At 40.3% G+C, this 72,089-nt stretch overlaps 1 protein-coding gene across 2 annotated transcripts; it reads left to right on the top strand.

The window, feature by feature from the left end:
• Positions 1-34,665: 34,665 nt before the first annotated feature.
• Positions 34,666-56,121, top strand: LOC131219249 (probable leucine-rich repeat receptor-like protein kinase At1g35710). 2 transcript variants are annotated; one of them, XM_058214297.1, is made up of 11 exons: positions 34,671-34,842; positions 44,637-44,784; positions 45,687-45,758; positions 46,572-46,643; positions 51,547-51,618; positions 51,729-51,872; positions 52,021-52,101; positions 53,018-53,089; positions 53,217-53,288; positions 55,338-55,409; positions 55,498-56,121. In XM_058214297.1, exons 1-11 carry the CDS (start codon positions 34,701-34,703, stop codon positions 55,586-55,588), a joined length of 1,038 nt encoding a protein of 345 aa, XP_058070280.1. In that variant the 5' UTR covers positions 34,671-34,700; the 3' UTR covers positions 55,589-56,121. The 2 variants fall into 2 exon arrangements, with proteins under 2 accessions (XP_058070281.1, XP_058070280.1); XM_058214298.1 differs by lacking the exons at positions 53,018-53,089; positions 53,217-53,288 and having other exon boundaries at positions 34,666-34,842.
• Positions 56,122-72,089: the final 15,968 nt, after the last annotated feature.

The following is a 72,089-nucleotide window of genomic DNA, read 5'->3' as shown; positions in this document are numbered from 1 at the left end:
AAAATACATATATTAAAAAGCAAAGCTCCGAAGATAGTTGCACCTTTTGCGACCTAATGCCACCGCACGCATCTATCGTGCATGAGCATATAAAGCTTAGAGGGTGGTGCAAGTGTGTATGCAAGATAAGTGCCAAGTATGCAATATCAAAGCAATGCGGAAATATGCCTGGTAAATCCATAAATGTCATCGACCTTATCCAGGCTATGCAATGCAAAAACATAATAAGTCAATATCATACACTAAGGAAGCAATGTAATATGCAATTCTTGATGAGTTTATGAATACCGTCAACCTCATTTAAGCCATATAAAATATAGCAACCCACAATGCTATATGCCACGGATGTAATGCAATATGTGATGAGAATGAAATGACCATGCGGGAGTGTGAAGTCGAGATGATAGTACGTAGTATCGCAGGCTATGGGGTCCATCACAAGGGACTTCTATCCAAACTAGTCCCATACCTAAATTTGAATAGTCGGACTCAATGTGGTAAACTTGATCTTAGGTTGGTCGTGCGCCCCAACCGAAATCCCGGCCATTGCGAAGATATACATAACAATTAGTTACACACCACTGGTCGGAGTTGATAGTGAATGAATGAATGATTGAGTATGCAACTCCTGTTTAATAAGTCCACATATCTATCGTACATCTTTGGGATCATCACCGGGTCTATTACACTCTATACCATCTTGCCGCCCCTATCCAGACGCACAACTGGGTAAGCGGAAGAGACCTCACTATCGCTTGCCAATATCGGGCCCGACTCATTGATAGCAGACCCATTCCTCAAGTTGGTTATACTCAACCTAGATATTGCTCCCTCACTTAGGCGAATAAGGTCACACCCTCTCCCAACCGACCACAACACGGTGGGAGGCGTGACCTACTAGTATACGACCCTTATGCATTCATATATATCCACTCGGTTTAGATGTTAGGGCGTCCCCGGCCACGGAGGTTTAGGGATTTTCACACGGGGACATCTATGGCATCCGTATGCTAAACCAAACATTTCGGTGTCCCATCTAGCCATCCACGAAATGCCTGGAGGCCACGGCCCCGATGTCGCTAGGGCGTATGGTGGTCATATCACAAAATGCGAGATGCATGAGTCATATGATCCATTCATGCTCAAACCTGCAAGTACCGTGCGCTCATATGGGCAACTCCGTCTCTCGGGAAGCCCCATTAACAACTGCCCTATGGCATATGCAATGGTCAATCACATCTCATAAAAAACATGCAGATGATGCGTATAGGCATGTATCATGATGCTATGCTATCACATACTCATAATCGGTATCGATAATCGGCCTCGATAATCGGCCTCAACACTCTGCCTATCGGGAGTCCCATAAACAACCCGCCCTATGGCAAATGCAATGGTCAACCACATCTCACAACAAACATGTAGATAATGCCTATGGGCATGTATCATGATGCTATGCTGTCATATACTCATAATCGGTATCGATAATCAGCATCGATAATCGACATTGATAATTGGCACCGATAATCAGCATTGATAATCGGCACTGATAATCAGCATCGATAATCGGCCTTGATAATCGGCATCGATAAGAATGGGCCTAATAAGGCCTAAGGGAAGGTCACAATGTGGACATTTAACCATCATCGCCCATCAATGTGGACATTCAACTAACATTATTCCCAAGGAGGAGCCCAAATAGAGCCGAACATATGGTGGGCCCATGGCCTCATATAAGGGCCTCATACACAACATAATGGACCTCACACAAAGGGCCTAATACACATCACGATGGGCCACAAACACATCACATTGGGCCTCATCACATGGGCCTTATATACATCAAGTGGGCCGCATCGCATGGGCCTCATATAAATCATAATGGGGCCGCATCACATGGGCCTTACACATCGCAATGAGTTGCATCTCATGGGCCTAATACACATTATAATGAGCCACATCATATGGGCCTGATATACATCACAATGGGCCTCTTCTCATGGGCCTCTCATACAGCACAATGGACGTCATATACATCATCATGGGTTACATCACGTGAGCTTCATATACAACACATTGGGCCTCACTCATGGGCCATATATAAATCACAATGGCTCGCATCACATGGGCTTCATATACAACACATCGGGCCTCATCCTATGGGCCTCATATACAAAATATCGAGCCTCACTCATGGGCCACATATACATCATAATGGGCCTCACCAAATGGACCACGAATACACCATAATGGGCCTTGCCAAATGGGCCATAAATACATCACTTTGGGCCTCATCAATGAGCCACAATTACATCACTACAGGCCGCACAAATGGACGGCATAGATATACAGTACATACATCATGGCGGGCCACACAAACGGACGACATAGATATACAACACATACATCATGCAGGGCCCACCATCCAGCTTGATCAAACACATACATTAAAGGTGGGCCCCACCAGCAATGGACGGTGTGGTTAAGGCTAATACATTATGGTCGGCCCCACATACAGATAGACGTCGTGTATAGAACACATCACGGTTGGCGTCCCACTGTCCCAATCCAGTGGACGGTGTGGATATAAAATAAATACATCAAAGTGGGCCCACGTCCAAATAGATGGATGGCTTGAGAAACGCATACATCATGGTGCCCGTTAGAGGTGGACGGTGTGGATACATACATCATCAAGGTAGGGTCCACGTGGAGATGTGAATGGCGTGGATGGAACACATACATTATGCGGGTCCCACTGGACAACGCGTGCCACCAAGGTAGGCCCCACCGTCCACATATCTCGGTGGAGTCCCACCGTCTAAGGTCCTGGATGGTGTGGATGCTACACACGTGCCACGGCACCGTCCAAATGGACGAATCTGGATATAACACTTACATCGTGATAGGACCCGCGGTCCACACAGGTGGATGGTGTGGATTAAACCCATACATCACGGTGGCCCCTCATGACATGTCTAGCAATGGATGGTGTATATAAAACATATACATCATAGTCAGCCCACACCCCTACCATCTGGATGGTGTGGACCATCATATACATCACGGTGAGATCCATCCAAATGGACGAATAGGATGAAACACATACATGATGGTGGATCCCACCATCCTTGCTGGACGGTGTGGATTGCCACACGTGTGAAGCCCCATGTGGATGGACGGTGTGTATATGATCCATACATCAGGTGGGTCCCATCCGCCAGGACTGACGGTGTGGATGCACACCTCATCAAGGTGGGTCTCAGTACACCAGCCAATCCAATTTCTCATAGAGGTGGGTCACACGTGGGGCCCACGGATATATATATATATAATATAATATATATACATATATATTTATTTATATATACATTATTCATTTTTAAGCAGCGTCAGCGTCCGGTAGTGGGCGGCACAGGTGGCTAGTCCATGGATGGGCGGGTTGGATGCGTCATGCATCAAGGTGGGGGTCCACATCACCGTGGCCCACCGATGAATCAAATTGATATTTGTGTTTCCCCATCATCCGGACCTTCCAACGGGGACAACAAGGTGGTCCATTCGGTGGACGGTTTGGATAAAAATGCATGTATCGTGGTGGGTGCAAAAATAGGGGAGAGAGAGAGAGAGAGAGAGAGAGAGAGAGAGAGAGAGAGAAACATGAGAAGGGCAGGGACCCTGCCACTATGGGCCTTCCCTATATAATGCATACATCAAGATGGGTCCCACCATATGTAGGCCCTCAACTCACAATAAAAACAATGGTGGAAGTCATGAAATCACCCACATGTTGCTCCTCTTCTTTAGCTCCTTGGACTCCCTAACTCCAAAGCTTCAAGGGATGAATTTCAATGGTTGAAATGATCTTTGGAGGGTGGGATTGGGTGGTACTAAGGTGGGCCACACCTAGCTCTTTCATGGAGCTTGGATGGTCTCTCATGGTTGCTTGGGAGGAAATGAGAGAGAGATGAGAGAGAGAGGTTGTAAGAGAAAGAGGGATGGGTGAGTGATGGGTGTACTTGAAAATGGATGGGTGGAGAGAGAGAGAGTGAGAGTTGACTTTAGGAGTTGCTTGTACTTAGGGATGTAATATGTACTTGACATGATTGATGTGATTGATGGGACATGTTCTCTTGGGTTTGTAAATGCGCGACATTTTTCTCGAATTGAACGCAGGCTCACATTTTCCGGCCTGGGTATTGTATCAGCGTGCAAGACGCAACGTCAGAACCGTGGAGATGGCGCGGTTGCAAGGATACAAGTCTTGGGTTGAGCCGACTCTGGAATACGGGATACGACTCAGGGCTGTGGCAAATGTCGATTACAGGTCGTGAGTTGCAGGAATTTGACCGGGAGGACCTTGGAAGCCTACGGAGCGGTACGGTCTAGGACACGGGCCTTACGCAAGCCCATTCTAAAGCCTAATTTAGAGGAAATAGGAGACAACAAGGCAGCTTCGGAGGACCAGACATGTCCATGTGTATAGAAGGAACCTCTCTCCGAAGCTAAAGCAAAAAGAGAAGGATGAGTGGCACCCAAGGTGCCACCCATCATATGGCACTGGCTGTATTTCTATTAGTTGCTCACTTATGTACTATTGTCCTCCCTACCTATTTCCTGTATGTGCAAAATCTGAAAGTTACTTTGATGCCCCTCCATTGAGCTAAAATTACAACCTTGGGCGGTTAATTTCCAGTGTTTTCTGTGTTATGGTCCATTTGAGCTTTGGATCCGCACCGTTTTTAGGCTCATGCGAGCTGGAAAAACGGATGGATGGTGGGCCCTCTAGAGCTTGGGCAACTTTGTGTCACAGGTAAGAGGTACAACTTGCGATCCCCTTTTTAGAGTCCATCCGTTTTTAGACTGGTGCACAAAGACTACTTGCGCACTCCTGTGTTGAGACGTGGATTAATACAGGTTGTTAGTGTGCGGGGAAGCTAGGTTGGTCCCTTTGTAATGTTTGTGAGAAATCCAACTCGTCCATCCGTTTCTCCAGCTTATTTTAGTAGAGGAGACAAAAAATGAGGCTGATTGAAAAACTTCGGTGGGCCCTACAGGAGGAAATAGTAGGGATTAAACTACCGGCATTGAAACATTTATATGGCCATAGAAGTCTTCTATATGATACATTTTTTATATTCTCAGTTCATCCCCATGCTAATGACCTTATAAACCGTTTGGATGACATATACACTTCAATGTGGACGCCAGGAAGGTTTCAACGGTGGGCATTTCTTTCACCACTTTTTCCTGTCGCGCGTCCTGATATGAGGTCTGAAAACGGATGGATGGAGTGTCTTTCCCATAAACATTGCAATGGGCCCCATGTAAAATCCTTGGGCAGGAACTTCCGCGCCCCTCCAAACTCACCAAAACACCGAAGCAGATTGGCTAGTGTACCACACACCACCAATGTGGTTGGTGTATTGATGTAACCAAGTTCTATGGGTCCTATCATGAGTTATGAGTTATATCCAAACCGTCCATCCACTTTGTGAACTCGCCACAAGAATTTAGCCCAAAAATAAAACAGATCAAAAAATCAAGTGGACCACACTATAAAATGCAGTGGAGGATTGAACTCCCGCCATTAAAACCCTTTTGGGGCTCATAAAAATTTCGGATCAGTATGATATTTGTTTTTCCTCTTCATCTAGGTGCGTGTGACCTTATGAACAGATTGGATGGAAAGTAAACATTATAGTAGGCCCTACAAATGTTTTAATAGTGAGAATTATTCTCTCCATTGCTTATTTGTGTATGATCCATTTGAGCCTTGTAAATTACTTATTTTTGGGGTCAATATCTAAAATGATATAACAAAATGGATAAATGGTGTAGATATGATAAATACATCATTGTGGATCCCATGGAACTTTGATCTCCTTTGAATCGTTTGTACAACTCAGAGCTTAAGTACTATCAATAGGTCATCTTCTCATTACATGTGACCACACTAGCTAGGTTGCTGGTGTATGGTGCATCAGCTAATCCACTTCCCCAAGACACATTGACACCAATTTACCTTGATTTACCCCCACTTAAAAGAAGCGGATTGGCTGGTGTACCACACACAACCGACCGGCTGATGTGTACGTGTCGTGCAAAGACAGACAGTACTGACGCTCTTCCCTCGGAGCTGTACCAATGGTTCAAAGGAGATCAAAGTTACATGGGCTCAAAAATGATGTATTTGTTTTATCAACACCATTCATCCATTTGATGATGTGAGTCAACAATCGTACCGTCCCGTAGGCTTCCACGGTCCTCGGTCGAATTTCAACACTCGTGACACGTAGATATCACTTCGCGCGATCGAGTTGTATCCGTATTCCAGTCGGATCGACTCAAGACTTGTACCTTTGACAGCATCGTCGCCGCGGTTCTAACATCGCGTCTCGTGCATAAATCCCTAGCCGAGAGATGTGGGCCCGTGTTCGAGGAAAACCTGAAAAGGCCAAGCTATATGTCCTAGGGGGGGGGGGGTGAATAGGACTATGCCAAATTAAAATGATAACAACGGAAATTTAAAAATTAAAGGAAAGAGAGCACTATTATCAATTTACAATACTGAAATGTAAAGCAACCTCAAATGTATGAGTATTGAGAGATTGATACAAATGTTATTCTAAGGACAACCTTACACCAAAAACCAAGGTTTATGGTAGGACAACCTGATTCCTAGAAAGGTCTTTGTATCAAAAACTCAAACTTAATACAGAGGAATAAATAAATAAATAGCAAGGAATTGAAATCTAATCTATTACAACATTCCCCACAATGCTTGAAATGTAAAAGATTACAACATTCACATCCACACAAACATTCCACAATACTGAATGATAAAAGATATAGAAATTAAACCACACATCCAAACACAAAGAATTATAGTGGTTCGCCTGTGTGTACACTAACTGCTAAACAACAGCCACACAGCTACTCCACTCCCAATATGCTCACATAATGGATATTAGCATTCACTATGAAAATAGGTTTTTCCAGGTTCACCTAAAACCCTCACAATTGTGTCTTTCAAGTAGACTTACACAATTCAAAAACCCCACACTCTAAGTTTTCTGGATCTCCTCAGATAACCAAAACAATAAGATTTTTTTTTGCTCAATCTCAAAAGAAACCAAAAACAGAAGATTTACACAAATGTAAAATACCTGGATTTCTCCTTTTGTTGCAGCCCGGAAGAAGCAAATCGGAGTAGAAGTTCGAATAGAAGTTCAATGTCCAATACTCACTTATGAAATGGCTCTAGGTTCTAAATTGATTTTAGAGTTTAAAACACCTTGGGCTAGCTTGATTTGATTTTGATTCCAAGAAATGGGAATACCTCAATTCCTCTTTCAAATATAATTGGAATGCAAAAATTCAAAATCGAATGCAAAGAAAGCTACTAAAAAAGAATATTAAATGAGCACAATATATCTTAAATAAATGACTAACTTATCTCTCAGAGTGATGAATTGATTGAGCTTGAATTGGATGAAATACTCTGAAATTCGTCGTCTATTTATAGCTGAACAAATCACGTTCACGACTGGTCCTGAGGTTTCCACGACTGGTTATAAGACTAACTGATTTTTGAAATTTGGGTGCAATAAGAGAAAGCCGTTCCACGACTGGTCATAGGCCACGCACAACCGGTCGTGAGACCTCCACACTGGTCGTGAGGAACCTGATATAGTCGTTGGAGTTTGAGTCGTAGCCGCATGACTGGTCGTGAATGAGTCATGCACTGTTCACACGACTGGTTGAGTAGTCTCTAGGATTGGTCGTGGCTTAACAAAAAATTTTAAAAATTTTCAACAAACTTAGGACTAGTCGTGGAATTTCTTGGACTGGTCGAGCCAGTGCTAGGACTAGTCGAACAGAGTCCAGGACTAGTCTAAGAACAGACCAAAACACTTATAAAATAAGCAATTGACTTATGTATCCGAAATGACCTACCCTAAGGTCAATCTAAGGTCTTTCATACCTTGAACATGACATATGAACATTGAACCTTCTTTTCTTCAGATGATAGACTATCTTTGAAGTTCATGAAGCTTGATATCGCGGCACATAATGAAGCTTGAACTTGAGATCTTTTGAAGCTTGATTTTGTAGTACTTAAGTTGTACTTCACCTTGAGTCTTGAGTATGAACAGTTCACTTGTCTTTCGATGTCGCTTTAAAATTTTAAACTTTGAAGCTTAAAGGAGTGAACAATGTACTTGATCTTGCATTTCTTTGAAGTAGATCTTGTTCTTGTCTTGAAGCATTGTCCTTGTACATGAGATGCATTGCCTTGAACATATATATCAATGTGCTACACAAGACACAGATTGTGGTTTTCGCACTACAAAATTTGACAATCAAAGGCGCAAGAGAGCATAGCACTTACAATCTCCCCTTTTGTCAAATTTGTGACAAAACATACTACATAAAACATAACCAATATACGCTCAAAGAATCATGCACCAATTATCAAAAGAAACCAGTTACAGCCTGGTTAAAGAATCAAGCACTAGTTATCATTAACTTCCCCTTTCACAAATAAAAAACTACATATCCTCAATCCATGCCAATATACTTATATATATATATATATATATATATCACAATCACCAGATTATCCATATATTAGGCATGCCAAACTTCTCCCCCTTTTTGCCATAATATGACAAAGGAAGAAATCAAGATATGGAAAAATAAACAAAAGAGGAATAAGGGAGCAAACAAGTCAAGATATAAGCAAATAAAATGCATATATAAGTAACCAACATAAACCAAGTTCATCCAAAGTCAGTCTCACAAGCTGAAAGAAAGCAAAATATTATAAGAGTTATTACAGGCCATATGAGAAAACACTTAATCAGATCTAGAAGAGGGAGAAGGAATAGATGGATCAATTTGGTATAAACCCTTATTAAGGCGCCTCATATATTTGCGCATATAAGCAAATTGAGAATCTTATGTTACACGAATCTGAACCACCTGTTCCTCAAGAGAATGCAACCTCTCAGCAAAATCAGAAGGCTAATAGTCAGGGTCAGCCTCAGAATCTGATTCAAGCTCATCAAATATATCATCCATGTTAACATTATCAGGTAAACTGCCTTCTTCTTCATTCATTGCTTCAGCTTCACCACCACCCACATTCACTTGACCATCAGCCAATCTCAAATTCATCTTGTGTCCCAAAAACCCGAGTGTTAGCTTTAAAGGATGGTCAAATTCGAGTGTATTTTTTTTTTTTCCTTCATCAGAGTAAGCAAATGAGCGTAGTGTGGACAAATCGACATAAAAGGAAAATTTCATTATCATTCAAATTTACAAGAAGCTGCCCATAATGACTTATACAAACCAATGTCTCCAAAATTAATAAATACAAGAATTACATGATCTAACACATGAAAAATAATAGAAAGCATATAAATATAAGCCGCAAGATCGCACAACTCCTCCAAGCATACAGTCAAGCGTTCCTGGTGATTGTAACCTGCTTCTTATCAAGTCTGAACATGCATATCACTTAAGCAACCTGTATTACCTGTACGGTTTTATATTTGATGGATGAGTGGCCAACTCAGTGTGAATTCCCTTCAAGATTACACACCACTGCATTTGGTAAGAGATAGTATACAACATCCAGACAACCAAAACAGAGTAAATGCAGTCTTATTAGGTGCATGGATGCATGAATGCAATCATCGACTCGGGTAAATCATCCGGACGGTCGGAGCCCCAGGAAAAACATCCAGACAGGCAATGGAGTCGTCACCTAAAGATGTGAGTGGTCATCAGCGCAACACGCAGCGTAATCGTATGGGCATGAGTGATCCAAGTCATCATCATAAATTGATCGGCTGGTCATTAGCGCAACTTGCAGCGTAATCGCATGGGCATAATGATCCAAGCCGTCGTAGTATGTCATGCATGCATAATTAGCCAAGTCATTATTAGTCCATTTACAACCAGCCAATTTAGATAAGCTCAAAGGTCACTACGGGGAGCACATGGCCCAGCGTAGGCCGACAGCTCGGGCATAGTATCCCATTACCACCATCCTCGGCTCATGAGGCTACCATCTTAGGATGTTTAATGGAAACCCGTCGACTAGTGGTCAATCATATTACAGTATATGGGGCTTACCATCGCATGGTTACACAGTATAAAACATCAAACCCATATAGAAAAATATCAGAACAAAGCCACATAGGGCGATATCAAACAAGCCACATAGGGCAATTATCAAAATAGGCCTCATAGGGCGAGTGTCAAAACCATGCGATAAAAGATCATCCTTGAAAATCATTTGGACACAATAACCCTGGATGATAGGCCCACATCAATGATCCATTTAGACCACTACTCAATAACCACTAGGTTGAAGGTCCATTTTAATCACAACCAGTCGGGTTACATCCCAAGTATGGGTGTACATTTATAGGTGGGGGTTTCCCACTAATGTACCAATTTAAAGTCTATAAGCAATACACAAATAATTCACAAGCATGAACAAATATACAGGATGAACATTAAGCAGGCAATATAGCAATTCAATTTCCACCAGCTAATACATGTGATTATATGAGAGAGATATCAATTATGATTTTTAATAAAAACTATAACTTAAGCTAATGAGAAGATGAAAAGCTCAAGGGGAAGAATCATCACCTTATACTTGAAATTGCCTACTTATGTCGTTAGGAGGTACGTGCGCCCTTAGAGTCAAATCCTATCATGAATTATAAATTTTGTATGGTTAGATCAAAGTTTCATATGTTATCTATGGTTAGGATCCTAACCTATGGTTTAGATCATTTAGATTTAGGGTTCTATTCATTAATCTAATCTTTTACTTTAGTTTAGGGTTTCAAGTTCAACTTACCTAATTAAAATAATATTATAATGGAGTAAAAATAAATAATAACTACCTATTAATACTAATAATGTTAATCTTATTATCAATAACCTACAATGACAAAATAAGAATAACATGATTAATGTTAACATCTAATATCTATAGTAACCAATACTTAGCAAAATTAACCTATCAATGGTTAGCCACATTTAATAACTGTAATAATTATTGTAACTCTAATGATGATAATAAATACTAAGATCTACTATTGATGATAATAATTAAGAATGAAGAGCAAGACACTCTTATTTAATCATGGAAATCTGTATGTATTAACCAATATAGGTATTTTACTAATGGTTAATCATGTGCTATTAATGATCCTAACAATAGTGATACTTAATAATGGTAAAATAAAACACTACTATCTAATGATGAGAATTGTAATTGAAATCATTTAAATCTGGAAGGAGAAGGTGGACATATCTTGTCGTGCCTCCCAACTCAGCCAGCACCTTAACTCGACTTATGTGGACCGAGTCGACTCGGCAGCTACACCAAGAGGGGACGTCCCACACCAACGCTTCTTCTTCTCTATTCTCCTCCTCCTTTCCTTCTCTTTTCTTTCTTCCTTTCCTTCTTCCCTCTCCTTCCACGTGCTGGAAATCCAGCAATAGTCTGGATCATGCCAAACTCAACTCGACTCGGCTAGACTCGGTCCAGCCGAGTCAACCCAGCAGTCACTCACCCAAACCCCCTCACTCCTTCTCTTCTTCTCCTCCTTTTCTTCCCTGCTACTGGGAACACCCAACAAAACCTGTCAACTCGGCCTGACTCGTTGGGAACTCGCCTTGGACTGGCTCGAGTCAGCAAGCATGGTGGCTGAACGGTGCATGGTGCAGCTGCACCGCTCCAGCACTCTTTCTGACCTTCTTCTCCCTCTTTTCTTTCTCTTTTCTTCCTATCTCTCCCCCTGCTTCTCTTCCTGATTTAGTTGAAAAAACCCCAGTAAAAATCGGACTGAGCCAGGGCCGATACTCACCACCCGACCCAGCTAACTCGGCTCAGTTTGGGAAGCTGGCACGGTGGCAGACGCTCCCTCTTCCTCTCTCTCTCTCTCTCTCTCTCTCTCCCTTCTCTTCTTTTCTTTTCTTCTTCTTATTTTTCTTGCTGCAGGTCCAGCGGAATCACGGGACCCCGGATTCGACCCAAATCGACTTGGTTTGGTGAGGTTCAAGCGAGGAAGAAGGAGACAGCTCCAATGGCAGATCTTTTTCTGATGATTCTTTCTCCATTACGACAGCATGGGAGGATTTCTAGGGGTGTAATGGAGCTTGGGGGATAGTCGGAGTGGAGCTCTAACAACGTTTCCTTGGTGGGTTCGAAGGTTGAAGGGAAACAGTCATTTTTCGCTCGAGCTACAGCAAGAGGTAGAGAGCAGCTGCGGCTACTCGATCCTCCTCATTTATGGAAAAACCCTAGCTCTCTAGGGCCATTGGATGAGAACTGGATGGCCCGGATTGAATACAGCCGTTCGATTTTCTCAAAAGCGTGGGAAGGAATGAAAACCGGTCGTGGTTTTCCTTGTTGAGGTGGAAACCGAGTTTGGACGGTTGAGATGCCCTCAAACGGACGTCTGGGATAAGAGGAACCCTCTTTGTTCGGATCGTTGAGCTGGCAACAATGGAGGCAGTTTCCATTTCTGGAAACTATGTGCTTAAAGGCTTCGTTTGGGTCGGTTCTTGTGTGCATGAGAGTGTACTTTAGCAGACGAGACCACCTGGGGTTTGTTTAGGGTCATCATCTGGTCATGATTAACGGTCCAGATCACTGATTTGGTCCCTCATGGTGGGCCATAACACGTCCCAAACGGACGGCGTCCGTCCGCTGTGAAAACAGCAGAAGAGAGAAAATCTCCTCTTTTTGGAGGGATTTCGGGTCAAGCCCGATTTGACTGGAGATGTAATCCAGTGCACCTCGAGTGCACTCCCTCTGGTGCACGCACGCAATAGCTGTGGGGCCCACAGAGATGTTTTCCAGAAATCCACACCATGCATTAGGTTCTAGGGGTCCACTTAGGGCCTTAGACCAAAGATGGGGCAGACCCAAGGTCCAGGTGGGCCATACACTCAAATTTCATGCCCTAATGGTGGATCCCTGATGATCTGCTGGTCAGATCAGTCCACAATTGAAATTTGATGGTTAAAAGGGTTCAAGGGTCCATTTAAGGCCTTCATCATGCATTATTAACTAATACTAATATTAATATGGATTTTCTTGTGATTAAAATAATTAAAAACTCATACAAATATATATAAATACAATTTCTAATATTAACAAGCTACTATTTACATGCTATTAATTATGTATTTATTAATATTTAATTCCCCAACATAAAATATCCTATTACACATGTGTATGGATTGAAAATTTTACAATATCTCTTTTAAAATTTCATTGTTAAATAATATACCATCTTATTAAAATATCTCATAATTTTTGTATAGAATATTTAATACTACGTTGATATTTATAATTTAATTATACATCGTAAAATTATTATCCATCATGCTTAGTTAATATAATATTATTTTCATAATACTTTATGTACATTAAATATATAGGTGCGGATTATTTTTCAACGGTCGGATTTAAACTAGGATGAACGTAAGTGCTTACTTAAGTCTGGCTTGTGTTTATGCTAAGTTTAGTTACACATTGACTGCTTTAGGTCCACCACCATCCACATTCACTTGACCATCAGCCAATCTCAAATTCATCTTGTTTATATTTTTGTTGTTGAAGATGAGATGTTGTATGGGTGCCTCTCCAACAGGCATAGCTACTAACATATGAGTGGCCAACACAGTCATAAGGTATGCAAAAGAAATATCGGTGTGGCTAGGATGGAGACAGAATTGGATAATAGAATGACAAATTAATGAAGGAAGGCAGACATTAACACCAGATATGATGGAATGCAAAATACAAACCATGAAAGCAAGTGAGTTCGGTTTTATTACCAGACTAAGGATAGACATTTAAAATAAAAATCCTATGAAGGACTCTATATCTGGATAACAAGTACCTTGAAGCAAGTGCATTCCCATTCTGACTCCATTGCACATCTATATTGCATAATGCCCTAGTAAGCATGCATTTTTCTGATTTAGAAGGTTTCTCAACTAGAGAACTAATTGGAATACCCTCATCATTGACAAGTAAATCCATTAGGCTAGATATCAAATGACAATTAACTTCAAATGGGCCTTCTCTAGTAGCAATTTTAAAAGTTAAATTTTCTGTAGAAAAATCAGAAATGCATGCGAACATAGACAGCACAATAAACTGGTATGCTGGCCCACCCCAATGTAAAATGTTATCCTATCCTACAGATTAGAGAAGTGGAAGGAGATCAAAAGGGGTAAGATGTACAACATCTACAAGTCGCTCAATAATCACATTGCGCAACCTCAAATCCCTCACATAGGGATAGCACTTGCTGCCAAAAACTCGAAAGTATTTGACAGTAGGCTTTTTATCAAACCACATTTCATAAGCCGTTTTATTATTTGATTTTCTTGTGTAGACATGGTTAATTATATAACATGCATTATTTATGGTTTCAGCCCAAAGATTTCTAGGGAGCTTCATACTATTCAACATTACATTTGACATTTCTTGAAGCACTCTATTTTTTCTTTCAACAATTCCATTTTATTGTGGTGTTTTGGGCGCAGACAATTCATATGATATTCCCTGATCGCTACAGAATTTCTTAAAACTGCTATTCTCAAATTTTGATCCATGATCACTACGGATCTTACTGACTTGAGAACCTTTTTCCGTTTGGATCCGATTGAGAACTCTTTTTTACTTCATCAAGGATTTCTGATTTATCCCTTAAGAAAGCTACCCAAGTGAATCTAGTAAAATTATCCACGATTACTAGTATGTATTTTTTGCCACCTCGACTCTCCGTTCTGGTTGGTCCTATAAGATCCATGTAGAGAAGTTCGAGTGGTTTGGATGTAGCATTGGAGTCTACCTTTTTGTGAGCACTCTTAGTTTGTTTGCCAATCTGACATTCACCACATATTTTGTCTACTTTCTGTAATATAGGTAAACCTCTTATCAGTTCTCTTTTGCTCAATTTATATAAGTTACGGTAGTGTACATGTCCAAGGCGTTTATGCCATAACTCAGTCTTATTGGTATGGACCATGTTACATGATAGATTAGGTAGCTAGAATCACTTACAATATAGTATTTTTTAGAAGTTCTGTGACCAGTTAATATTATTGAACCTTTCTTATTTAAAATTTCACAACCTTGGTTAGAAAATTTTACACTATGATTTTTATCGTATATTTGAGAAATGCTTAATAATTTATGTTTTAAACTTTCTACATATAAGACATTCTCAAATAAAGGGAGGTTAAAAAGTTGAACCGTACCTTGGCCAATAATCCTACAGTTGTTACCATCACTAAATGTGACTGATCCATTAGTCATGTCTTTAAGAGTGGTGAACAGACCTTTGTCACCAGTCATGTGCCTGGAGCATTTGCTATCTAGGTACCACTTTGAATGGATTAATGCTTTGAAAGCCATGTGAGCAACCAACTTAGCAACCTTAGGAACCCATTTCATAAGCTGTTTTGGGTTTAGGAGTATAGTTGGTCTTCTTGTATTTGTAGTTGTTGTAAGAATGACCTACGAGTTAGATTTTAAGAGCTCCTTGAGTAAATCAACTATTTTTTCAACTAAAGGATTTCGATTATGATTTTTATAGTTGATATGGTTACTTCTAATTTTTAAAGTTTGAAAAGACTTAGCATTTTTAAAATGATTTTAATTCAAGCTTTTCCCTTTTGAGTTTGAAAACTCTCCTTTCACAAACTTAGGAGGAGTATACTTCTAATTAGGAGGAACATTTTTATCGTAGCCCAAACCAGATCGGTCGCCACATTTTCTTGATACAGACAAAAGCTTTTCTAACTTTGGATCACCTTGGGCATATCTCCATATATCATTTAAACTCAAAAGTGAAGAGACTTCAAGTTCTAGTTTTTCATTTTTAGATTTAAGATTTTCAATAAGTGAGGTTTTGAAATCTAAATCACATTTAGTTTTTTTAAACTAATCTGAAATGTATGATTTTTTGAAAACAAGAGAATAAAAATTTTCATTAACTTTTAAAAACTTTTCTTTTTGAAGTTTTAGTTTAGCAGCAATTTTACAACTTTCCTTATATAAGGCATTGTAAGCGTCTTGAAGATCTTCTTCATTTTCATGATCACTATTCAAATTTTTTTCACTAGTTGAATCATTATGATCTAAAAAAGTGAACTTGGTTAGAGGCATAAGGGCTTTAACTTCATTCCCTGACTCGGTTTCAGAATCTTCTAATTCAGAAGAGGCTTTAGTGCCAGAAGATACATCCCAAGTAGCCAACATTCCTTTCTTTTTAGGTTTGTCCTTTTTAGGACACTTGTTTGCTAGATGCCCATATTCATGGCAGTTGTAACATTAACTATCTTTTAAGATTTTCAAGTTTTAGATTTAGATCTTTTCTTATTATTAGATTTTGAAAATCAATCCTCATTTTACTTTTAAAAATTTTGTAAAACTTTTTAGCTAAAAGGGCCATATCATCTTCAGAGTTTTCTAAATCAGAATTACTACAATTTTCTTGAGAAAAATATTTAGAAGATTTAAGGGCGATAGATTTACCTTTAAGAGCTTTAAAAGTTAACTCATAAGTCTGTAAAGAGCCAACTAATTCTTCTACCCTCATATTATCTGTATCACGAAGTTCCTCGATCGCGGTTACCTTTGAGTTGAACCGTTCAGGTAGTGAGCGTAGTATCTTTGCACACACTTTACTTTCTTGGAATTTATCGCCAAGACCCTACATAGAGTTCACAATGTCATTTAATCTTGTATAGAAGTCCATGAAAATTTCATTTTCTTCCATATATATTTCCTCAAATTTGGTTGTGAGGATTTGGACTTTAGATTTCTTGACAATTGATGTACCCTCGTGTGTCATTTCTAAAATATCCCAAGCTTATTTTACAGTATCATAGGATATAATTCTTTTAAATTCATCCGGTGATAGTGCGCAAGTGATTGCATTTAGTGCTTTTGCGTTGGCACTACTCTCATTTTTCTGAAGAGTGGTCCATGAGAAATAAGGTGTTACTCTCATAGATTTTGATCCATCGATACCAGTCACATCAATGGTAGGAGTGATCCATTCAGTCACTATGGCTTGCCTCACGCTCTCATCCATGGATTTTAAGAAAATTCTCATCCTGCCTTTCCAATAAGAATAATTGGAGCCATCAAATGGTGAAGACCTAGTGACTGAAAGGCTATCAAAATTTGACATCTTATAAAAATCTTAGATCGATTAGCTCAGGAAATGAATCCAAATGAATGAGCTATTAGGCTCTGATACCACTTAAAAAGGCTAAGCTCTAAATACTAGGACTATGCCAAATAAAAATATACCAAATTAAAATGATAACAGCAGAATTTAAACAAATAAAGGAAAGATAGCACTATAATCAATTCACAATACTGAAATATAAAGCAACCTCAAATGTATGAGTATTGAGAGATTGATACAAATGTTGTTCTAAGGACAACCTTACACCAAAAACCAAGGTTTATGATAGGACAACCTGATTCTTAGAAAGGTCTTTGTATCAAAAATTCAAACTTGATATAGAGGAATAAATAAATAACAAGGAAATGAAAACTAAGTTATTACAACATTCTCCACAATGCTTGAAATGTAAAAGATTACAACATTCACATCCACAAATACATCCCACAATATTGAATGATAAAAGATATAGAAAATAAATCACACATCCACAAAACACAAAGAATTATAGTGGTTGCTTTGTGTGTACACCAACTAAACAATAACCACACACTACTCAGAAGACCCGTATTTTAGACCGTACCATTAGTAAGCTTAGCAGTCCTCCCGGTCGAGTTAGGTAACCTCGACCCGTATCAAGCGTTTGCGCATGATCCTAAGCCGTGTCCGTATATTAGAGTCGACTCGACTAGAAACTTAACCCTAGAGACCGCGCTGTTGCCGCGGTTCCAACGCCTTGACTCGTGCACCAAACCGATACCCATTCTAGAAGATGTGGGCCTGCGTTCATTCCGAAGAAATGCTGCGCGTTACGAATTTCGAGGAAATCTCTACAACATGTTCCATCCATCAATCAATCAATCAATGTCAAGTACAAACCATACTCCAAGTACTAACACCCATCCCTCTTTCTCCACAAAGTCAACTCTCTCTCTCCTACCCATCCCTCTTTTACAAAAGTTTCAAACAAGACCTTACCTCCCCATTCCCTTCCTTACAACACCTATCCATATCATCTCATCACTCCTCTCTCTCTCTCTCATTCTCTAGCAATTTCCCAAATCCCACGAGAGCTCCAATGTCCAAGCTCCTCTCTCCCAAATACTAAGTGTAGCCCACCTTCTCATCTCCCATCTCAACCTGCCAATCACCATCAACCTCCATCAAAAGTAAAGGCAAGGAGCATAGGAGTTGAAGGGATTAAGGAGGAGTGCAATAGGTGGGTGTTCTACCGTCGATTTGCATTTGAGGGTCCACTTGTAGGTGGGACCCATTTTGATGTATGTTGTAATCATGATAAACCCGGTAGCCACCCACCACCATCACCGCCTCTCTCTCTCTCTCTCTCTCTCTCTCTCTCTCTCTCTCTCTCTCTCTCTCTCTCTCCCTCTCTCTTTCTATCCATTTTGAAGAAGTGGACCCCACTAATTTGTGTTTCATCTGCACTATCCATCATGAACAGTGGGACTCCACTGTGAAGTGCATCCACATCCAGGCTGTCCAGGGCCTGGACACACCCAGATCCATAGCTCAACTAGCAGACTGAGGGGAGATACCTCGTTTCAACACTTGAGGTCTTGGTATCGATCCCTCGAGAGGGGTGGCTAACATGAAGTACGTGTACTGACGTGGGTGTATACTAACAAGCTAACCCGGTGGGTCCCACACGTGTGGACCCACTCATGTACATTGAATCTGAACCGTCCATTAGTTTGACGTCCAGCAGCATGTAACTGCTGGACCATCAGCTAGATCTGTGGGCCCCACCACATGATGTATGTGTTGCATCACAGCTGTCCAAATATGTGGGACCCACCATCAGCCATCCATCCAGGTGTTGAAAACGCTGGCACCTCTCTCTCTCTCACCCACACACGTATGTATGTATATATATATATATATATATTATATTATATTATATTTCAGTATATAGCATATAATATACTAATATTATATTATTAATATATGTAATATGGTGGGCCACTTCCACATGGGACCCACCTTTAATAGGTAAATCAGCACCGTCCAGATTTTCTGGGCAGCCTTCTGCCGTTTTATTTTATTTATGTATATATAATATATAATATTGTATAATATATTATATTATATTTAAATAAATGTTATGGTGGGCCACACTCACGTGGACCCACCTGATGATCGGATTGGATGGCGTACCTCACACAGCGCTGCTGCTGTGAAGTTGATGTCAGCAAGTTCTGGTGGGATCCACCGTGATTGTATGTGTTTCATCTGGACAGTGCCACGTACGCCCCACTATGATAGATGTTTTCCATCCAGCCGTCCATCCATCTGTCTCGCTGGCCACTGGCCACGCTCGTGGACCCCACCTGCATATATGTGCTTCGTCTGCTTCGCCCGTTTGGACGGTGCCAGGCGCGGCCCCATCATGATGTATGTACTATATGCATGTGCTGCATCATACCATCCATCAATGGACCCCATGACACCAGCAATTCTATGGGGCCCGCTGGTGTATATGATATATCTAAACCGTCCATCCACTAGGCAGACTCGTCTCAAGGCTTGAGACTAAAATTAAGACAGATCTAATATCACGTGGACCACACTACAGAAAACAGTGGGTTTGGACGTCTACCATTGAAACCCTTTGGGTACAAAAGTTTAGGACCAATATGATACTTGTTTATCCTCTTAATACTTGGTCTTTGTGAACTTATGAACAGACTAGATGGAAATTAAATGCTATGGTATGGCCCACTGGAATTTAATGGTAGAAATCTTTATCACCACTATTATCTGTGGTATGGTCCAGATGATCCTTGGATTATGAATTTTTTTAAATAATGCTCTAAAATGATCTCTAACAATGGATGAAGGGTGTAGTTGGTACGGCCCATTGATCTGACCCATTTTATTTGGCCCATTTGAATCGGCCCATTTGATTCGGCCCATTTGAGTCAGCCCATTTAATTCGGCCCATTTGATTCGGCCCATTTAAATCGGCCCATTTGTATCGGCGCATTTGATCGACCCAATTGACTTGGCCCATTTGAGTTGGCCCATTGACTCGACTCATTTGTATCGGCTTATTTAATCGACCCAATTGACTGGGCTCATTTGACTCGGCCCATTTGTATCGGCCCATTTGATTTGGCTCATTTGTATCAGCCCATTTGATCGGCCCAATTGACTTGGCTCATTTGACTCGGCCCATTGACTCGGCCCATTTGTATCGGCCCATTTGATTAGCCCAATTGACTTAGCCCCTTTGTACCAATCTTTTTGATTTGGTCCATTTGATTCGACCCATTGATATGGCGCGATGTTATGTACATTGGCCCATGAGTGAGGCCCAATGTGATGCGTATATGCCCCATGAGTGAGGCCCATGATGATGTGTACTAGACCCTTGTATAAGGCCATGGATCCATTATACGATTGACCCTATGAGCGTTACTCCTTCGGAGCAATGTTGTTTAAAGGTCCACATTGGTGGGCAATGATGGTTGGACGTCCACATTGTGACCTTCCTGTAGGCCTTGTTAGGCCCTTCCTCATCATTCTCTAGTGGGTTAACCCTAATCGGTGGGCCCCATTCACCATAGATGGATGACTTCGTGCTATCAGATTTGATATAACCACGGTTGAGTGTCGATCTTTATACTATGGTTGATCGGCTGATCATTTATGGACCCCGCTTTGTTTATCTACTGATTACCGATGCCAGTTATCGAGGCCGACGCTGATTATCGACCTTGATTATCGATGCCGATTAATTATTCAGGCCGATTTCGATTGTCAAGGACGACCCCGATTATTGAGGCCGATTTCGATTGTCGAGGCCGATTCCGATTGTCGAGGCCCATTGTGATGTATACACGGCCCGTATTTGAGGCCCATTCTGATGTGCATTCGGCCTTGGCTTGATGCATTTGAGGCTTATGTAATGTATGTGAGGCCTATGTGATAAGGCCCATTATGGTGCATTTGAGATGTGTATTATGAGGCCCATGGTGTTATATATTAGGCCCTTATATGAGGCCATGGGTCCACTATATGTTAGGCTATATGTGGGTCATTCCTTGGAGGCGAATGTTGGTTAGCTGTCCACATTGTCAAGGCTGATTATTGATGTCAGTTATTGATACCGATTATGAGTATGTGATAGCATAGCATCATGATATATGCTCATACGCATCATCTGCATGTTTATTTTGAGATGTGATTGACCATTGCATATGTTATGGTACAGATGGTTTTTAGAACTCCCTAATAGGTAGAGTTATTCCACATGAGCGCACGGTATGCGTAGGATCCCACATGCCTCATGCATCTTGTATTGTGTGATTGTGATTACTATACGCCCTAGCGATATTAGGGTTGTGGCCTCCATAGGAATGTCATGAATGGCCAGATGGGACACTAAAAATGTTTGGTTTGAGCATCTGGGCACTTTAGATGTCCGTGGGTGAAAGTCCCTAAACCTCTGAGCCTAGGAGATGCCTCAACGTCTAGACTGAGTGGATACATGAGCGCTCGAGTGCCGAAGATCAGTAAGTTACATCTCCCACCATGTCGTGGTCGGTTGGGAGGGAATGTGACCTTATTCGCCCCAGTGAGGGAGTTGTAAGCTAGACTGAGTTTGACTAACTCCTAAATGGGTTTGCTATCGACGAGGTGGGTAGGCATTGGTATACTACTGGCAGGCGTGTAGTGAGGTCTTTTCCACTCACTGGGCTACGCGGCTGGCTGGAACCTCAAATACAAAAAAATAAAAAATAAAAAATAAAAATACAGCATTGGATGTCGTTGCTGTCAGCGTTCAGATGACTCCACAGCAAGCAGCGTCCTGCTACTGGACGATGGAGGGAAGTGGGGTTGGGGTGCGCGACTAACATGAGATGAGTTTACCACATTGAGTCGACTATCCAAATTAGGTATGAGACTAGTTTGGATAGAAGTCCTGTGTGGCCCCATACCTGTGATACCACGTACTATCATCCGGACTTCACACTTGACATGGTCATTCCATTCGCACCGCATATTGCATTACATCCGTGACATATGACATTTTGGATTATTATGTTTCTACATTTATATGGTTTAGGTACGGTTGACGCTATACGTGAACTCATCGGGAATTGTCTATTGCATTGCATCATTGGCATCTGATATTTGGCTCTTTATAACTCCTCGTTTGCATAATTGATTATTTTGATATTGATTTACTCATGGACTTACCAGTATATTTCCACTTACTTTGATATCGTATGATTCATGATCTTGTTAGTATTTCTACTTATTTCGATATTGTATGATTTATGGCGTTATATTTGTGTGCTTGGCACTTATCTTGCGCACACACTTACACTACCCTCTAAGCTTTCTATAAGCTTATATATGATAGATGCGTGCAAGTGATGCTAAGACGCAGTCGAGTTGAGGCAGGATCATGTGACTAAGCTTTGATTTTGACATATGAATTTTTCTTTCAGCATTGTATTAAAATGTTTATATTAGTGGATATATGATGATGATTTTTCCTTTGTGATTTGGGTAAACTTGTTGTTATGCTTCTTACGAGATAAATATATGTTGGAAAATCTTCCTTGTAGGATCCCGGGATCGGAACTGGCATATGGGCGGGAGTCGAGAATGGGGTACTACGGAGGTGTCGGCACGGATTCGGTGATCAAAATTCCTGAGAATCCGATTTCGGGTTTGGGGCGTGAGCTACTCCACTCGTAATATCCTCACACGGTGGATATTAGCGTTCACTATGAAAATAGGTTTTCCAGTTCACCCAAATCCTTCACAATTGTGTCTTTCAAATGGGCTTACACAATTCAAAACCCCACATTCTAAGTTTTGTACTCTCCTCGGATAACCAACATAATGAGATTTTTCTAGCTTAATCTCAAAAGAAACCAAAACAGAAGATTTACACAAATGTAAAATACCCGGATATTCTCCTTTTTGCCTAGAAGAACCAAATCGCAGTATAAGTTCGAATAGAAGTTCAATGTCCAATACTCACTTATGAAATGGTTCTAGGTTCTAAATTGATTTTAGAGTTTAAAGCACCTTGGGGTAGCTTGATTTGATTTTGATTCCAAGAAATGGGAATACCTCAATTCCTCTTTCAAATATAATTGGAATGTGAAAATTCAAAATCAAATGCAAAGAAAGCTACTAAAAGAGAATATTAAATGAGCACAATATAGCTTAAATAAATGACTAACTTATCTCTCAGAGTATCGTATTAATTTAGCTTGAATTGGATATCAAACTCTGAAAATCGTGCTCTATTTATAAGTGCAGAAATCGCACCTTCGACTGGTCCTGTAGACACTACGACTGGTCGTAGGACCAATAGATTTTTGAAATTATGACTGGTCATAGGCCATCCACGACCGGTCGAAGGACCTCCACGACTGGTCGTAACCTATCCACGACTGGTCGTGAGGTGCTAAAACAGTCGCTGGAGTTCGAGTCGTGGCTACAGGACTGGTCGAGGACAAGTCGTGCACTATTCACACGACCGGTCGAATAGTCTCCAGGACTGGTCGTGGCTCAACAAAAAATTTTGAAAATTTGCAACAATCTTAGGACTGGTAGAGGAATTTCTTGGACTGGTCGAGCCAGTGTTAAGACTAGTCGAACAGAGTCCAGGACTAGTCTAAGAACAGACCAAAATACTTATAAAATAAGCAATTGACTTATGTATCCGAAATGACCTACCCTAAGGTCAATCTAAGGTCTTTCATACCTTGAACATGACGTATGAACATTGAACCTCCTTTTCTTCAGATGATAGACGATCTTTGAAGTTCATGAAGCTTGATATCGCGGCACATAATAAAGCTTGAACTTGAGATCTTCTGAAGCTTGATTTTATAGTACTTGAGTTGTACTTCACCTTGAGTCTTGAGTATGAACAGTTCACTTGTCTTTCGATGTCGCTTTAAAATTTTAAACTTTGAAGCTTACAGAAGAGAACAATGTACTTAATCTTGCATTTCTTTGAAGTAGATCTTGTTCTTGTCTAGAAGCATTGTCCTTGTACATGAGATGCGTTGACTTGAACATATATATCAATGTGCTACACAAGACACAGATTGTGGTTTTGACACTACAAAATTTGACAATCAAAGGAGCAAGAGACCATAGTACTTACAATCTCCCCCTTTGTCAAATTTGTGACAAAACGCACTACATAAAATATAACCAATATACACTCAAAGAATCATGCACCAGTTATCATGAACTTGCATCAACACTACTCCCCCTTACTTAACTCCTCCCCCTTTCACTAATAAAAAACTACATATCCTCAATCCATGCCAATATACTCCCCCTTTCTTAACTCCTCCCCCTTTCACAAGGAAAAAACTACATATCCACAATCCATGCCAATATACCAATATATATCATAAATCACCACATACTTCATATATTAGGCATGCCAAACTTCTCCCCCTTTTTGTCACAATATAATAAAGGAAGAAATCAAGATATGGAAAAATAAACAAAAGAGGAATAAGGGAGCAAACAAGTCAAGATAGAAGTAAATAAAGTGCATATAAAAGTAACCAACATAAACCAAGTTCATCCAAAGTCAGTCTCACAAACTGAAAGAAAGCAAAGTATTATAAGAGTTATTACAGGCCATATGAGAAAACACTTAATCAGATCCAGAAGAGGGAGAAGGAATAGATGGATCAATTTGGTGTAATCCCTTGTTAAGGTGCCTCATATATTTGCGCATATAAGCAAATTGAGAATCTTGGGTTACACAAATCTGAGCCACCTCTTCCTCAAGAGAATGCAACCTCTCAGCAAAATCAGAAGGTTGATAATCAGGGTCAGCCTTAGAATTTGATTCAAGTTCATCAAATATATCATCCATATTAACATCATCAGGTAAACCGCCTTCTTCTTCATTCACTACTTCAGCTCCACCACCACCCACATTCACTTGACCATCACCCAATCTCAAATTCATCTTGTTTATATTTTTGTTGTTGAAGATGAGATGATGAATAGGAGCCTCTCCAACAGGCATAGCCACTAACATATTGGTGGCCAACACAATCATAAGGTATGCAAAAGGAATATCGTTGTGGCAAGGATGGAGATGGAATTGGATAATGAAATGACAGATTAATGAAGGAAGACAGACATTAGCACCAGATATGATGTAATGCAAAATTCAAACCATGAAAGAAGTGAGTTCAGTTTTATTACCAGACCAAGGATAGACATTTGAAATAAAAATCCTGTGAATGACTCTGTATCTAGGTAACAAGTACCTTGAAGCAAGCGCATTCCCATTCTGACTCCATTGCGCATCTATATTGCATAATGCCCTAGTAAGCATATGTTTTTTTGATTCAAATGGTTTCTCAATTAAAGAACTAATAGAAATACCTTCATCATTAATAGGTAAGTCCATTAGGCCAGATATCAGATGACGATCAACTTCAAATGGGCCTTCTCTAGTAACAATTTTAAAAATTAAATTTTCTGTAGAGAAATCAAAAATGCATGTGAACATAGCCTGCGCAATAGACCGGAATGCCGGCTCACCCCAATGTAGAATGTTATCCCATCCTACAGATTGGAGAAGTGAAAAGAGATCAAAAGGAGAAAGGTGTGCAACATATACAGGTCACTCAACTATTACATTGCACAAACGCAAATCCCGCACATAGGAGGGATCATCTTTGGGTGACTGAAGGTGGTGCCGTGTGATAGGTGTCGATCTAGATGTTGACGAACCACGAGAACTTTTCTTCCTACCTCTAGCATCCATTTGCAATTAAGAATACAAAAAATTAAGAGATTACAAAGGATGTAGAGTGGGGTTTTGTTACATTAGATTTTATAAAAGAAAACCCCAAAAATCTCAATGAATCACAAAATAAATCACTCTAAGAGTGAAAATAAAGTGATATGGACTTGAATCTACAAGAAAAATGCAAATAATGCACTAAACTTGAAGATCTAGGAAGGTGGGTACGACCGGTCGAGCGTAGGCTCGTTGGAGAAGAAGAGCAAATGAGGGAAAAATGAGTCTTTCCTAAAATTAAAAGCACCAGCGTGCTACATGACTGGTCGTGGGATGTTCTCGACCGATCGTGCCATGACTGGTCGAGTACGTTCTTGACTGGTCGTGCACAGACAAAATCATGCATTTTTCTCATAAATTTAAATTTTAAACAAATAAATTAACAAATATATTAACTATAATACAGAAATGCATGAATAATGGATTGTATGACTTATGTATTGTGTGTTGTGATTACTGTACGCCCTAGCGACATCAAGTTCGTATCCTCCACAGGCATGTCATCGATGGCTAGATGGGACACCGAAAATTTTTTATTCGAGCATCTAGGCACTTTAGATATCCATGGGTGAAAGTCCTTAAACTTCCGTGGTCAGGAGACACCCCAAAGTCAAGACCGAGTGGATACATGAGCACCGAGTGCCGAATACTAGGAGGCCGCATCTCCCACTGTGTCATGGTTAGTTGGGAGGGGGTGTAGCCTTACCCACCCGAGTGAGGGGTTGTAAGCTAGGTGAGTTTGACCGGCTCCCAAATGGGTCCGCTATCAACGAGTCGGGTAGGCATTGGTATACTACTAACGGGCGGGTAGTGAGGTCTTTTCCACTCACTGGCTAGGGGTGGTAGCCATCTTGGAGTGTACTAAATCTCGGTGATGATCCGAGAGATGTATAGTATTGATATGTGGACTTATTGAGCGGAAGTTGCTCAGCATTTTAACCATTCATTCATTCATTCACTATCCACTCGGGCTTATGGTGCGCAACTAATTGCTATGTGTACCTTTGCAATGGCAAGGATTTCGATTGGGAGTGCGCGATTAACCTAAGATTAGGAGTTTACCACATTGAGTCGATTATCTAAATTTAGGTATGGGATGGTTTAGATAGAAGTCCCTTGTGGTAGACCCCATAGCCTACGATATTATATACTATCATCTCAACTTCACTCTAGCTTAGTCATTTCATTTGCATCGCATATTGCATTATATTCGTAACATTTAACATTTTGGGTTACTATGTTTTTACATTTATATGGCTTAGATGAGGTTAATGGTACTCGTGACTCACGATTTGCATATTGCATTGCATCCTTAGTATATGATATTTGGCTCATTATGATGTGCGTACTCCGATATTGTATGACTCGTGGACTTACCGGCATGTTTCCGATTACTCTAATATTGTATGATTTATGGGCTTGTCAGTATTTTCGTTTACTCTGATTACTCTGATATTGCTTACTTGACACTTACCTTGTGCACACACTTTCACCACCCACTAAGCTTTCTATAAGTTTATATACGATAGATGAGTGTAGGTGGCGTTAGGTTGTAGCAGCGTTGAGCTTGGAGCATGCAGCGGACCTTTGGAGCTTTGATTTTCGATATATGTATTTCCCTTTCAGCATTGTATTTAAATGATTATATTAGTGGATATGTTGCCTTTGTGATTTGAGTAAACTTGTGGTTATGCTTCTTACGAGATAAATGTACATTGAAAAATCCTCCTTGTAGGATCCCAGGATCGGAATGTGGCGTATGGGCGCTGGTAGCCTAGAATGGGGTACTATAGAGGCCGTCGGCACTGGATTCGGTGATCGGGTCCCTGTGAGTCCGATCTCTGGGTTTAGGGCGTAACAGAAGTTAGTATCAGAGTGGAAACATATTCATTTTAAGTATCAGCATTGATGCTATCTTACACTCTATGATTGTTGAGAACTTAGAATGATTAGATCACCAAGTTCGAATAACTTAGAGATTTTCTGATAATAGCTCCCTGCCGTTGATATTGTGAGGCTGCATAAGTATCCCAGTTTCGATCATTTCTGATCCGGGATTCGACGATCAATGAGGTCATCATAGTGTTGATGAGGCATCCTGAGGGTGCGAGGTTCAGATTAGAGAGCGCTATTTGTTTATAGATTGATTATGCCTTGTATGGTATTGTTTAATAAATGTATAAGTCGATGCTTCCTCTTCCCTTGCTTTGACCTGCATAATAGTAAATTTCAAAGACAAAATTTTTATTAGGAGAGGAGAGCTGTGAGACCCATATCGTAGACCGTACCATTCCATAGGCTTCCGCAGTCCTCCTGATCGAAGTCCGGTAACCTTCAACCTTTATCCGACGTTTGCATGCAATCCTAAGCCGAGTCCTGTTAACCTGAGTCGACTCAACCCGAGACTTATATCATTGTGACCACGCCATCACCGCGGTTCCGACGCCGCGTCTCCCATGTAAAGGCGATACCCGGGCCAAGTGATGTGGGACCGCATTTAGTTCGAGAAAACGCCGCAAGTTTGCAATCCCAAGAGAATTTCTACAACATGTCCCATCAATCAAGTACACATCCATCACTTCACATGTCAAAAGCCAACTCTCTCTCTCTCCATCTATATATGTCAAGTACACCCATCACTTTCACCCATCCCTCACCCATCTCTCTCTCTTACAACCCCTTTCTCTCATCTCTCTCTCATTCTCCAAAGCAACCCACGTCCAAGCTCCATGGGAGAGAGCTAGTGTGGCCCACCTTCCTACCACCCAATCCCACTATCCTAAGTCCATCTCAACCATTGAAACTATTCCTTTGGAGCTCAGCATGCATTGGAGGAAGAAGGAAGAAGAGATCAAAGGTGAGTGTTTTTCAGGATTAGATTTGTATCATTTTGCTTGGATTTGATGATTGAGGGCCCAGGTAAGGCCCAATGTGATGTATTTCTGGCCCTCGTAAGAGGCCCATTGTGATGTATTTAAGGCCCATATGATGCGACCCAACTTGATGTATATAAGGCCTATTGGCGCGACCCATTAATGCGACCTACTTGATGTATATGAGGCCCGCGTATAAGGCCCATGGTGATGCATTTACAGCCCATTTGATGAGGCCCATTGTGATATGTTGGAGGCCCATGTGTTGGGGCCCATTGAGATGTATTTGGGGCCCATGGGATGAGGCCCATTGAGATGTATTTTGGGGCCCATGTGATGAGGCCTATTCAGATGTATTTGGGGCTCATGGGTTGAGGCCCATTCAGATGTATTTGGGGCCCATGGGTTGAGGCCCATTGTGATATAATTGAGGCCCATGGATGTGGCCCACTATGATGTATTTGAGGCACATTGAGATTGTATGTGGCTACTATGTTGTGTATAAGGCCATGGGCTCACTATATGTTTGGCTCTATGTGGGCCACTCCTTAGGAGCAATGTTGGTTAAATGTCCACATTGATGGACAATGGTGGTTAAATGTCCACATTCGACATTCCCTTAAGCCTTGTTAGACCCATTCTCATCGATTCCAATTGTCGAGGCTAATTTCGATTATCGAGTCCTAGGTCAAGGACGATTCCAATTATCGAGGCGGATTGTCGAGGCCGATTCGATTGTCGAGGCCGATTCGATTGTCGAAGCCGATTCGATTATTGAGGCCGATTCCAATTACCGCCGATTCGATTATCGAGGCCGATTAGGTGTGAGGTCGATTGTCGGTGATTAGATTGTCGGTGATTAGATTGTTGAGGCCGATTAGATTATCAAGGTCGATTCGATTATCAAGGTTAATTGTCGAGGCCGATTCCGATTGTCGAGGCCGATTATCGAGTCGATTCTGAGTAGATTATTGATGTCGATTATCGGTGCAGATTGTTGATATCGATTATGAGTGTGTGATAGCATAGCATCATGTACATGCCCATATGCATCATCTGCATGTTTATTTTGAGATGCGATTGACCATTACATGTCATTGGGCGAGTTGTTATGAGACTCCACGATAGGCGAGATTGTCTCCCATGAGCACACGGTATGCGCGAGATTGAGCATGAGTGGATTGTATGACTCATGCATCTTGCATTGTGTATTGTGATTTCCGTACGCCCTAATGACATTAGGGCCGTAACGTCCATAGGCATGTCGTGGATGGCTATATGGGACACCGAAATGTTTGGTTCGAGCATCTGGGCACTTTGAATATCCGTGGGTGAAAGTCTCTAAACCTCCGTGGCCGGGAGACGCCTCAACGTCGAGACCAAGTGGGATATATATGCACGAGTGTCAAATACCAATAGGCCACATCTCCAACTATGTCGTGGTCGATTAGGAGGGGTGTGGCCTTATCTGCTCGAGTGGGGGCGGTAAGCTAGGATGAGTTTGACTAGCTCCCAAATGGGTCCGCTATCAACGAGCCGGGTAGGTATTGGCAAACTACTGGCGGGCGGGTAGTGAGGTCTTTTTCACTCATGGGCTACGCAGTCAGCTGGGCGGCAATTTGGTTTAGAGTGTACAAGACCTCGGTGATGATCCCCAGAGATGTACAATATTGATATGTAGACTTGCGAGCGGGAGTTGCATACTCAACATTTTAACCATTCATTCGTTCATTCACTATCCACTCGAGCTGGTGGTGAGCAACTAAATTTCTATGTGTACCTTCGCAATGGCTAGGATTTCGGTTGGGGCGCGCGACTAACCTAATGTCAAAAGTTTACCACATTGAGTGTGACTATCCAAATTTAGGTATGGGACTGGTTTGGATAGAAGTCCCTTGTGGTGGACCCCGTAGGTTTGCGATATTACGTACTATCATCCCGACTTCATTCCGGCTTAGTCATTTCATTCGCACCGCATATCGCATTGCATTCGTAACATTTAGCATTTTGAGTTACTATGTTTTTAATTTATATGGCTTAGATGAGGTTAATGGTATTCGTGGACTCATAAGGATTTGCATATTTCATTGCATCTTTAGTATATGATATTTGGCTCATTATGATGCATTGTGTACTCTAATATTGTATGTCTCATGGACTTACTAACATATTTCCGCATTACTCTGATATCGTAGGATTCATGATCTTGTAATATTTCCGACATTGTATGATTATGGCATTGTATTGAATACTTGACACTTATCTTCTACACACACTTACACCACCCTCTAAGCTTTATAAGCTTATGCATGATAGATGCATGCGGGTGATGTTAGGTTGTAGCAGCGTTGAGCTTGGAGGGTGCAACGGTTTGGAGCTTTGATTTTGATATATGTATTTCCCTTTCAAGACTGTATTCAAATGTTTATATTAGTGGATATGTGATGATGGTGTTGCCTTTGTAATTTGGGTAAACTTGTGGTTATGCTTATTACGAGATAAAAGTCTGTTGGAAAATCCTCCTTGTAGGATCTCGGGATTAGAATTTGGCATATGTGCGCTGGGAGCTAAGAATGAGGTACTACGGAAGTTGTCAAAGTTACATTGGTAAAAAAATGATGTATTGATTGTATCAACACCATTCATTCATTTGACGAGGTGATTTTAGAGCATGAAATCATATCCAAAGCTCATATGGACCACCCCACAAATCACATTAGGTAGAATGATTCTCACTGTTAAAACATTCGTAGGGCCCACTATAATGTTTTTTTTTCCATCCAATCTATTCATAAGGTCACACAAATCTGGACAAAGAGGAAAATAAATATTATGTTGATGCAAAACTTTTGTGACCCTAAAAGGCTTTCAATGGTAGACATTCAATCTCCCATTGGTTTTTGCAGTGTGGTCCGCTTGATATTTGGATCTATCTTATTTTTTAGCTCAAGCCTTACAACTAGCTCGCCAAATGGATGAACAGTTAGGACATAATACATATCTCGTGGTGGGACCCATAGAAATTCGGTCATTAGTCTTATGCAACAACTTCTTCATGTAGTCTTTTCACATCGGGAGTAAGTTTACGATAATAACCCGACTTGAAATGATTTATGTAGATTAATTTTAATAGCCTTAATTTTATTTATAATTAGTTGCAATTCTTGGATTTTGGACAACAATGTTTATTATCTACCATGTTAAAGTCGAAGTACCTGGCTATTAGGAACTTCTTAGTACCTTCTTCTTCGGCTATGTATTTAAACTTCAAGTCGGTTCAAAATTCTTTTATAAAAGAAGTTTACATGTACAGATCATACAACCAATTAGAAAGCATGTTTAGAATATGTCAGCAAAATAACAATTCATCTTCAACTTGCTTGTTGCGGACAACAATTTGTTCGTGTGTATCCTCATTGATTGCCTCAGGCAATGGTTGAAGATTATGATTCAATATATAATAAATCTTCGATGTCGTCAAGAGAGACTTTATCTTGTTTTGTTATCTTGTAAAGTTGGTTTCGTTGAACCGACCGACGCGAATTATATCTTGGTTCATCAGTTTGATGGAGGATGCGCCTTTGATTTCCATTACAATAATTCTTTAAGATTGTTGAGAATTTGATATTCTCAAATTACATATTTGTAATTACTGTAAAATAGAAGGAAAGAAACTGAAAATATTAAGAACAAGCTGAAGCACGTGTGATCACTCTATCCTTAAAGCATTATTCACCCATTCTCAAAGTAATTGAGACTGCTGACAGGTTACAGACAAATAGCTTCTAGGATATTGTTGGGGACGCTCAACAAGCATGAAGAAACTACTAGTGGAACTCTGTAAACATAATTTACTGGCATATGAAAACTTAAAGGAAAATTCCTAAGTCGAAGAGAAAGATAAAATGAAATTTAGCTTTGCCGAATTAGACCACTACACTAGTATGGTTATTGCTGGCAACTATTACACTAGTTTGGTTCTTATAGACTTGCAGGCTTATGTTTGTATTGAACTTGCTGGTTCGATCGGAGAATACTTGGAGCTTTATTAGTTCATATGAGAGAATGAGTTGAATAGTTTGTGATGCTGAAATGAACCAGCCAAGCTTAGTTTGTATAGGCTAAGGTAGTCGGACGTTTTGGTCCAGGCTCATAAATATAATTGACCGTTTCTAACTATTGGTGAGAAACTAGCCATTATTTGGTAGTTTTTGACCATTTTCAACTGCATGTTAGCCGTTTAGACTCAGTGGCTAGCCGTCTCTGCATAGTCTAGTTTATTACTGCATGAGCAGTTACACTAGGCCTCTTAAACGGCTAGTTTTAGGCCCTATATAAGGCCTGCAGTTCCCTGCTAGGCATGTTACCCACAATACTCTAGCCACCTAACTCATATCTCTTAGCCACTGTCGCATTATGACTCGCACTTGTCTCGCACCAGTTCGTGAGGAAGCGACCCATCTACGACACATGTGAAGTATGCCACTAACGCCTCTATAGTCACATTACTTTACATGCTCACACCCTTGCACCGAGCCCGAGACTGTGGTCATGTGTGCGCAAAACATTAGAACACGCATGTCTCGATACTCCTCAGATTCATCAAGTAAATAGTAAAGTACTCAACACTGTACTTATCAAGACAAAATTTTCTTCTCTCCTTTTTGATATGGGACTGTTCCCAACAAAAAAAAAAAAAAAGGTTTTTACAAACATTTATATATATATATATATATATATATTATAAATTTTTATTTAAAATATTTTTAATCAAAGCATTTTCCATGACATAGTCTACGTCACTAATACCCACCGTATAACATACACTCGTGCATTTGGCTGTGGTAGGCCGAGCAATTTAACACCAGTCATGGCTCTTCGGAGTTGGGTCACCAAGCAAGGCCAGGCCACCTGGCAATGCAGTTTGGCTGGTGACCCCCAACACTTCTGTAGCCAAGAAGTTTTCAGCCGTGAGCATTCAATCAATCCCCGCTATTTCTTATGATGTTGTCCCCTCTCCTATTTCTTATGGTGTAAGCTACTTGAGTTTTCAATTTAACTCCCTATTTCTTATGGTGTAATCCACTTGAGTCTCCCATCTACCCTAATTTTAGGCTAACGCCTTATACTGAAGTATCTTGAATAAACGCATGCATCAGGGTGGGCCTTGGAGCTTTGAGACCTAATGTTGGTTTAGTTGGTGACTCAACACCGGCCAGCTAGCTGGTGTTGAAGCTCCTTGGGCCCACCATGCCGCTCATTTTAGGACATGATCCTAAAACCAATCAAATCTAAAAGTCCAAGTGGACATAACACAGGAAACATGAGAGATTGGACACTTACCGTTGAAACTTTTTCGAGGCCACAGAGTTTTGGATTAAATTAATATTTGTATTTTCCTTTCATGCGGGGTTATGCGATTTTATGAACAGTTTCGATGGCAAGTAAGCTTTCAATCCCCGCTGTTTTCTGTGGTGTGGTCCACTTGAGCTTTAGATCTACCTCATTTTTCATAACACGCCCGAAAATGAGCTGGGAAAATGGATGGACGGCGTGGATAAAACACGTACATCATGGCAGGGCCCACAGAGCTTTGGCTGGTTGGTGTTGGGGTCAGCAGCCAAACCGCGTCCAACGCTAGCTGGCTGGTACCGCGTCCGGCCCATTGCCATCCGTACCCATCGGTTCGATAGAAATGTCGGTGATATGGTTCGAAAGGGAAACTGTTTTTCATTTCTGATGAAAAACAGTCCTTTTTCCTTTTATCAGTTCTGCTGTCTATTCATGAGAAAGATGGGCTCTCCTTCGACGACAGTCGCTCGGATCTGTTGCCTCTTTCTGCTTCTCTCCGTCGCTCGCTCCAAAACCCTAAAAAGAGACGGTATTCCTCCCTTACTCTCGTTCTTCTTCCTGATGCTATTAGATCGTCGTCTCTTGGAAATATTAGGGCCTTCTTCTCTGGATCTTCGATGGTTGATCGAAATTAGGATGCATTTGGATGTGTGATTTACCTGAATTGCGATAGTTCAGTTCAGTAACAAAGCGGCAATGACGAAATTTCAATTCGCTTCTTCCGTACTCATATTTCAATTTCATCTGTGCTGCTTCTTCTTCATTCTCGTGATTTCATCTTAGAGCATTGCTAAGAGGCTTAATTGGTGAGCTAATCCCCGTGCAAGATCTGGGCTGTTCATCATTAGCGGCCCGCCGCGTGTTTTCTGGGGCCTGGAAATTGGGCCAGTCTGTTTAATATCTGGGCCAGAGTTGTATGACGAATTTGGATTTCTGGTCTGTAGTGTTCTTTTCGTGGAACTTTTGCTTACCTTGCGTGGGTATGTACTGGGGTCACTTTCTCTAAATTCAGGAAACGACTTAACATGCACGAAATCCACCCTGTCCATTAGGTGCATCACCCATTGTTCATCCTTGATCCCAAAAATCAGGCTTAGTCAACGCTTAGGTGGGCCACAACATAGAATTATGCTTAACAATCTCTAAATTCACATAATGTGGCCTACCTGAGTTTTGGAATACTGTGATTACTGGGTAATTATTTCCTCCCAATGAGGCAAATCATATGAATGGATTGGATGGCATACAAACACCACGGTGGGCCCTACACAAAACTAATGGTGGGTATCCCATCCCAACTCGTTCCTAGGTTTTGGCCTACCTGAGTTATGGATGGTCATGAACTTTGGGTTCGAAGATGAAGATGAGGCAGCAGATCCGATGGATGGGGTGGATCTCATGAAAATTCCACGTACATGGCTCTCCGCGCATGAGTTTCTGTACCGCAGCTCTTTGGCCTTCCTGAGCTGAGTTTGGGCCTCAACAAAGAAATGCTGGGGCTCAACTGAATTATGGATGGATCTCATAAATATTAATGGAGCATGGTAGAAGAGTTGGCTCTGAAAAATCCTGCTCCCTTTAGTAGCTTTAACATTTCCTTGTCCTCTCAATGGAATTTAGTTTCCATAATTTTATTTGGTTTTGAATCTAAGCTCTGTTTCTGTTTTGGAACGTAGTGAGAGAAATAAGCTTGCTTTCTGGTTCTTCATACTCTAATCTATGTAAATTTGGGCATATCTTTTGTTGACTAATCTTGCACATGCTTTGAGAATTGGATCTGTTTTGCCATCTCACTTGATTGGATAGAAATAGGTAGTTTGATATTTTTTTGATATGGTAAGAAAATTTGGTTTATCTTACTTCCATACACGTGGAACATTAGTAGCACAACCCAAGCCATTGATCTGATGGACCATCATATGAAGGGGCTATTGCCTCAATTGCACAGCAATCAGAATAAGTTAGCCATTGCAATGGTGGCCTTCAAATGGGTGGCAAGAAATGGTTGAGCAAAGGAAAGGGCATTGATCATGCAATACTGCAAATGGCCCACATTTGATGTGAAAAGTTGTACTGATTATGCAGCTAGGACGATCACATCATGGTGTTGTTTGGGCTATGGCCAGTCTACATGGTGCCTGCCAAAGCAATGCTTCTCACTGCCCTACATGTGTGGCAAGTGTATGGTGAAGGTGATGGAGTAGGCTTAAGCCTCCATCTCCAAGTAGGCTTAAGCCTCTATATATTTTCTGTATTTCTTTATTAATAAAAAATCAACTTGTACTTGACCCTTATATTTTTCATATGATCTCTCAGATACTTGAATGTATTAATAATAAAAAATCAACTTGTACTTGACCCATCTATTTTTCGCATCTTCTCTCAGATACTTGAACGCATTAATAAAAAAATCAACTTGTACTTTGACCCTTATATTTTTCATATGATCTCTCAGATTGTTGAAAGTTGTGATTTCTCTCAGAAACATTGTTAAAAAGATTGTGATTCTTTTTCTGATGAAATTCCTCCATAGGTTCAATCATATGCCAGTTCATCTAATGGGATTCTATGTTTGTAACAAATTTCTACTTCTGGCGTGAATATTCTTCTTGTTCTTTTTTTTTTTTCAGCAGCATTGTCATTATTCAACGTTGGCAATGGATATTGATCCATAAGTTATTTTTAGAAGTATATACAGCTACCTGTAGCTATCCACTTTTACATAGACATGTGGTAGAACTAGTGTTCGAAATATCGATACTATCGGCCGATATATCGGCCGATATTATCGATATCGCACCCCTGCGACACGATACAGTCACGATAACCACCGGAAGATACCAAAAAATTCAAAATCCTAATATCGGCCGATATATCGTCGATATCGCACGATATATCGACAATATGGCGAGATTTCCTCTCCATTATCGTCGGAGACAAATGCACGGACAGAAAATCGAATCCGACTTGTGGAGAATAAAAAAAAAATTTGAATTAGAAAAAAAAGAAAAAGAAATCGGAGCGTACCTGACTGGAGGTGGGCCACTCGACAGGTAAGTAGGATTTTCTGCAAATTTTCTTCAACTTCTCCCTTTCTTGGAGATTCCGGCGAGGAATCAGGCCGTGGTCGACATTTCCGGGTCACAGGAGAGAAATCTATCGACGTCCGAAGAAATTCAAGCGAAATCCGGAGAAATCCTCTCCGAAATGTCGAGAAATCATCGTGAGATATGAAATTTCCTGGATTTGGGCGAGATTTTAGGGGAACCCTCACTGCGTAGAAAAACAAGAGCGTTTGAGCCCTCTTTTAGTGATTTTGGGTTGGGTGGTGTACCGTACACCACCGAGGGTTGACGTCATCAAGTGTTGTGGGTCCCATCATAAGGCATGCGTTATATCCAAACCGTTCTTCCATTTGGCGAGCTCCTTGTAAGGCTTGAGCCGAAAAATAAGACAGATCCAGAGAACAAGTGGACCACACCCCAAACAACAGACAATAGTGGGAGATTGAACGTCTACCATTGAAACCCTTTTGAGGTCAGAGAAGTTTTGGATAAATATGATATTTATTTTTCCTCTTCATCCAGCTCTGTGTGACCTCATTAACAGATTGGATGGAAAATAAAAGTCACGGTGGGCCATACGAATGTTTTAACAGTGAGAATCACTGTCCCACTGCTATTTGTGGTGTGGTCCACTTGAGCTTTGGATATTAATTATTTTTTGGCTCATGATCTAAAATAATCTCTCCAAATGGTTGAACGGTGTGGATATAATAAATATATTATTGTGGGGCCATATAACATTAAATCTAATCCAAAAGGAAGCGGATTGGCTGGTGTACCACACGAGGACGTGGATTGCGTACTACCCCCGCCCGTCCCTAGCTCCGAACGGGCAGGTCTGTGGTCGGGCCCACCGTGATGTATCTGTACATCCAAACCGTCAATCCCTTTTCTTATATTATTTTAAGGTAAAAAAGGAGGCTTATCTAACCCTCGAGTGTACCACACCAAATAATAAGCTTGATTGCATTGAAATGCACTAAGCATTAAATGTCAGTGGGATTAAATGCAAGAGTCATTTTGTAGGGCCCACCATAACGTTTATTTTCCATCCAATCTGTTCATGAAGTCACAAAGACATAAATTAAGAGGAAAAACAAATTTTATATTGATCCAAAAATTCCGTGAACCCCTAAAGGGTTTCAATGGCAGACGTTTAATCCCTCCATTACTTTTTTCAGTGTGGTCCACTTGATCGTTAGATCTATTTTATTTTTCGTCTCAAGTGGACTATACTCAAGGAAACAATGGTGGTTGAACACGGTACCATTAAAAACTTTTTAGGGTGCACCTTGATTTTCCCTATATTTTATTAGGCACTTAATTTATTGATAACTTCACGTAAGTTTGAATGAAGAGAAAAAACAATTATCAGCTTGATCTAACCTTTTGTGGCCCACTAATGGTCAATCATCATTGTTTCCTATGGTACGGTCCACTTGATTATTGGATCTGCTTCATTTTTTTTTTGAATAATGTCCTAAAATGATATGAAAAAACGGATGGATGGGGTGGATACTGAATATAGTTGTCATAGTTCAATCGCATAGCGCATATCTTAGTACAATATACAAAGGAAACCTATTATGACCATTTCTTTTTTCAGATTTTATGATTTAAAAGTGTGTATTAGGTCTTTTAAAATAATCCCTGAAGTTTCATTGAAAAAATCAACAATTATCTTAATGTTTCCCCATGTTTCCCAAAAGTGCGATAAATTATGCGATACAAACGATATATCCCATGCGATAACCGATACGTATCTGTATCCCAAGGGTGCGATACATTGTGCGATACCGATACATAGACATGTGGTAGAACTATTTCTGTAAAGAATCTACAACTGGCAGCCAAGTTCTTTCTATTTATACAATATGTAGCAGTTGCACAAGCTTCCTTATATATACAACAGGGTCTGTCTCAACAATAAATACAATTGGCAACAGGTACATGCACTTTTGCATGCAGTAGAAGTGATTTTTGAACACTGTACAGGCAGCTACATCTAACTCTGGAAACATAGTGCTTTTCAGCACTAGATATGCAGCCTTTTCTTTAGAAACAGTTCTTTGCGACATAATCTCGAAATTAGGAATATCTTCAAATAGCAGTAATGCAAGGGCATTTTCACACCAGGCTCGAGTGGGGTAGCCTGTGGGATGCGGGGACACACTTGGGGTGGGTGGCCCATGTGAAGCAGAACCCATGTGAAGTGGGGCTCATGAGGGGATTCGGCTGAGGTCCTAACCCATGCGATGTGGGGCCTGGGCTATGAGATAAAGGGATTGATTTACCACTCTCTATCAGTTCGAGATTTTAAAGCAAGTGGCTAATTGTCTTGCATCAAAGTGGTATCAGATCGGGAGGTCTCGTGTTTGAGACTCCTCACCGGGGGTGATTAATGCAGGGGCTTTCACATTAGGCTCGAGTGGGGTAGCCTGTGGGATGCAGGGACACACTCAAGGTGGGTGGCCCGTGTGAAGCGGAACCCATGTGAAGTGGGGCCTAGAAGGGGGTTTGGCCGAGGTCCTAACCTATGCGATGCGGGGCTTGGGCTATAAAATAAAGGGATTGATTCACCACTCTCTATCAGTTCGAGCTTTTAGAGCAAGTGGTTAATTGTCCCGCATCAAGCAGTTTATAGATTCAAATTGTCAGTGATAAAATAGAAACATTGGGATTTAATAATGGGTTGTTTGCAGTCTATAAAGGGGACTGAAAGCCATTCCCAGAAGATTATTCTGTGATTCCGTTAATGGGAAGATTTTTCTGACATGTTGGTCGTCTACAGTAGATGATTTTGGGGTCATCCATTCTATTTGGTAGTAGGGGCACCGGTGCATGTGATTCTTGATCTTGATTAGCATCTGCATGTGGTCCTTTTATTGTTGAATCATTGCCTCTCAATTTGATTATCCCGCTACTAAATAAAGAATCCTGATGATATCTGACTACCGAAACACCCCTTTGTACAGCCATATGAAGCAGAGTAAGTTTTGTGCAAAGAAAAAACCCATGGATATATACATACAACTTACATATAATCATCGTTGTCATCATCACCACCATCACCACCACCACCACCACCACCACCACACACATTGTCATTGTTATGATCATCATCTCACATGTGCACATGCACGGCCCCCGTCATCATTGTCGTCGTCGTCATCATCATCATCATCATCTAAGGTCGGATACAACTCTGTAACACAGACACACACACACACCCAAACAAAAAACATTTTGCTTATAAATTCCCAAAAAAAATCTGCCAGTTGGACTTGCGGGCCTTCACAATCCATTGTTTTGGCCATCTGGTTGACCCATGTGCCTTGCAAACAATTGGATGGTCCATCCCATTGGGTCTGTGGACTTGAGAGTCCAATGGGACTATACATAATGGCCTGATCTTTCTCAAGCAGCAGTTGGGTCCAATGGTGGACCCAAATGTTGATGCAACAGTCTATCTTGCATCATTAATGATTGAGATCCTGCCATTCTGTTTTCGTCTGTCTCTTACACCTTTAAAATTTAGTCTTTTGCTATCTTCATTTTGAAGTTTGATAGGCAGATTGATGTCAATGATCTTTTTAAGTAGGGAGAAACTTTAATTGCCTTTCGGGTTTTTATTTTATTTATTTATTTATTTATTTTTATGCACACCGGCACCCCACACATTCACACACCCACTTGCATCACATGGGCACTCCATCCCTGGTCTCAGTGTTGAAACAGAGTATGTCTACCACTGAGCCTTTGGGGTTACTTGTTAGTAAATTGCCTTGAACTCTGGTTTTATTGTCAATTGATCTATTTTTTACCTAATTGTTTATTTGGAAAGTGCACAAATGCGAATTTTGTGTCATTAGTGAACTGATTGTAATTCTCAATTAACTTGTTGTTTGGAGAGTGTGGGGTGTCCTTTCCTGAGTGATTGATCCAAGCCATCTGATCATCCACATAGGGTTGACCCCTTTCTGCCTGATTGAAGATCATATCCATTGGGTTGAAGATCAGGCCATGTAATCGTCTTGATTGCAAATGTGGATCGCATCAAGGATCCTGAATCCAGATTGAATCAGTTGAAGATATGAACCGGTCCTAATGAAATATCTGGACCAAATCATTGGTCTGATTGGATGATGGGGCCCACAGATCCAACCGCATGGCCTAGATTGACCATTGATTGGACTAGAGGGTCCACATGTCCGTCCAACTGGTGATATTTCTAGGGTTTTTTTTACAAACCACATAAGAGAAAAGGATTCCAGTTTTTTTTTTTTTTAATTATTATTATTATTTTATATATATATAAAGCAAGAGAAAAGCATTCCAGCTAATATTAAAAAAGAAAGAAAAAGGGTCTACAGTTCAAATCATGTAGGACAGTCGAATATGGGCTGTGTATACAACCTAACTCGTTGATTGTAATCAACTTTTTTTTGGGGTTATCAACCTGTCTAATAGACTATTACATAGCTTGATTGCAATAGCTTACGTCATGGTCTATTACATTGAGCCTTTGGGAGTTTTATGCTCTCATTGCCAGTCCCCAGGCTGGATCAAGGGGGGTCGTGTCAGGCTGACAGCCGGTGTCAAACTTATGCCAAAGCTTCAACAAGAATCCGAACAATATGACATTCCAAACTCATGCTTGGCATTTCCTACTTCGTGACCTATGGTCTAAATGAAGTTATGGCCCTTGATAGAGTGGAATGGCAGAAAGGGATTCATGTAGCTGACCCCATTTAGTTGGGATAAGGCTTAGATGATGATGATGATGATGATGGTGAAGTTTGGTTTCCATGTTTGCCTTGCTTTTCTTTTTTTTTTTTTTTTTCAATTACAAGCTAATTGAGAATAAATTGGGCCCGATACATGTGGGCCAATAGCAGTAGAGTATGGGATTTTATTCTAGAAAGTTTTGTTTAGGAGATTCCTCAGATTGTGAGGTTCACATAGGCCATACATATGACTGCGCTATGAGATCAATTATCGTATGAAAAGATTGAGTTAGGTTTCGTATGACTGAGAGTCTCAGTCTTATGCGGTTTCAAGTTTTATACTAGAAGGCTGTTGGGACTTGGGTCATCCCATAGTCCATTATTTGGGCCTAGGTATCAATCTTGTGGCAATCAATTGGAGGAATTCAGCCTAAAGGTGGCATGTGGTTGAGTTCTATCAATTTAAGTTCAAAATTTCAATTTTGATGCATCATGGAGCTGTCTCAATGGTAGAAGTCTGTTGAACAGGCCTGAAATGGCAGGTGAACTACAAGTTTTGGCAGCTGAATTTAGTATGATAGACATTCCCCTGAAAGCAAATGTGGTAACATTCTCACCACTGAAGAGTATGATCTCTCAATTTTTTTGGATGACGTTCAAAGTTAAATAGATGGAATTTGAAAATAGGGGGTTTCAGCATATTGTTGTGAAATGTTTTAGTTAAGAGACCAAGTTTGTAGAGTCAGATATTAGAAGGATCCAATGTTGTCAAAATCATTACCGAATCGCAAATTGTAGTAGGGGTTGAATCATATCGAATCGCAAATCGTATCTAAGATTATTTTTTTTTCTGATTTCTTAAGAAAAACATTTACAAAAAAATTTGGAAAAAATATAAGTAAATCAGAAAAGATAAAAAAAAAAACTCATCAATCATCCATTCCCCGTCAATATGTACCAAAAAGTAACACTTATCATGATATTATCAATTGAGAACATGTATATGGTATGCATATTTTCATGATAGCAAAGGATTCTTGTCTTTTTTCCTCTGTTTTCTTTTGTTGTCTTTCAAAAAAATTACCTTAAAAAACATACAAGACTCTTAATAATTTTGTTCTTTTTTACCTTTCTTGAGTGTAGAATCATGTTAGAAAAAGTGGCATTCGATTCCATGGGGTGAATAAAAAGATCTTGATTTCTTTGTTTTGGATCTTTGAATATCAAAATCCCCAAATCTCTCTCTCTCTCTCTCTCTCTCTCTCAAGAAAGAAAGAAATGAGGATATTTTTAATAAGTTAAACATAATAAGTTAAACAAAAGAAGGAAAAAATGTTTTTTAAGTAATTTTTGGGCCAATATATGCAGTCTACAATTATTGTATGATTTGATGTGTTAATCGTATGATTCGATATGATTCGTATGATTATTTCGGATTTGTGATTTGGGCGTACAATTCAAATCGTACACCCATATGATATGATGTGAATCGTATGGAATCATACGATTCTAAACACTGGAAGTTTCAATGGACATAACATATGATCTGGGCGCATATGGTATCGGGTACTTACTCCTCGGTGGTAGACTCACAAGAGTTTCAACACGAGGTCATGGATTTGAGTACCCTTTGTGGTGTGAGTTTGTGGGTGTGTGTGGGTTGTGAGCGCATGTGTAAAAAAAAGGCGCATATGGTTTCTTAACTAATTTTGTAGAAACTAGGAGTTCAGTAATTGGATATTTGGAGTGTAAGTTATGGGGTTTGTTAGACCATTTGAAAATGCTTCATGGAGTGGTTTGTCTTGAGGCATGATATAATTCAGTTTTAGTTTCCTTACAGGTGATTTTTGCGGTGCATTAATATTCAATTATGGGAAATTCCGACTGCCTTTGGATATAAGGTTCTCCTTGACCTGTAATCTGATTCCCCACCGATTAATAGGAAACGAGCATGATTTGTCAACAGAGTTGATATTGTGACACTAAAGGGTTTTGTTGAGCTATATCTTTTAGGTGCTATGGGGAAGAATTTCAGTAGACCATCTGATACAAACCATCCTAGACTGTAGAATTATGTTGTCTTGGAATTCCCTGGTAATAATTGTAAACACTGTTCCTTGGTTTCTTTTATCTTAGCATCTGCTGCTCTAAAACTGCTCAAGAATTTCCTGTGGTAAATCTGTTCTGTACAGTTATATTCGATTTATTATGTTAATTAACATTGCATGGTGAAAATGAGTGAATCCGGATTTGTTGCTGTATTTCTGGGAGTCGTGGGAATCATCTGTTGCCTTCTCAATGAAGCAAGTTTCTGGGTCGTGACATGTCAGGCTTTTATCTTTCTATTATCTTTCAATTTAAGATCTTGTGGGTGAACTAATGTGGCTTGGAAGATGTAGATTTGATGTTGGTAAATTAAAAGGAAGAGACAATCTCTAAAAATAAATGAATAAATAAAATGAACAAAAGGAAGAGACTCTTTGGGTTATTTGGGTTCTTTCTAATGGTTGAGAATGATATTCTTGTTGCAGTGAAAGCCTTGAATGAAATAAAGGCATCTCTGGGATGGAGAGTGGTCTATGCATGGGTTGGAGATGATCCTTGTGGAGATGGTGACTTACAACCATGGACTGGCGTTACGTGCTCCAGTCAAGGAGATTACAGGGTTGTGACAGAACTGTAAGAAAAACACATGTTATTTGCCTGTCTCCATCAGTCTTCTGTTTTCGATGTTGTTGTTGAAGGGTTCATTTTCTTTAAAGTACATTTTTAAGTCTGGATTCCAAAAGAGTTTCTTATAGCTTCAGTTCTGCATCCTACGAAGGTTTATTTGCATTTAATTTGTATTTTAACTGAAGATACCACAAATCCATGCCATAAGATTAGAGTGTTCAAGTTAGATTTATTCTGAATCATGTATCAAGTATGAGCGTCAAAGATGTGTTCAAGATGAGATCAAAATCTGCAAGCAATAATTGCCTATAGTCATAGTGGTCAAAATCCCACCATTTACAATTTCAGTCAAATCTTAGGAAAACAATTTTAATGCCACTTTGAATCCCTTTTTAGATGATTCCAGCGATTCTATGACTGAATCTTACGATTTACGATTCAAATTGTACTTGTTCTTTTCTTTTCCAAATTTTATTCCGCTTCCGTTTTGTCGTATCGTATTGTACGATTGTGGTGGACTTTGTAAGTGGGGCCCAAAGGTATATAAAAATCTTTTTTTTTTTTTTTCATTTTTAATTTTTTATACATTTCCCCCTTTTTTTCATTACCTTTTGCTTTTAAAACATGTAAAAGGTGCGCCTCTATCAGAAATCCTCATTTTCGTCTGTAGAGGGAGGGAGGGGAGGGACAAGAATCCTTTAACACTATCATGATGCATATTGATGACTTTTAAAATTTTCTGATTTATTTATTTATTGCTTTTTTTATTTTTAAAGAAAATCAGATAAAATCCTACAGTTTATGATACAATTTGCGATTTGATACAATTGAAATAATGATTTTGACAAAATTGCATATAATTTTGAAGTTGATCTTGAGATCTTATTATGACCATTCTTCACCTGCAGGGAGGTTTATGCTGTATCAATTGTTGGGCCGTTTCCTACTGCTGTAACCAATCTGCTGGATCTGACAAGGCTGTAAGACCCTCAGTGTTCTTGATCTTTTGATAGTATCTGTGAATTCTTATGCCCCCTCAATGTTATATAACATACGTACTCATATATCTCTCGATTATGAGCAAATACTCTCTTTTTTTCCCTTCAGTGAGTGTCCTTTAGTTCCATACACTTACTGGAATAGTAAAAAAACTGATTTTGAAGTTGCATAGGATCTTTGTGTTCACTTTTTTGTTATGCCAAGCCAATCCATGCATATTTTCCTTGTTGTGGTTTGTATGCATTTCTATGCATATTTTCCGATCATCATGGGGACAAGAGGCTATTTATCAACCAATATCTAACTTCTTTGTTGTGCAAGTAGGTAAAATTCTATAGAGTAATACACATGATGCATTGTGATCACCTGAATCCTGCACCCAATGTGCTGCCTTTTCCCTTCATGCTATTCGCCATCATACTCTAAGCATTTATATATAAAGATGTACTGAAAACTAAATATATATAAATGAAACCTTAAGAGTTGTTTTTGTACGTTGATCTCTGCCAATGCACCAAAACCATTTCTAAAGGTGCCTTGTCCTTGTACTGTGGGTTTGTTTCTTACTACCATGCGAGCTTAGGCAAACTTGTCGTGCCAACACCATTTCTAAATGGTGCATTGTCCTTGTTGTTGTGGGTTTATTTTTAACAACTATAAATGTATACATGAATGATCATTCAACTTAAAGTATATCAAATTACAACAGATACAGAGTTTGAAGTTACTTCACTCCCATTACATGGATGTTTCTTCTAGGAAATGCCTAATCTGTCCAATTTTTTGTTTGACAGGGATCTCCATAATAACAAACTGACAGGGCCAATCCCTGCTCAAATTGGACGGTTGAAACGTCTTAGAACACTGTAATTTCTACACTCATTTGTAGCTATTTATCACTTGGAATATTTTTTGTTTGACTTGTTCTTAGCACGGCATGTAATTCTTTCTCCTTATGCTTTTCTTTTAATTCCATAAGCTTGAGCAAATGCATAATAATCAGATATAAGCATTTTTTTTTTTTTGGAAATATAATAAAATCTAAGCAGTTATACAAATACATTAAAGAAATCAACATATTTAGCCTCTGAATTCAGTTTTATGCATAGATATTTAACATAGGTTATGAGATTGTCGAAGCAGAGGCATGTTATCTGAGGGAGCTGTGGTCAAGGAAGAAAAATCCATTTTAAATAACAGTATGAGAGTGTAGTCTTTGCATGCCCCTTCTTGCAGTTGCATTCTTACATTTTAGACATGCTGATGCAAGCTGGTTAATTTCCATTATCAATTTATGTACAATCTTTAAGCTTCCAACCATTATTCCTGCAAGGTTAGGTTTGGTAGGAAGGAAATGCAAATTGATGCAGGACAAATTCTGGCCATGCAATGATATTGTTTGAAGAAACAAGGGATAAAACACCGCTTGCTGTTGCTCCCTCAGTTTCTTAGAGGGAAAACTTTGTTGAAAACCTCACAATTCTTTGCCAGGAAATTGCAACTGCGTAAGCTCCGTAAACACAATTTGCAGTGGTATAAAACCTCAAATTGCATGAAGAACACTTTTCATTTGTAAAATCATAGAGCTGTCAGGTTTCCACAGTTAAAATAGGGCTGATCTTCAGCTTAGGTGGAAGTTCAATGCGATAGGCATTTTCTTAGAGTCGTTTTTTGACATGGTAAGGTCCCACATTTCTTGAGTGTATCTTGCTACAACCAGGAGTTGTTCTGGCTTAAATCAGACCATTGCCTTGTTGTGTCCTTGAATCCAAGAAAGTGTTGTCTTATGTCAGTTTATCCTTTGTGGGTCTCATTCCTCTGAGCAATATTACACTTGACTTCTTCATGAATCCCCTTGATATGATGCACAAAATCCTTAACATCTTGATTCAGTCTGGTACTAATTGGTACCTGTGTCTAGGGTGTCGAGGTTGAAGTCCATTGGCAGCTTCAAAAGTGGTTAATCTTGTAGTATGGTGTGCAGAAAAGAGTTGTAGGAAAATTTTTCTTGGGATATAACGAGATCCTTAAATTTCCAAGGCTTCTGTTGACCACTTCAGTCTTTCTGTTATTGGTTTGTGGATGATATGTTATGCCCTTGAGAACTTCAATTTAGTTCCCATCTTTACGCATATTCCCTTCCGGAAGTAATTCATCAATTTATCATCTCAGTTTCACACAACTGTTTTAAAACTCCATCTAGTTGCACCACTTCCTTGAAGAAGAGGTTTGCAATAGGCATACCATCCAACGTCTGCCTACCACTTTGATGCAATTGGAAGCACCAATTGGCTTTAAATCTTTTCTATTCCATTTCACTAAGTTCAAACTCTGCAACTAAGATGGAATCAAAATCAGAAAATTCCATATTTGAAAACATGAAAGAATGGTTGTGGGAGAATCCCTAAAGCCTCTAGTCAAGTACTAAGATCCCTAGAAATTCCCTCTCTTGTACCAACAAGTGACGAAGTTCAAAGATTATTATTATTATTATTATTATTATTTCTCCAATGCATCATGCTAACCAATGTTCCATGAGGCCTTTTATGAGCATAAAACAAAAGCAAAGCCCGAAGGTTAAGTGAAATAACTATTTTGCCCACACTTATTCACATATAACGATAAGGTTTATTTAGTCATTCTAATAATTAAAGAAAAAAAGGCACAAACATGGAACATAAAGCTTGTCATGCATGGGAACATGTGGGTCCCACACATGAGATCATGTGGCCATACATGTGATCACATGGGTCCCACCCTATTTCTCTTTCATTCATTACATGAAGAGGGTTCATTTCCATTATTGAACAACTTCAGTCTTGTTATCTTTCCCTGTGGCCATTCCTCTAACCTGCTTGCACTGCTGGGTTCTTAGGATTCGTTGATAATACGGTTTGAGAAGACTAGAACATAATACATGTCAACATCACCCTACCCTTATACTAGCCATTTGTGGTTGGCTTTATGGATCCCGTTTTGCCAATCGATCCTATCGAAGGCCCTGTCCTTGGTAAGTGAACAAGCGTTCATATCCATTCTCACCACCTGAATCCAGGTCCTTCTAGATCTTCCTCTCATCCTCTTTTCAGGTCCCTCTGCCTAGTCACCAAATCAATCTTCGGCCTTTGTCACACATGAATGAACTATCTCAATCTGCTCTTCATTGTTTTACCTCTTATTATGACTACTTTTTTGCTCGGACATGATTCATGTAATGAGATTTAATGCAGCTATGTGAACTAAGTGAATGTGGTTTATGAATCAAACTAATCTAGAATGCTAGCTTAGAGAATCCATTCCACAAGTTGAATGAACGCATGGCAAACAAAACTCAGCAAATTGAAATCAGCGGGCACTCTGCAAACCATGGATTTCAACCAGAATCCAAACTGAACTGAATTGTTAATCACAAGGCTTCTTAATAAAGTTATTGTTGCCTTCCAAATTTGTTTTTGAAACAGAGGACTTCCGATCATGGTCTGCAAATTGAATCTAAACTTAACCAAATTGCAAATCTGGCAATTATGATTATAGATCCAAAACTGGCCTAGACAAGCGATGTTACTTAGATAGTCTGATATGAGCCATGACGCACAGATTTTGAAATCCTCAGGGATGGGTATGAGCATAGGATCCGGTTGGGTATTGCTCAACCATACCTGAGTAAGTTCTCATAAAAAAAATACAACCAGACCTGAGTAATTTATTGTAGACCAAAAAATGCAATGTTTTTAAATATTAAGAGAAAGTATGTCAATATTATTCTATCGATAAAAGATACTGAAATGTTAAAATTATAATCAGGTCCTTGTAGCTTGAGCATGTAGGCCTATACCTGAGTAACATAGAACATGAGTATCTTATCCTGATACTCAATTTGAAGGGTAAATTTTGTATTCACAAGGATATAATCAATATGGTATCCATATTCCTGCGCAGTATAAGACATCTCGTACAACAAGAAACTGGAAATGATCCAAACAAGGTTTGCAATGTGAGGAGAACGACAAAGAAAGGGGTGTGACACTCAATTAATGCCTTTTAGCTTATTCAGGTGTGGCTGCAGGGCTATTAATACACACGAGAAGTGGGGAGAGCCTCCAATTCCAGTACATGCCTTAAGGAATTCACAACATTGTTTAAAAGCTCGCCAAGTCTATCGACTCAGCTTGATTGGTGTTTGAGTTGATTCAGCGAGATTTTTTTTCCCCCACTGAGTACTGTTGGCAAGTTGAGTAAAAAATGCCTGTATGAGAAGGAAAAAGGGGTTCATGGAGTTGAGATTGCAAGGATGTCTAGACAAGGAGGCTTAATGTCATATCATGCAATGCGTGTGCAATTCTTGAAGGGATTAAATAAAACCTCTCAAAATTTGTTTTGGAGGGGCATGAGGAAAGCAGGGTTATTTAATGGTTATGTGGAGGAATATAGGGTTAATCCTTTGACATCAAGATTTGGTAGATGTGTGTGTGTGTGTGGGCGTATGAGCTATAAATATTTCATTTGGAGATTTAGGAATTATTTAAAGTTGTCTCTAAGACATTAGAGTTTCAATTTTCAGGAGTCCTTATTTGTTGAAGGGAGTAGTTTCTTTGTAGGTTTTGGGAACTACAAGGAGGGTGTCTTACGTTAGTATATTAGGAATTCCTACAAAATAGGATTTTATGGGCGATCAACCAAAGAAAGGGAGAAAATGGACGGGTTATTTGGGTTGTGTGATTGGGTTTTTGGAGTCTTTTAAGTATATGCATGACAAGTAGGGTGAGTTTATGCATGTGAGTTTTACCTGTTGGCTGGTTTCATTCTTATATTTTGAATTAAAAAAAAAAAGAAAAAAAAGAAAAAAGATTTGAGTTCTTAGGAGAGAATTCTTACAGTTTGTTTTGGGGAGGGAAGGAAAATTGGTCGATTAATGGTGACTATTTGTATGAGGTTTAATGTAAAAGAGTGTTAGCCTCTATTTCTCTATGTTGTAGAGAGCCTTGATGGGACATTGAATTGTAAACAATAAACGTGTGGTTCAGAGAGAGACATTGTTAGGTGGAGTTTTATGTCTTGGATATAAGAGTTGCTATAATCTGGAGTCCTTATTTGTTAAATGGGGTTGTTATTGAGCTGGCTTAGGGAAATACAAGGAAGGTCTTGGAGTGCAGCAAATTAGGAAAGCTTACAAAGGAGTTTATGGGTGGACAACCAAACAAAACAGAGAAAAATGGAAGATTTATTTGGTTTGTGCGACTGGGTTTTTGGAATCTTTAAGTTGTTGTCAGATTAGATGAGTTTATACATGTCTGACTCACAGACTGATCTCACAGTTTGATTAAAAAAGTTGACTAATTAGATGAGGATTCTTTTCTTCTATTTGGGATTAAACCCAAAAAATCTAGGTGGAACTCTCTGGTATATGTGGATCCATCTTTCCCATCTCCTCATAATTTCTTCTTCCTATATTATCTCTCCCTCTACTCCATAAAACCCAAAAAACAGTTGCTGATGGCAATATATCGCAATTCTAAATTCTGGTCGATATTATATCCATACATTTGTGAACTGGTTCACACACTATTTGATAGATAATTCTTTATTTAAACTTAATTTACTGTTAAGTATAAGTTGTTTCTTGATTCTGATACGCTTAATTTCCTGTTAAGTATAAATTGTTTCTTGATTCTGATACATATTGATGCAAAGAAACATGCTTCCTATTTGTAGTCAGTTATCCATACTTTTTTTTTGGGGTCATTTACTGATTTATTTTGTTCCTTTTAGAAATTTGAGGTGGAATAAGCTACAAGATGCAATTCCTCCTGAAATCGGTGAATTAAAGAGGCTGACACATCTGTGAGTATTTCCAATATTTTCACCCTGCGTATTTGGTTCATCTTGTCCTGGAGAAAATTTGTTTCTTTCCATCCAACTTCCCTTTCAGATTATTGACCGAAACTTGACAGGTACCTGAGCTTCAATAATTTCAAGGGGGAAATTCCCAAGGAGCTTGCAAATCTACCAGAGCTTCGTTATCTTTATCTTCATGAGAACCGCTTTACCGGCCGAGTTCCTCCTGAATTGGGCAATCTCCCATACCTCCGGCATTTGTATTCTCCATCTCCTGTGATCTGGATTCCATATATGAGCATGGATTTTCTATCTTATATATGACCATTCTCTTGTTGTTGTAAAAAGTTGTTAAACTACATTTTATTCTTCTATTTTGCTATTCTGTTAATCTAAAGTCTGTTGCAGAGATGTTGGTAATAACCATTTGGTGGGAACCATAAGGGAGCTCATCCGTTTTGAAGGAAGCTTTCCCTCTCTACGCAATCTGTAAGTGGATGTTAATATTAGCAATATGCAAGGGTTGGTGACATATCACATAAATACAAAAAACACACTTTCCTAATGCTTGCTCACATGAATTCCTTTTTTATTTCTCACATGAATTCCTTTTTTATTTCTTGCATTAGCTTTTGATATCCAAAACAAGGAATCAAGTGCTAGCAGTAAGTTTACATGATATATTTTAACTTGAAACAAGATTTAGTACATTTCTATTTTCCCTTCCATGTCTTCTTGCAAGGTCGTAATGGGAACACCTTTTTTTTTTTTTTACACACGCACCCGACACACACCCACACACACCGTCGTGGGATTTCACCACCCATGGGTTTCGAACCCAAGACCTCGTGTTGAAACTCCTCGGAGTCTTCCACTCGGGCAAGGACTGGAACCCCTATGGGAGCACCTTATTTCATTAATGAGGCATAATATGCTCTTCCTAGCTAGGGTTGTAATTGGGTTGGGCTGGCCCTTGCCATACCCAAGTCCAGCCCACTTTGGCCAGGCTAAAGTTTTAGGCCCAATAAACCAAAGGCTGGAAAGCATATAAGTTCAGGTAGCGGGGCACCTAATTGGGCGGGACTCAGGCTTGCATCTTGACTAAACACCCAACAATTAGGCCCAACCAGGCTTATTTAACATGGGAGAGCAAAGTATTTCACTGGCAGGCCTGTTCTGGCCTGTCCCCTATCTTGGTTCCTTCGCTCACTGGCTGGGCTTGGCTGGGCACGGGGCTCAGGTGTTTAGCTCATGGTCTTGACCTGGATGTGCTTATGCTCGGCCCTAGTTGTAAAACATGCAGCTTGGTCATTTTTAAAATTTTCTTCTATTGGAATTTTTGCATAACTGTCTACTTGGAGTTGTTCAATTTCCAATGGATTTATTCTATAATGTTTGTATTTAGGTATCTAAATAACAATTTCTTGACTGGAGGTATACCAGCACAGCTTGCAAATTTGACGAATTTAGAAATACTGTGAGTATCGGTATCTAAAATGAAATTGACTACTTAAAACCCTGTTTCTACTGCCTTTTAAAATTAACTGTGATGGTCTACCTGCAAATGTTAAAATTTCTAATGTTTCTTAATCTTTGGGTTGCAGATACCTGTCATACAACAAAATGTCCGGGATCATACCTTCTGGGCTTGCCCATATTCCTCGATTGACTTACTTGTATGCTCACCATCTCTATCTTTGACTTTTACTTTTAATGGTGGTGGATCCCTTTTTTTTTTTTTTTTTCTGAAGACACGGGGTGTCCCCACCTCTTTTTTTTTTTTTTTTTTTTGAAGTGAGGCTAATCCCTGCGGATACACGCAATCACCCACAACCACGTGTATCGGGTAAAGCCAAGGAGGGGAATCGAACCCTCACCCATAGGGAGCAAACTTACGGTGAAGACCATTCGCCCAAACCTTGTTGGGTGTGGTGGATCCCTTTTTATTACTTGCTTATTATTTTTTTAGAGGATTTCTTAGTGTGCCATAACCTTCTTCTTCTTCTTCTTCTCCTTTTTTTTTTTTTTTTTTTCCGCCAATGCCCCACTATTTTCCTCTATTATTTCATCGGTTTCTATCCATGAATGTGCAACTCTGAGTCCAAGACGTGTCAAAGTGCTTTGGTCCAGGAATATCTAGATGCCGCAATGGGAGATTCAGCCAATGATGAAATGTTGATTTTATTCCTCTTCAGTGTCCATTGCAGTTCACTTTTTCCTTTCATAGTGGGTGGGGGAACACCGGGCATGTTTATCTATTTGCATGTATGCGTTCTATGCATGCAAATGTATGTTACCTGCATACATCTGCATCTGTGTGTATTCTTGTCTTCCACTTTTCAAATTGGGACATGCACACACACACGCACACACACACACACACACGCACGCACAAAAACACTTGCCAATTGCATGAGACATGGCAGAATCATGCATATGTTTCCAGCAATACCATCTTATGGGAGACTAACGATGATTTTTAGCCTTGGTGAGCTTGCGAATATGACTATATGAGGAGATATGTGGTCTTGGTTCTAGGCAAAATGTTTTGTCTGCTCAGGCTGCATTTGGATGCATAAATGAATTCAATCACAAACTTTCATATCAACAAAAATCATTGCTGTTGCCTGGCTTTCATGATCAGGAAGTGGCACTCAATTTGCAGTTTCTTAACTTATGTTCCTTCCATTTTCCACTTGAAAGTAACACAATTTAGTTTGGAGACAGTCCATCAAGACTGAATGCTAATCAATCACAAATCAATTTGATAGGCATCCAAACACACTGTGATTTAGGTAGAAAGTTAATGAAATTGCAGACACTCTTGAGAATAAAAAAAATTTGTTGAAAAAACTAAGGTAGGGCATAGGAATCTTGATACAGGCCAGAAGGCCCACACCCTTGATTGGGTTCTTTGCATTGCCTTTTTCCTGATGTAATGTTTCTTGTATTTTCTCTCTTTTCTCTTCTTTTTTCCCACTTCTTTTTTGCCTTTCCTTTCCTTTTTTAAAAAAAAATTAAGAAATAAAAAGACCTTTTTTTATTTTTTTATTTTTTAAAAAAGAAGAATAAGAAGAAAAAGGCTGCATGTCTTTCTATGCATGTGTGGTTCATACGCTCATGTTTGTATGCAGTCATCCAAACGCACCATGATTTAGGTAGAAAGTTAATGATATTGCAGTTGCAGACACTCTTGAGAAGAAAACAAAAATTTGTTGAAAAAACTAAGCTAGGGCATAGGAATCTTGATACAGACAAGAAGGCCCACACCCTTGATTGGGTTCTTTGCATTGCCTTTTTCCTGATGTAATGTTTCTTGTAATTTTTTTTTTTTCCTTTCCTTTTTTTTGAAAAAGAAATAAAAATGTCTCATGTTTTTTTTTTTTTTGGAGAAAAAGGCTGCATGTCTTTATTTGCATGTGTGGTTCATATGCTCATGTTTGTATGCAGTCATGAAATCATGTCCACATATATTTGTATGTAATTGTAAAGCTTGGTACTCTGATTTTATGAGTCAATGAACACTTTGTTAGGTTGGCTGATCTTTTGTATAAACTGAAACCTGGAGTTGGAACTGAAAATCTGGCTCAACTGAGTTATCCTAGCTTAGTTCTAAGCTAATTAGCATCTAAGAACATACTAGTGTGTAAAATATCCCTGTAAATATATGCATGCGTGTCCAATCATTTTCAAGTTTTGCACTTAAAAATGACATGCATTTTCAGGTATTTGGATCACAACCTATTTACAGGGCGGATTCCGGATGCCCTCTATAAACACCCCTTTTTGAAAGAATTGTGAGTTTCTCTAACTCAAATGATGCGGTTAATGCTGTTTGAAACGCTTGGGAATAACTTCACTTGATTATTACATGTGTGGATGCAGATATATTGAAGGCAACCAATTCAAGCCTGGGGTGAACGGTAAAGGCGGTCACAAGGTTCTTGAGGTCTCGGATACGGAGTTCCTATTTTAATTTGCATTTTTATATTCTTTTAACTGTTGTTGGATCACATGTTTATCATATTTGGTCTTGCATGCTTCACTGGATGAGACCCTCTTGCAGCCACAGTAGGATGGTTGGAACCATCCATCTGCTGGGGAATGGATAATCCTCAACATCCGTGAGTGGCATTGCAAATGAGAGGATGGCACACAAATGTAGTCCGTGACCCAACATATATGGGCAGGACATCTTTTCAGTGTTTTTTCTTGGACGTTGCCCATCGACTTTGGTTCCTTGTAGCTGGATGGTTCTCATCATCTGACCACAGCTGCATGTGGCCCAGTCCTGTGATTGACGGGTATGTACTGCTGCACATGCAAAACAAACTCCCAACCATTACGATACCACTTGATAGTTTGACTGATTCAAAAGGCCTGTTCCCAAGCTTCTTTTCCCACTTGTATTGTTTATTAATGCATCAAATCAAAACCTTACCAGTTTGGTGATTTTCTTTTTTGGTTAGTAAATTTATGGGGGAACATAAAGATATTCTTATTGATGTACATCGTCTGATGCTGGACTGTGAAATGATGTTTTTTGCTCGGCTCCATTTATAATGCAGGTGGGGACAACCTTTCAATCATCCAGGTTGTTCATTTGGCATGCCCTGACATGCCCAAAGTCTCCACCATCAGATGATCCTAGCCATTCAATGGGCTCTTCCATGTTTTGGCCCCCAGTTGACTGATCTGGATTATGGAAAGGTGGGCCCTCAATAGTTTCGGGGCCAAGTAAACAGAGTGCTGTGTTGCTTACCTGAGCATTGTACATTTCATCTTCATTTCATGCTGCTTGTGGTCTGGCTCCGAGGGCGTGGGTTTTTTCTATTGTCTACAAGTGGTGCCCCGTAATTCAGTGATCCAGACCATTGGCGGGTGTTGCTCTGAACTGTGGATTGGACTGACCCATTCCTTGAAAACCCTGCAATGAAAGATTTTCAATACATATCTTAAGCCTTTCCCTGAGAGAAATGTCCAAACGATGTGGCACGTGCGCTTTCACATCCAACCGGCTTCTTTCAGATTGCGTACCGAGTAACTCAGTACTTTTTTATGTGCTGAGGAAACTCTGTTGGGCCCACCGTGAATGTATGTAGTTTATCCATGCTATCCATCCGTTTTTTCAGCTCATATCAGGGGTTGAGCCTAAAATTGAAGCATGTCCAAAGCTCAAGTGGACCACACCACAGGAAACAGTGGGAATAATAATTTCCACGGTAGATACCTTCCTAGGGCCTCACAGTGATGTTTATTTGTCATCCAACATGTTCATAGGATCACACAGACATGGATGAAGGGAAAACACAAATATCAGCTTGATCCAAAACTTCTGTGGCCCCTAAGAAATTTTCAACGGTAGACGTTCAATTCACAATGCTTCTTGTGGTGTGGTCCACTTGAGATTTGAATATGCTGCATTTTTGGGTTCAAGCCCAAAAATTATCTGGTAAAATGGATGGACCGAGTGGACAAAATGCATAAATCACAGTGGTGCCCACAGAGTTTACTCAGATCCGCTTCCCCCGCAGGTTGTTACCCGAGTGGTGGGAAAGGCGGGTCCAACCAACCATAAAGACCACTTTGGTTGAGAACCAGGGTTGCCCCCATTCATCAGGAGGGTTGAATAGGATGAAATGAAGGGAAGGTTGATGGAATGGCCCACCTAATGACTGGATTGATCCGTCTCTCCCCAGCTATTATCGTTAATGGTGCGGACCATCTTTTGCACGGCTCAAATGTATTTTGAAGTCACAACTGAAAGCTTAAGGCTGGCATTTTAAGGAAATGTTTGGGTTGGGTTATGGTGGGTCCCGATAGGGCAATGATCTTGATCACTGAACCACGTGGCCCAATCAACGTTCTGCTACTGAGCTACAGGTTCCAAACCGTAAAGAAAAGTTGATAGCAATCGAGGCATATTAATTACCATTTGTTTGGACGTATGGTAATTTACCGTAAGTTTGATTTTTCGTGGAGCCCACCAATGATCTGTAAGATGAATCCAATGCGTTGCATCTGGTGGTGTGTTTCCCCATGCCCACCATACACCCCAAGAAACATCTTATTCCAAAACTCACTGTATATGGAGCGTTTTCGTCTGTATACCTATCCAAATTGTTTATAGGGTGCGTCTTATCAAGATGGACTACCGAAATATCTAACTGAACCTTATATATAAGGTGGGCCACACCTAGGGGTGTACATCGAGTCAACCGAGTCGAGTTGGCCTCAGCTCGACTCGGCTCGGCCACCAGCTGACCTTAGCTTGAACTCGGCTTGGCTTGGTGCTCGAGCTTGATTGGCCAGCTCGGCTCGGTTTGGTCAGTAGCTCAGGCCAGTTCGAGCTGAGTTCCAGCCAAGATCAAGCCAAGTTCACTATTGCAGCATTTTCACAAACACCGGGACTGCACCTTCAAAATCTCACTATTTGAGACAGCAACAATGGTTATAAGTATTTTATCGAACACATTTTAAGTAACATAAATATTTGTTTTCTTTTTTTAAAAAAGGTGTTAGTTTTGTATACATACCTTCCTCGTGACTGGCCACACTTCTTTGAGTCATTTCATCAAACAATTGATTAGCAACATCAACGGTAAAGTAACCGAGTCACTATACTGGTTCAATTCGAGTTTGATTTGAGCTAGGTTCGTCTAGCCGAGCTGAGGCAGCTCGAACTCATTTTCAAGCTCAAAAAACTAGCTCGACTTAGCTTCGAATTAATTCTAATCAAGCTTTTTTGAGTCTACTCAATCGAGCTAACCGAGCTAGCCCGGTTTGTGTACGCCGCTAGTGATGCTTAGCTCGCTCGGTTTGTGTACACCTCTAGTGATGCTTGATACACAGGTGCATGAAATAATAAAAGTGGTGTATATTAATTTACATTAAACATAGTAAATTAAGAAATTTACTGTATCTCAAGTTAAAAATTAAATCGGTTAAACATTCCTAATCTTTGATCGATGGACACTTGTTTGTTGAAATCAGACCATTAGATGGTTTTTACTTTTTAACCGTTCAATAAATGTCCACCAAAGGTGAGAAAACCAAACAAGGGTACATGTATTCATGACATATCTAATAGTTTCTCTAACTTGAACAGTTGAATTATCCGTATTAAAAGTACGTACTTTTTAAGTAATAACACAGACTTTGTTTCAACGGTGAGATCATGGGATCGATTGATTGCACGTGTAAAGTGGGCCGTTGTGGATAAAAAAAAAACTAAAAGGAGTAGATTTGGTGAGGCCCTGCATCACCAAACATGGTTTGGCTCTAACCATGGATGCCACATTAAACCTTAATGTATGTATTGCATATCTATACTGTCCATCTGTTTTTCCAGCTCATTCTAAGGCGTGAGCTGAAAATTGAAGTAGATCCAACTATCAGGCGAACTACATCTAGGAAACAATGGTGATTGAATGCCTACCGTTAGAAACGTAATTCCTAAAGCCTACCGTAATGCTCACCATAATGTATATTTGCCGACATCACATAGACCTTAAAAAAAAATAAAAATAATATCAACTTGATCTAAAACTTTTGTGCCTTATGAAAAGTTTTTAATGGTCAATCACTCACTTTTTGTAGGGTATAGTCTACCTAATATTTGAATATGCTTCATTTTTAGGCTCATGTCTTAAGATAATTTGCCAGAACAAATAAATAACATAAACATATGATATATACATCAAGGTGGCTCCATAGTTAAGCCCGCACCGTATTGATTGTAGCCTTGCAAGAATAATTCAGTACTAAATACTTACAACAGGCAATGAATAGTGTTAAAGCCATCCACCATACATGTAGTATGCATGTATCAAATCAACACCATTCAAAGTTGTGGGCCCAATTAAAGATAAATAAATTTTCTAGATCATACTAATTAACTAATTTTAAGCATTCCAATTTGAACATTTGGCTTATGATCACTGATAAGAAACGTACAAGGAGAAAAATATTCTCGTCTGCTTTATATTTTCTATTGATAATATTTTTTCAATCAATCACGGTGTTATATTTGTACAACTAAAATGGTGCTACATATAGAATGTATTATGAGTTGTACATGGCTGTGCTTGATATGGGGCTTGATTTGTGCAATTATCCCATATACGGCTGTGCTAGATATGGAGCTTGATTTGTGCAATCATCCCATACACGGTTGTGCTTGATTTGGGGCTTGATTTGTGCAATTATTCCATAATTGTCAATACTCCCCCTCAAGTTGGAGCATGAAGATCTGTAATGCCCAACTTGGATCTGAAGAAGACAAATAATTCGCGACCCAAAGGTTTTGTGAAGAGATCAACTTGTTGTTGGGAAGTGGGTGAATAAGCGGGAGTAAGAAGACCAGCACGAATATGCTCACGCACCAAGTGGCAATCAATCTCTATGTGTTTGGTGCATTTATGGAAAATCGGGTTGTGTGCAATGTGAATGGTAGCTTGATTGTCGCAGTGAAGTAGTGTAGGGTGAGAATGAGAGATTATGAAATCACGAAGAATAGAGCGTAACCATTTAATCTCACAAGAGGTGTTGGCCATGGCATGATATTCAGCTTCAGCGGAAGAGCGAGAGACAGTGGATTGCTTCTTGGTACACCAAGAGATGGGGCTATCGCCAAATTTGACAACAAAGCTAGTGGTGGATCGGCGAGTCATAGGGCAACTGGCCCAGTCGGAGTCACAATAGGCAGATAATTGGAAACTGCAGGCTGAAGAGAAAAATAAGCCATAACCGGGAGTGGTCTTCAAATACTGAAGTAATCGGAGGGCGGCTTGCTGATGGGGCGCACGAGGAGCATGGATAAACTGGCTTAAAAGATTGACTGTGTAAGTAATATCTGGATGTGAAATTGTCAGGTAAATGAGACGACCAACCAAGTGGCGGTAAGAGGCTGGATCAACAAGAGAGGTACCATCAGTGTCATTGAGTTTAAGATGTTGCTCCATAGGAAAGTAAGCAGGGTGAGAACCAAGTTGACCAGCATCAGAGAGAATGTCCAGAATGTATTTGTGTTGGTTGAAAAAAATTCCAACAGGTGAACGTGCTATTTCAATGCCAAGAAAATACTTCAGATTCCTTAGGTCTTTGATCTTAAATGTAGTAGCCAAGTGGTTCGTGAGAGTAGTGATGGTCGGTAGGTCGTTGCCAGTAACAAGAATGTGACTAACATAGATCAGGATGACAGTGAACACGGTGCCCGTAGTCTTGGTGAAGAGACTATGATCAACATTAGATTGAGAAAAACCTGCCAAAGTAAGAACATGAGACAGTTTGAGTACCATTGGCAAGAAGATTGTTTAAGACCATATAAGGATTTGTGCAAGCGAAAGAAACACTTCTCCCCTTAAGGGCAATAACCAGGAGGTGGATGCATGTACACTTCTTCATCAAGATCACCTTGAAGGAAGGCATTGTGAACATCCAATTGGTGTAAAAACCAACTTTTAACTGCAACTATAGCAAGAAGACAGCGAAGTGTAACAAGTTTAGCAACTGGAGCAAAAGTATCATGATAATCCAAACCTTTTACCTGGGTGTAACCCTTGGCAACCAACCGAGCTTTGTGATGTTCGATGGATCCATCAGCCCTGAGTTTGGTTTTGTAAACCCACTTACAACTAATGGATTTTTTGTTGGGAGGAAGGGGTTCGAGAGTCCCGGTATGGTTGGCTTCTAGGGCTTTGATTTCATCAGCCATAGCAGCTCGCCAGTGAGGAACAAGAACAGCTTGAGAATAAAGGTGAGGGTCATAAACATTTTTGGAAACAGATGTGAGAAAAGCAAAGTGGTTAGGACTAAAAAAATGATAAGAGGGAAAATTAAGTAAAGAATGAACCGTACTTGAGAAAGTTTGTGGATCGGGAGTGGAACGTGAAGGCTCCGGGAGGTCTGAGCAGATATAGTCTTGAAGGTAGGAAGGACGAATGATCTGGCGGTGTGGCCGAGAGGAGGCAGTGGGAAGGTTGGGTTCAACAGGTTCAAGAGAGGGGCTATTAGTGAGATGGTTAGGAAAATGCTCTTGGGGAGGAAGTGCAGGAAAGATATGGGTGGGGTCGATAGAGGCAGGAGGGACAGTGGGTGGGGTGTCTGTGAGGTTATAAGCTGTAGGGTCAGCATAAGGAAAGACAGTCTCAATAAAATGAACATCTCGTGAAGAAAAATTTTCTTGGTTTCTATGCTATATACACGATAGGTGGAGTGGCTAAGAGAATAACCAAGGAAAATGAAAGAGGAGGCACGTGGTGAAAATTTATTACGATGAATGTTCAAAGCATGTGCATAGCATAGACAACCAAAAACACGAATATGTGCATAAGTGGGGGCTTTATGAAAAAGAAGTTCATATGGAATTTTATGATGTAGAAAGACCGTCAGGGTACGATTAATCAAATACGTGGCAGTTAGGATGCATTCACCCCAAAAAGAGAAAGGTAAACAAGCTTGAAAATGTAAACAACGAGCAACATTTAAGAGGTGACGGTATTTTCGCTCGGCAATACCATTTTGTTGAGGATTTTTAACACAAGTACGCTCATGAAGTACACCATGATTAGAAAAGAATTTTTGTAGGCGATGAACTAAAAATTCTTGACCATTATCGGTGTGAATTCGTTTTATGTCAAAATGGAATTGAGTTTTGATCATGAAAAAAAAATTTGTGAGACAAGAAAAAGTGTCTGATTTAAATTTCATGAGATAAACCTAAGTGACACGAGAATAATCGTCTACAATATTAAGAAAATAATGTGCACCAGAATGAGAAGGTGTGGCATAACCACCCCATATATCATAGTAAATACGATCAAAAGGATTTGCACTTTTATTTTCAACCAATGAAAAAGGTAAACGAGTATTTTTAGCACGAATACAGATATCACAATGAACATCTTTATTCAAATCAGAGAGATCTTTTGGGGTACAAGGAAGTGAAGGATGGCCTAAATGAAAATGCCATAATGGGTGGGTGGTAGAGTCGGTGTAAAGAGCAACGGGGCTCGGGGCTCGAAGGTGATATAGACCTCCACGTTCCTCACCCATTCTAATCAGTTTCCTTGTGTGTTGGTCTTGAAAAATGTAAAGAGATGGAGTAAAAAAAACAATGTAAGAGGTGATTTTAGTAAGCTCGCTAACAGAAATAAGATTGTATTGAAAACCAGGGATAAATAACACATTCATGAGATGAAAGGAAGGAGATAAAACAAGATTGCCTATGTGAGTGACTTGAGTTGTGGCCCCTGTGGGTAAAGTGAGGGACTGCGAGTGAGTCGTGACATGGGTAGCATGAGGAAAAAAATTCATAGAGGCCATATGCGCTGAAGCACCCGTGTCAATGACCCAAGGCAGGGAGGGCATAGAACCAATGACTGATAAAAGGCTAGAGGTACCAGAAAAATCATCCACACGGCTTGGCTGAAGAAGACCCATCAATTGTCGATATTGTTCAGTGGAGAGGCCAGGGATTACACTTGCAGTGGAAGTAGAGGATGTCCAAGATATTGCATTGGCTAAGACGGTTGGAGTAGTTGCAGCAGCAGGCTTCTACTTAGGCTTGGAGGTATTCCAATGGGCTGGGTATCTAATAATCTCATAGCAACTCTCAACAAGGTGGCCTTATTTTCCACATTTGATACACTTCTTGCCATTTCTGCTTTGTTGTGGACTGAATTGGAAGAGCAAGAAACAGCCATGGCTGTGTTGTCGGGTGTAGGTAGGAGTGGTAGATGAAGGTGGTGTTGTGTCTCCTCTTGATGAACAGTAGCATATGCTTTGGCAATGGAGGGTAGAGGATCCATAGCTAGAATTTGGCTCCTGATATTGTTGAAGGAATCATTAAGGCCCATGAGAAAATGAAATAAATGTTGTCACACCCCAAGCTCGGGGATGGACAGCTTCCATGATGCCCCGAATCCGACACTCGACTTCCATACACCTAGTCCCGAGTTCAGCGCACCACAAGGAAGATTTTTGACTAATTTTTTTAGTATTATTATAGATACATATAATAATACCTGAGCATGAAGATCCATAATCAAAATACCAAGTAACACTCTCCATTATAAATCTTGATGGTTACAAGTACAATACTTTTCAAGGGTACACGACATCGACATTGCCAAATCGAAAAATAGATACAATGCATCGAGAAAGTTAAGTCTTCCAAGCTACTCCTGCCCTGAAAAAAATGAAAAATAGGAAGCTTAGGCAAAAAGCCTAGTGAGTACACACGTGTGTGTAGTGTGTCGTACATCAAGCAAGATGGATATGCCACGAAGAAATCATGTATGGTGAAAGACATATAGTACGTAAGGTATGATGTCGATGTCAATGCCAATGCCAATGCAATACATATGCATCATAGTAATACTCCGAGTCAATGCTATCAGCATCACCAAGTCATATTTTCATTTCTCCTATACCACAACCATAACCGTATTACATGCATCCGTAATCACATCATCATCATCATATTGTCATGCCATAATCATACAATATTATAGTAAGCAGAAATACTGACAAGTCCATAAGTCATACAATATCAAAGTACGCAATACAGATCAGTTATTCAAATGAGGAGTCATAAAGAGTCAAATATCAGATATCGAGGATGCAATATAATATAAAATTCCTGATGAGTTCATGAATACCGTCAGCCATATCTAAATACAGAAACACAGTAACCCAAAATGCCATATGCCGTGGATGTAATACAATGTGCGGTGTGAATGGAATGACCATGCTGGAGTGAATTCAGGATGATAGTACGTAGTATTGCAGGCTATGGGGTCCATCATAAGAGACTTCTATCCAAACCAGCCTCATACCTAAATTTGGATAGTCAGACTTAGTGGTAAACTCCTGATCTCAGGTAAGTCGCGCGCCCCAACCGAAATCCTGGCCGTTGCGAAGGTACATGTAATAAATAATTACGCACCACCAGCCTGAGTGGATAGTAAGTGAATGAATGAATGAGTATGCAACTCCTGCTCAATAAGTCCACATATCAGTATGATTCATCTCTGGGATCATCACCAGGGTTTAGTACACTCTAAATGGCATTGCCCCTCTCCCAACAGCATAGTCCAAGTGAGCGTAAGAAACCTCACTATCTGCCTGACCAATAGTCTGCCAATACCTATCCGGCACGTCGATAGCGGACCCATTCATAAGTTGGTCAAACTCAGCCTAGCTATGCCCCCTACCCTCGGGTGGGTAAGGCCACACCCCCTCCCAACCGACCACGACACAGTGAAAGACGTGGCCTCCTGGTATTCGGCACTCGAGCGCTCATGTATCCACTCGGTATCGATGTTGGGGCGTCCTATGGTACCAAGAGGGTTTAAAGATTTTCACTCAGAGCCATCTATGGGAGTCCAATACTAGAACAAATTTTTGGTATCCTGTATGGCCATCCACGATATGCCTGTGGAGGCTAAGGCCTTGATGTCGCTAGGGCACATAATACAAGATGCATGAGTCATACAATCCAGTCATGCATCAATCCTTCACATACTGTGCACTCATGTGAGATAACCTTCGCCTATCAGGGAGTCTCATAACAACCTGCCCAATGACATATGCAATAGTCAACCACATCTCAAAACATACATATGATGCGTATGGGCATGTATCATGATGTTATGCAGTCACATACTCATAATCGGTATCAATAACCATCATCGACAATCGACCTCGACAATGTGGACATTTAACCAACATTGCCCCCAAGGAATGACCCATATAGAGCCTAACATATAATGGACCCATGGCCTCACGTAAGGCCAACTATATAACACCAGGGGCCTCACTCAAGAGCTTAATACACATCACGATGGGTCTTTCTCATGGGCCTAACATACATCGCAATGGGCCTCATCATATGAGCTGGAAATATATCACAATGGGCCACTCATACGGGCCTAATATACATCACCATGGGCCATGACCCATGGGCCCCAAATACATTACAATAGGCTACGACATATGGGTCAGAATTACATTACAATGGGCCTCGCTAATGGGCCATAAATACATAATAGGTGGGCCCTGCACATGGGCCTAATATACATCAAGTGGGCCGCATCAATGAGCCGCACACAAATGGGCCTCATACTACATCAATGGGCCACACTAATGTGCCTCATACACATCAAGTGGGCTACATCAATGGGCCACACTAATGAGCCTCATACTCATCAAGTGGGCTACATCAATGGGCCACACTAATGGGCCAACCGCTTTACTAAACTTTTGCATAGTCAAGCGACCGGTACCACAATTTCACATAGTTTAGCAGTCACCTAAGCACCACATAATCATATGGTTGAGTGGTCACACACTGTCACTCTACTTGCCATTATTAAATGATTTAAGGTCACATGGTTACTTATCATAACTCATACATGGTCAGGTTGCCGATGCCATAATTTCACTTAGTCAGGTTGCTGATGCCATAATTTCACTTAGTATCCTAGTCTAGTGACCGCATCTCAAAGCATCCAAGGCACAATCACAAGCATATCCACTATTCCCGGTTACACTAACTCTTAAACTGTAACCACTCAATACCTCATATGGAGAATGACTCAGATTCGATGTTACATAATCAAAAGGCCAAAAAACTAGTTTCCATCATATCAGATATAGTTTAGTGTTCCCCGCATCTGCCTCATTTATGAGCATAATGTAAAGGTTGTATTTATGTCGCATGACACTGAATTGAGGGTCACTCCATTATCAAGTTGTATAATCCAACCTATATCATAATTCTCATGACTAAGAAAATCTGCACGTACAACCCGATTGTTCATGGTTTGGGTGACTATGGCTATGCCCATAAGCACGTGGTCATAACATTAGGTGGTCAATAATGCCACCTGACTTTATGTAGTTGGTTGAATTTGTGTGAATTTCGAAATCATATGGTTAACCGCCCACATATACTCCACAATTGCATTTGATTAGGTGGCCATACATGTCACATGCCCACATGATTAGGGGGCCAAATACATATCGCACCCTCACACATCTAGAGTCTACCTAATTGTTATAATTAAACATGTTTATGGGTTTGAACATATGTCATATGATTCTACTACTTAGTCTCGCACTCTAACCAAAGTGCCAAGTGGTGAAAGGTTGTGCACTCGTTATATAATTAGGTAATCTAAGGCAGCAACATAATACAATGCATGTCACATACCAAGTGGTGAAGGGCTATGCACATAACACAATTTCACATGTTTCAATATAGCATACATTTAATATATGTAGATCACGAACTCTTGCTAAAGAGGGCCAATGGTTGGCCCAAACAAGACTACTACTGATGGGCCCACATAACATTCACTCAAAATGGGCCTTAACATTCTTGAGCCCACACATCAATGGAATTCAAATGGGTTCTATGTGGTGGAGAAATTTTAACAGAGATCGGTACCATTCATATATCAATCCAATTTGCATAATTAATAGGCCACTAATCCATGGTGTGCTTCGGGCTAATAAAAATCAACTCAATCTATGGCACATGTGGGCCACACCACACACAAAAATTGAGAGGATTGCCCTCTATTAAAACATTCATGATTACTTGTCAGGCCACTGAGGTGTGGATCACAAATCCAGCCCATCCATTATGTGTGTACTATTGAATTGAGGGGTTAGTCCAAGTTCTGATGCATCCAAATTTCAAATGGACCCCACAAGTGCTTCTATATACTTGAGCTCCAAGTTGCATGAACAGTTTAAGGAGATCAAAATTACATGGGTCCCATAGTGATGTATTTACTATATCTATACTATTTATCTATATTTAGAGATCATTATAGAGGATTATTCAAAAAAAAAATGAATCATAACCAAAGATTATCTGGTCCTCACCTCAATTAGTAGTGAGGATAATGATTTCACCGTTGAACCATTCACGGGGCCCACCATAACGTTTATTTTCCATCCAATCTGTTCATAAGGTCACAAAGACCTGAATTTAAGGGGAAAAAACAAATTTCATATTAGTCCAAAACTTCTGAACCAAAAAGGTTTCCAATGGTAGACGTTCAATCCCCACTACTTTTTTTTTTTGTAGCGTGGACCACCTGATAATTAGATCTGTCTTATTTTTCTCCTCGAGCCTTAAGACAAGCTCACCAAATGGATATATGGTTTATATATAACATATACCTCATGATCAGACCCATGAAAATTGCTAATTTATTCAGCTTCATAAATTTATTTATTTTTAATTTTTTTTGATGGTGTGGGCCACCTGAGTTCCGTGTACGGATGAATTTTGGAGGTGACCCGTTTTTAAACGGGACCCATCAAATGCATGGGGCTGATGTTCGACACACATCATGGTGGAGCCTGTGGTGGGGCCCACCTCCTTCCAGCGTCAGCAGAGACGCTGCTTGCTGCAGCGTCAGACGCTGGAAGCAACAACGTCAGTGCTGTTTTGTATTTTTATTTTTATTTTTTTTGGTTTTTCATATATGGGGCCCACAACGGGACGATCCAGTCCATCTGTTGTGTGTGTCCCACGTGGTGGAGGGGTCAGTCCAAGTTTCAGATGCACAAAAATTTCAAGTGGGCCCCAGCAAGTACTTTTATATGTTTTAGCATGTCTTCACATAATTTTTGATGGTATGGCCTACTAGAGAACTAGATTGGCTTCATTTTTCGGCTCAACGCCTAAAATGATCTGAAAAATTGAATGGACGGCGTGGATTTAATACATACATCATGGGTGGGGCCCATTGTGGACCCACAGTCCTTGCCTCCTTAATTCACCTAGAGGCTATCTATCTATCTATCTATCTATCTATCTATCTATCTATATATATATATATATATATATATATATATATATATATATATATATTATATGGTATTGTGTGTAAGGCTCGTATCTTAGATCGTACCGTTCCCTAGGCTTCCACGGCCCTCCCGGTCGAATTCCGACGACCCGCGATCTGTTACTGGCATTTGCGCGTGATCCTGAGTCGTGTCTTGTATATCAGAGTCGGCTCGACTCGAAACTTGTACCATTGCGACCGCGCCGTCGCCGCGGTTCCGACGCCACGTATTACGCGCCGAGGCGATACCCGGGTCAGGAGATGTAGGTTTGTGTTCAGTTCGAGGAAACCGCCGAGCGTTGTAAATTCCAAGAGAAAGTTCCATCAAATGTCACATCAAATGTCACATCAATCCATCAATCAAAGTCAAGTACAAGCAACCCATACCTTACCTTACCTCTCTCTTACCCAAGTACCATAAAGTCAACAAGTACCTTACCTCTCATGTCACTCCACCATCTCTCTCCCATCATTTCTCTCTCTTTCATTCTCTCTCTCAATTTTCATCCTAAGCAACTCACGTCCAAGCTCCCCATGAGAAAGCTAGTGTGGCCCACCTTCCTACCTCCCATCTCCACCATTCAAAGTCCATCTCGGAATCGTTTCCTTGGGGCTCTAGAGACTATAGGTGGAAGAAGGAAGAGAAGATCAAAGGTGGGTGTCTTTATTCTTCTCTCTCTCTTTCCGTCTCTCTCTTTCACTTTTGTTGTGTGTGACGATGTGGCGGTGTGGCCCACCCGGATGTACCCCACTTGATGTATGTCTTATCCAACCGTTCAAACCATTTGGGCCCTACCTTAGGGAGATGGGAAAACACAAATATCAAGTTGGTCCAAATCAAGTGGGCCACGTCCACGTGTGACCCACCAGCCATTACCATGGTCCCCACATGTGGGACCCACCTTATACATGTGTTTTATGCAAACCGTCCAGCGTCCAGGGACGCTGGACGTGGGTGAGAAGTGAAGAGTGAAGTGAGAGTGCTGTGTACTGACAAGCAATCAAGACAAAAAAAAAAATGTCAGTTTGATTTTTTTTAAAAAAAAACTTTGGAAGGACCACTCATATAAGCCCCGCCTCGATGTATAAGTTTAATCTACACCGTCCATCCTATCTCTTAGATCATTTTAAGCGTTGAGCCGAAAAATGAGGTTAATCTGACTCTTAGACGGGCCCTAGCATAGCAAACAGTGTGTCCACCACTGAAATCCACCCTGTTGTTTTGATGCACCAAAAATATAGTGAATATTGGACTTGTTTGGTCTGTCTCGGGCTATGAAATACAATGGGTGGTGTGGATCTGCCTGATGTGGGCCCTTCATGCAAAAAACCACACAAAAACCACTTTTCAAAGAAAAAATAATGGTAGTAGCAGCTGCTGCTGTTGCTTACTGTTAGAGGACGCCAGCGGCGTCCTGTTGCGTAGGCGGACGGGCCAGGGACCACGGTCCTAGCCGTGGGCCCCACTATGATGTGTGTTGTATATCCACACCGTCCATTTTGTAGGCCCCCTCCGGGAAGTGGGCCACCCCAAGAATCATCCATATACAAAGCTCAGGTGGCCCACATCATAAGAAACAACGGTGATTGAACGGCTGCCATTGAAACCCTTTTCTGGGTCACAGAAGTTTTGGATCACCATGAAATTTGTTTTTCCTTTTCATCCAGGTCCGTGTGACCTTACCAACGGGTTGGATTGCTAATAAGCATTATGGTGGGCCCCACGTGAGACCACAGTGATGTATGTGTTTGGACACACCGTCCACAGCCATGGACGGTGGAGCCCACCATGGTTCATGTATTTTATCCACACCGTCCACACCTGGACGGTGGGACCCACCATGATGCATGTGCTGCATCCAAACCGTCCATCCATCTTGAAAGCTCATTTTTTTGACATGAGCTAAAGAATGAGTCAGATCCATAGTTCATGTGGACCCCACCATGATGCATGTGTTGCATCCAATTTGTCCAACCATTTTGAAAGCTTATTTTAAGGGCTTGAATTCAAAAATAAGGCAAAACTGCCTATCAGAGGACCACATAGCAAAAGCAGTGGGGTTGGACGTCTGCCATTGAAACTTTCTTAGTCCTGAAGTTTTGGACAAATATAATATTTATTTATTTATTTTGTGGGTTTGTGTGACCTTACCAACAGCTAGAAGGAAAATAAATGATATGGTGGGGCCCACTTGGGACCCACCTGTGATGGGATTAGATTGGCAAGTGTACCACACACTAGCCTATAGCAGCTATTGAAGCAGGTTCTGTGGAGCCCACCTTGGTGACATGTGCACCCCATGTGTGGGACCCTCTTTGATGCATGTGTTGCATCCAAACCATCCATCTAATTGGCAAGCCATCTAAGGCTTAAGACAAAGAATGAGGCTGATTTGTCAGGTGGACCACACCACAGAAAATAGTGGAGAGACGAACGCTTACCATTGAAGTCCTTTTTTTGGACCATAGTAGTCTTGGGTTAAATTGATATTTATTTTTCCTCCCAACCAAGTCTTTGTAACCTTACTAACAAACTAGATGGAAAATAAATTTGATGGTGGGCCTTGGAATTGTAAACGGCGAAAATCATTATCTCCACTGCTATTTGTGGAATGGTCCAGATCCCTCAATATGATCTTTTTTTTTTGGGAATGTATGAGGCCCACCTTGGTATATTCATAAGGCCCATTTGAGGAGGTTCACCTTTGAGGTGTTTATGGCCCATCTATGAGGTCCACCTTTGATGTGTGTGTGGCCCACCCATGAGGCCCACCTTTGATGTGTTTATGGCTCATCCGTCAAGCCCACTTTGATATACTTGTGGCCCATTAGTGCGGCCCATTGGTGCGGCCCAATGATGCAACCCATAATGATGTGTATGTTATACAGGCTGTTCTTTGGCTGGACCACTGGTAGGCCCAGCTGTGATGTGTGGGCCCACTTGCTACATGTGCAAGGCCCACCTCTGATGAATATTCGAGGCCCACCTGTTGGCTACTTGAGGCTCACTTGTTGGATATTTGAGGCCCACCTATTATGTATTTTCGGCCCATATGGCATGGCCATTGTGATGCTTTGCAACCCATTTAACGAGGCCCATTATGATGTGCATTGGGCCCACGGGTTGTGGTCATGCGATGTATCTGAGGCCCATGTGCAGGGCCCACTTGTTGTGTATATATCATTTGTATGAGACCCAATACGATGTACATTAGACCTTTGTGTGAGGCTATGGGCCCACCTTATGTTTGACTCTACATGGGCCACTGCTTGGGAGCAATGTGGGTTGAATATCCATATTGATAGGAAATGATGATTAGATGTCCTCATTATAACCTTCCCTTAGGCCTTGTTAGGCCTATTCTCTTCGTGGGTTAACCCAAATAAGTGGGCCCCATTTGCCATAGACAGATGGCTCCGTGCTATCAGATTGATATAACCAGGGTCGAGAGCCGATCTTTACATTATTGTTGATTGGTTGTCTATCTATGGACCTCGCCTTATTTATATATGCTTGTTGTCGGTGCCGATTATCGATACTAATTGTTAGTGCTGATTATAGATGTTGATTATCGGTACTGATTATTAAGGCCGAATATCGAGGCCGAT

The sequence above is a fragment of the Magnolia sinica genome, chromosome 11 (assembly GCF_029962835.1).
Source record: "Magnolia sinica isolate HGM2019 chromosome 11, MsV1, whole genome shotgun sequence".
In the NCBI taxonomy this organism is placed as follows: domain Eukaryota; kingdom Viridiplantae; phylum Streptophyta; class Magnoliopsida; order Magnoliales; family Magnoliaceae; genus Magnolia; species Magnolia sinica.
Note: the sequence above shows the minus strand (reverse complement) of the source record. Positions and strands in the feature narration are given on the sequence as shown.

Excerpts from the sequence above, each read along its gene's own strand:
- LOC131219249 (XM_058214297.1), top strand. The coding sequence starts at position 34,701 with ATGAAAAACAGTCCTTTTTCCTTTTATCAGTTCTGCTGTCTATTCATG. Across the intron at positions 51,619-51,728 it reads TTAAAGAGGCTGACACATCT|GTACCTGAGCTTCAATAATT; the intron begins GTGAGTATTTCC and ends GAAACTTGACAG. Across the intron at positions 53,289-55,337 it reads ATTCCTCGATTGACTTACTT|GTATTTGGATCACAACCTAT; the intron begins GTATGCTCACCA and ends ATGCATTTTCAG.